Here is a 72,089-nt window from a genome sequence, read left to right as displayed (position 1 = left end):
TTTTACTCCACCAAGCTCCTCTGTGACAATGTACTGCTTCACTTCAGGTCCAGACACTTGGAAGCAGCTACCATGGACTAAAACCTACTAGACTCCAGGCCAGATTGCTGGTCAGGCCACAATACTTGTAATACTTGCAATAGCCACTCTCATCTCCTCAGCCCCACAGATTCTAACAGGCACCCTATTGATATTCAGTTCTGTGAATATCTAGCTTGTCACTGTCTAGCGGCCATGGATGAACTGGGTTTACCGGAAAAGGGGGTTAGAAATTACAAAGAGATGGGGGGGCAGGGAGGGGGGAGAGAAACATGAAGCCAAGACAAAGTTCTGATCAAGGCTCAAACACTGTGTTTATGTAGGGGAAGTCCACCTGAACCCATCCTTTGTTTCAGCTGGATAATGTTGCAGAGCAGGCTCAGCGGGCAGTCTGTTCTAAGTTCTTGCAGGAAGTTGCAAGTATAAACAAAGCGGCTGACTTCACCTAGGTGTTAAGGTCCTGTGAGGCAAGCAAGGTCTGTTCGGTCTGCTCAAGACTGGGAAGGGCACACTAGCTAACAGACTCCCAGGTGTCTTAATTTCTCACCTAGGGAGTTTTTAGGCTCAGGTACATCAAAGGGATATGGGTGGCTACCAGTGACACATACCACCTTCCTCATTCCCTTTCCTTCCATCTTCTGGGGAATCAAAGCCTGACTGAATGCTAATGCCCTAAATCTTTTCCATTTCCTTAGAACTGTAAGAAGGAACTCTGTCTCCTGTCTCCTGCCTCCTGCCTCCTCTCTAAGACCTGGTTTCTCTTCAGAGTTTCCATCATGCACAGAGTCTATCTATGGTGTTGGGGCCGGAAATCTCGAGTCACAGCCATGTGATTGTTTGTCAGTCCATAGAATTAATGACTTCTAATACATTTCTTAACCCCAACAATCTGTCTCAGTGTCCCCCTTAACTTCCATACCCAAGACTTTTAAATCCTTTAACCAGAATAAATATTTCCTTCTTTAAACTGTTCCTCTTTCTTTAAACTGCTCTTCTTTCAACTATTTGTTAGAGTAACAAAAAGTCTAACACAAATTGATAGTGTTAGTGTTGCAGAATGAAAACCTTCCAAAGACTTGTTGAATATGTGTATATTTAGCATTATTGAATTGTTTACTTACAAAGACTTAGGATGAGTAATATTAAAAATGGTTAAAATGGTAAACTTTCTGTGTATTTTACCACAGAGGTTAAAAAATCAAATTCAGTTTTTTTTTTGTTTTTTTTTTTTAAGATTTATTTATTTATTTTATTATGAGTACACTGTAGCTGTCTTTGGACACACCAGAAGAGGGCATCCGATCTCATTATGGATGGTTGTGAGCCACCATGTGGTTGCTGGGATTTGAACTCAGGACCTCTGGAAGAGCAGTCAGTGCTCTTAACCGCTGAGCCATCTCTCCAGCCCCCCAAATTCAGTTTTAAAGAAAGGTCTTGGGGCTATCTCTTATCTAAACCAAAAGAGGAAGCAGATTTTTGCATGTATGTCTTAGAACCTGCAAGACATGTTTATGTTTGGTTTCAGACCCCAGGACAAGGGACCGAGGTGCATATTTTACATAACAAAGCAGACCTGGCCTCCAGGTTCTCCCAGCATCCCTCAGTTCTTATCTGGCACACTCTGCTCCTCTCTCTCTCTCTCTCTCTCTCTCTCTCTCTCTCTCTCTCTCTCTCTCCTGCTCCACCCCATGGTGACTCCCCTAGTCTCAGTCCTTGACACCAGTGAACTCACCAGAGAGCAGCTTCTCAATAAACTTGCCTTCAATATAATCTAATCTGGCTTGAATTGGCGTATTTCACCTTGGAGAAATAACCTATCAGTTTAAAGTGATTAAATGGGGGTGTAATGGTTAGTTCTTTTTTTTTTTGTAATGGTTAGTTCTAATGATCAACTTCACACAACTTCAAGTCACCTGGGAAGAGAGTCTTAATGAAGAATTATGTAGAGCAATTTAACCTGTGTACATGTCTGTGGAGGGTTATCTTGTTACTTAATGTGGGAAAATCTAGCCCACTTGGGTGGCACCATTCCCTAGGCAAGGGAGTTCTGGACTGTATAATTGTGAGAGTAAGATGAGCGTTAACAAGAATGCATACATTCTCTCTGCTCTTGACTGTGGCAATGATGTGACTAGCTATTTCAAGTTGCTGCCACCTTGATTTCTTCACAATGATGGGCTGTAACGTGGAATTGTGAACTAAAATAGATCCTTTCTCCTTTAAGATAATTCTGTCAGGATATTTTATTGAGAAACGGAAATGAAACTAAAACAGAGGAGAAGGTACAGGGAGATGGGTTAGTTGATAAAACTGTGTAAGTCTAACATATGAGTTCTAGTCCCTGGAACTCACATTAAAACACACACACACACACACAAATACCCCAGAGAGAGGCAGAGGCAGGGAGAGATGAGAGAGAGAGAGAGAGAGAGAGAGAGAGAGAGAGAGAGAGAGAGAGAGAGAGAGAGAGAGAGAGATAGAGATTTAAAAGGAGCAGGGGATACTGTTCAGTAGTAGAGTGTTTTGCCTAGCATGTACAAGGAGGCCTTGGGTTCAATTCCCATTACCACACACACACACACACACACACACACACACACACACACACAAAACTCTTGAAAGTTAATTCTGTTTACTTAATTAAATTCATGTATTTCCAACTGTTTTTCCCCCAAAGGGCAAACGCTGTTCATTGTTTAGTGTACTTGAGCTCCTCTCCTGCCTTTCCTAGCCTCTTTCATACCGTGTACACTGTATTGCAGCAACTCTTCCAGATTGGAACATGAACCAGTGTAAAGAATAACTGATTTGTCTTTATATCTTTGTAAGGACTTTCATATGCCCATCCTTCCTCTGAATATCGACACAGACACCGTTATTTTTATTAAAAGTTTCAGGCATCATAGCTAGGCAGATTCTGAGCCATTCTAACCTGACAATGCTGGCCTGGCCTATTTCAGACAAGTAGCCTGTTACCTGCCATCTTAGTCTCTCCTGAATCTTCCTTCTTCATTGCTGTCCTGATAGCAACTCCACTTGGTCTGCACCTGAGACACACTCCCCCTTCTCTCTCTTTCTTTCCATTCCCCCCCCCCCGGAAGTCCCACCTTTTCCCCTCCTGCACAGTTATAGGCTGTTCAGACCTTTACTTTAACCAATCAGAAAGCAATGGAGTACAATGATTACAAAATACTGAGTCAGGAGATGCTTCATAATGATGAGAATACTGCAGTATTCTCTGGACTGCAACCAGATCTCTGGGTACAGAAATCAGCATTTGAATACACAGTGCAAACACATCCTCCAACATATCATAGACATACAGATCCATCTTTCCTTCTTTCATCATTCCCTTCCCGCTTCCCCATTCCTTCTTTCCGTTAAATATAATAAATTAAATAATAATAAAATAGCAGGTGTTAGACAAGAAAAGAAACAGATACAGTTCTACTCAGAAGTTGCAATTTATGGGAGAAAGGGCCTTTAGGTGAGAGGAAGAACATTAGACAAAAAAAAAAAATGCAATATATGGAGATCTAAACATGACAGAGGAAAGAAGAAGTATCCCAGTTAGGGCTATTATGCTGTGACAAAACACTGTGACCAAAAGCAACTTGGGGAGAAATGGGTTTATTTGGCTTATACTTCTACATCACTGTTCATCATTGAAGGAAGTCAGGACAGGAATTCTAACAGGGTAGGAATCTAGATGCAGGAGCTGATGCAGAGGGCATGGAGGGGTGCTGCTTCCTGTCTTAATCCTCATAGGTTGCTCAGCCTGCTTTCTTATAGAATCCAGGACCACTATCCCAGGGATAGTACCACTCATAATGGGCTGGGCCCTCCACGATCAATCCCTAACTAAGAAAATACCCTATAGACTTACCTGCAGCCAGATCTTATGGAGATATTTTCTCAGTTGAAAATACCTCCTCTCCTCTCCCTTCTGACTCTAGCTTGTGTCAAGTTGACACAGAACTAGTCAGCACAAGAGTCTTCACTTTAAAACGTCAAAAGAAGCTACCTTAAGAGTTCAAATAGGGAGCTTGAGAGACAGCTTGGTGGTTAAGAGCACTTAGTGCTCTTGTAGAGGACCCGAGTTTAGTTCCCAGCACTAACACAGTCACAATCACCTGTAATTCCAGTTTCCATGGAATCTAATGCCTCCTCCTTCTGGCTTTCAAGGGCTTCTGCACACATGTGCTACACATAAACTCATGCAGACTCACACAAATTTTAAAATTTTTTAAAAGAGAGAGAGAGAGAGAGAGAGAGAGAGAGAGTAATCCTTTACCATATTCCCTATTCCCTACCAAGCACACAATAACCAGGAAAAAGTAGATTTTATTAGGACCAAGTTCTCTTGTTGCTATCATATGCCTTAAAGTGAATTTGAGAGAGCCTGATAGACATGAAATTCTCTAAAATGTGATGATGATGATGATGATGATAATGATGATGATAATGATGGTGGTGGTGGTGCTGGTGCTGGTGCTGGTGCTGGTGGTGATGATGAGAGCAGGAGATTCCTCCAGGAATGACATACAACACTTATTTTTGTAGTCAGTAGCAGAACTACTTCTCCACCCTTCAATGTCATGGCCTACTGTACACTCGAAATAAGTCAACCAATCAAGCAAGCATCCTTTCTCTCTGTCTTTCTGGTACTTCTACTTGGAGATCTCTCATCTGGCCCTGGAATCTAGTCACTTGGGCTGTGAAGAGTACCATGGCCCCACTGGTCTTATCTGAACTAACTGATCATAAGAACACAGGGTCCATAATTCTCAGTTCACGTGGTTTCTGGAAACAAAAAGCAAAACACCGTGGTGCCCCAATCCATACGAGACAGTCATCAGTTTTTGTCCATTCCATCTTAACATTAGGCTTACTTTTACTTTTCAGATACTTGCTTTATAAGATCGATTTAGTTTTATTTCATGTGTGTGGATACTTTGCCTGCACGTTTGTATGTGCACCCCATGTGTGCTTGGTACCGGTCGAGGCTAGAGGAGGGTACTAGATCTCCTGAAACCAGCATTACAGATGATCATGATACATCATGTGGGTGGTGAAAACTGAACCAAACCATCCTTGGACCCCTATTGCAGATACTTGTACATTTTCATCTAGTACCATGGCATTGAAGGGCAAGGGAGAAGTTTTGCTACCAGCTACAAAATAAGCATTGTATTTCATTCCTGGAGGAAACTTTGGCCACCATCACCACCACCACCATCACCACCACCACCACCATCATCACCACCACCACCATCATTACCACTATTTTAGAGAGTTTCTTGTATACCAGGTTCCCTCAAATTCACTCCATAGCTGAGTATGACCTTGAATTTCTTTTATCCCCCACCTGTGTCAACACACAGCTGTGGAGATCTCTACAGCTATGAAGGAACTCCTCAGGCGTACTCTAGACTCCGGAACCAGGGTCTAGGAAACAGGGCAAAATGCTCTTTAGAGAGGGTAAGTGTAGGAGACAAGGAGATCCCCGTGCTCAAAGACAAGCGTTAGGGGGAACATGGACTGTTACACTGCTTGTTCCTTCAAAAGAAGGGATACATAACCTGTGTCTGTCCCAAAGACTAGGGACAAATGTGGTTAATAGTCTGGTGACCTTTGCTCTGTGACCCTTATCATAAGTTTGTTTTTCTCAGTCAATCTATAGAACCCGTTTTTATGGAGGATGTCACATGTACTTTACAAATACTTTTGTTGTAGTCACTTCTGGTTTTTATTTAGCTTCCTTTGTTCCTCCGAGAGGTTTATGTGTGCTTTATTGTGCACACATGGGACAGAGTTCTTTATCATCAGGGTAGTTTTCACTCATTTGTGCTGTGCTTAAATATGCCTAAATAAACTCAAGGACAGACTCTCAAAGTTTGAAGCAACACTAGCTATTTAGTCATGTTGAAGTGAATTGCCTTCTTGCCTCCTGCAGATCTTTGCTCTACTCCCTGTGGTAGTTGCACAGGCCCTCGAAGGATGGCAGATGACCAAGTCAAGGTCAATGCTTCTCAAGAGATACTCCATCCCCACTGTTCCCCCAACAGTGGCTCAATAAGGTTTCAGTGTCTCTGCCAGAGGAGGACTCTTCCACAATAAGAGTCATTGATCATTGCTTCCCAGGCCATGCCCTCCCTATTAGCATTCTGTCTAAACTCCACCCCCACAGTTACCTGGCTACAGCTAGGCATGCTCCTCCTCACAGTTACCAGGAAACAGCCAGGTAGGCCTGGCTCACTATAAAAAGGAGTTGCTTGCCCCTTCCTCTCTCTCTTGATCTCTTGCTCTTGCTATGATATTCCTCTCTGAGAGGCTTGGAACAGACCACACCAGACAAACCAGTTCCAAGTGGGGTTTATTCAGGAGATAGGACAAAGGTGGGGGTGGGGGGAAGAAGAGGAGAAAGAAGAGAGCGAGATCAGGGGGTTCTGACTATTTTATACGGGCGATGTTGTAGCTTCTCCCAGGTAATGGTGGGAGGTAGCCAGGTGGATTCTGGTAATGTATGGCGGTTGCCTTGGCAACGATGTGGGGGTCGCCTAGATGTGACATCACTGGGTTTGGCGCCTGATGTCAACACTCCCCACCCCTGAACTTTGGGCATTTCACTTTCTGCCACCTTGGATGCCCTCTTTCAGATTCCTTGGGTCTTTCACAATACCACCTATAATTTGCAAAATGTGGACACAAGTGCAGGGAATTTAGACACTCCTCCTGCCCCGTCTCCCTCCCAACATCCAGCCCATCCATGATCACAGCCTCTGTCTTCTCCTCATCTTCTTTTGTGTCTTCTTGGCAGCTATCAGCTCCCTGAGCACCAACTGGCCATCTATACCAACACTTTATGACCTGGGTGATGGACATGGTGCCTGCCAGCTTGTGATTAAGCGCACAGACCTTGTGGCCCGGGCACTGCCACTGTCCTCCCTGGTTGTTAAGACAAGTGGATAACTGTGGACTTGAGGCCTGCATTGAGGTTCAGGAATTGCCACAATAACCATACGAGCACTGATCTCAGTTAAGCAAGAATAGTTTATTCAACGAACATCCTAATACGGAGTGATCAAGACCACAAGAAAAAATAACCCAATTGTGGCATCATCAGTCTGTCCTCAGAGTAGACTTTTTAATAGGAAAATCCAGGTTCAAAAGTTTAAAGGCAAGCAGTGAAATGCAGTGAAGTGGTACAACATTTTTGGTTAAGTAGGTGGTCTTTGGTGAAGTAAGGTAGTGAACTGGGGAGTTCCAGTACATTGAGATAACAGAATATAAGGAATTAAACCATAACTTTTGGCTTATTAGCATTCTTCAGTGTCAGCTATGGATAATTACTTCTGGGAACTGGAGTCTGAGAACATGAACTTAATTTCACCTTATGAGCAAAATGAAGACTGAATACAAAATGGCTACATTTATGTTAAAAGGAGCAGGCCTTAACAGCCTGGTCTACATAGCAAGATCTAAAACAGCCAAGGCTACACAGTGAGACTTTGTCTTGGTCACAGTTCTATTGCTATGAAATAACATTGTGACCAAAGCAACTCTTATAAAAGAAATCATTTAATTAGGGGCTGGCTTACAGTTTCAGAGGTGAGTCCATTATCATTATGGTGGGGAGCATGGTGACATCCAGGAAGGCTTGGTGCTGGAGCAGTAATTGAGAGCTACATCCTTATCCACGGGCAGAGTGAGGTAACACTGGGCCTGGCATAGGCTTCTGAAACATCAAAGCTCATCCCTAGTGAAGACACTTCCTTCAATAAAGCCACACCTCCTAACCCTTTTTAAATATTGTTACTCTCTGATAATTAAGTATTCAAATATATGAGCCTATGGGGGCCATTCTTATTCAAACTATCACAAACCCTGTCCTTTAAAATATGCTTTGTTTGTACCTTCCTAAACATGAATTTGTCCAAGGGCTGGTCTGGATGTGTGTGTGTGTGTGTGTGTGTGTGTGTGTGTGTGTGTGTGTGTATCTCAGACCTCATGTATCCCAGATTGGCCTCCTACTCTCTGTATAGCTAAAGATTACCTCAGATTCCGCATATTCTTGCCTTCATCTCCCAAGTGCTCGGGTTACAAGTGTGTGTCATTGTATTACTTTTCTGTTGTTGTGATAAAATATCTCGACCAAAAGTAATGTAGGGAAGAATGGGTTTATTTTGGCTTATGGTTCCTGAGGGATTGAGCATACAGTGGAGCAAGGGCACAGTGGAAAGCAGGAATGGTGGCCAGAGCAGGAAGCTGGGTAATCACATTTCCATTCACACAAGAAGCAGAAAGAGAAGGTGGATTTATACATAGTCAAAGTCCAGCCCCTGTGATATACTTCCTAATGGTTTGTTCCATAGCCCTTCAGAACAGTGCCTCCAATTTGGGACTATGTGTACATGAATCCATGGGGGACATTTCCCATTCAAACCACAACAATCGCCATGAATGGTTTCATGTGGACTGAACCCAGTGCCTTGCACATTGCCGGCAAGCACAATACACATTGAGCAACCTCCGCAGCCAAAAGAGTTTTGTATGAGAAGTGTTGCTCATCACAGTAAGTAGTAGAGCACTGATCCCCTCCCTCCACACTTTTCTGATTATTTACAATGTTAATGGTTTTGAATGAATTTTCATCCTCATTAGTTGTTTTGATAGGTAACATAATATGTAAAATCAACAAGAGACCTTTTACCAGATCAGCTAGCCACTGGAAAACACATAAGGGATTTACTAGAGAAGCAATGGGGAGAACGAGCCAGTTTCCCACAGCTTACCTCCGTGCACAGCTCAGCCTGTAGTTTTCAGATGTCACTAGGCAGAGCTAGCTGCCAGCCCCATCCGTCCTTCCCAGGACTAACCCGTGTGGAGTATGCTCACTGCGCAGACACTCCCAATTCATCTAAGTGGTAAAACAAAACATGCCTCCGTAGAAGTTTGACAAAGCAGACATTTTTCTCACAGGTAAGTATAAGGTACGAGTGGATCTTTGGATCATTTGGGAGCTGGTTCTCCAAAGCTTCCTGGGGCAGGTAAGAGTCTGGACTGCATCTGCTTCACTTCTAGAACAGTTGAAGCTCACCCCCACCAAAGGTTTCCGTCTCCAAGTTGTATAGCTCAAGGGCTGTGGGACTTACTGAGCAAAACTCAAGGGCATTGTAGTTTTTAAATGGAGTGGAATAAACTTTGGTCTTTCCACAGCAGTTCCTCCCTAATCTGAAACGGGGCATTCAGAGGAAGGGCAGGAACAAGGTCCAGGCTATACTGGGCAGGCCATGCTTGCCAGCAGATTTTACAATTATTCTGAAGAAGTATAGGTAAGTCATGAGGGGGAACTGAGTAGGTTCAAAGTCATCAGAGAGCTAGCTATCCTGCACATGAGTTAGGATAAGGTTGGCTATTCTAAAACTAGGCATTTCTTCCCCCAAAGTTTACAAAGACATCTTTCTTTATTGAATTCAAATGACAGTAATTTCAGTTTGGAAATGGAATTGGCTTTGAGAATTCCTTCTGCAAAGAAATTAACTTGAGCAATTCAAGCTTGTTTTCTGAAAATGAATTCAGTAGTTAACTTGAAAAATAAATGTCTTACTCCAATTGAAGGAGATTTACATTCATTTATCAATCATAATAAAATGAAATCTACATCTGTGTCTTTTTTAAAAATTGGAACATCTTCCCTGAAGACATGCTTTTTGTTCTAAAGTGACAAGTCACATGCAGTGCATGTTCCAGCCACTAAAGCTCTGCTTTCAGAATGCCAGCAATTTGAAGTATGAATCCTAGTCACAGGGATCTGTACGACTGGTGAGTCACACAGCTGCAAACATCAGTGCTATCCAGAGCTGTTTGTAGTTTGGGGCTATTTTGGCCAAATCTCACAAGATATTAAGATTTCTATAAGGGCTAGGCACCTGACACATGCCCCTAATCCAACCCCCTGGGCTATAGAAACAGGTAGATTAAGAGTTAAAGTCACACTTGGTATCAGTTAGATTTGAGACTAAATGAGTCCCTGTTTGCAAGAAAAGAAATTAAAAGAAACAAACAAACAAACAAACAAGGTTTAATGTAAGAAGTACACAAGTGAAGAAAGTCAGTCCAGCATACTGAGGGAGATGTGAAATACACATGATGGGACTGTGATGCTATCAGTGCTGACCCACGTTTGGAAGGAGAGTCAAGATCCTTTCACACTAATGATGATGCTTTGACAGGTGAGGTTTGAGTATATCATTGCTAAGCATTGTGTGCACATAGAGCAGGGGCTATCTTATTCAACGTTCACAATAAAATGCTTCCTAAAATAGGAACTATTTTTACATCTTTGATATTTACAGATGAGAAATCTAAAGATTAGACATTAAGGGATTCATTTCAGACCACTAGGAACCAAAGTTTGAGTTTTGTGGCTCATTCAGCTCCCAAGTCAATTCCCCTAGTTATTGATGCCCTGGGCTGGACAAAGTAAACTCAGAGGCAAAAGAAAGCATTTTTTGTTAGGTGTCTTTTGAATTTTCAAGACAGGCTTTCTCTGTGTAGCCCTGGCTGTCCTGGAACTCACTCTGAAGATCAGGCTGGACTTGAACTCACAAAGATCCTCCCACCTCTGCCTCTTAAGTACTGGGACTAATGGCATATGCTGCCATACCTAGCTTGCTAGGTGTCTTAATAAGAGAGAGAAGGGTGACATTTTCTATAGGGGTTGGCCTTCAGCTGAAAGATTCCAAAGAGGAGTTAAGAGAGGCAGGAAGAGTTTAGCAACTGGGTGTATTGGCAGTTGTAATTTGGAGATGAAAGAAACAAAGCTATAAAAGAAAGAAGGAAAGAAAGGAAGGAAGCAATTTGTGAACAAGCACAATGTCAACGCTTACAACAACGCTTACACCTTGCAGGTGAAGATAGAAAATAAGAAGTTCAAGGCCATTTTTTGGCTACGTATGGAACTTTAGGCCAGTCTGGAATATTTAAGAACTTGTCTTTTAAACAAAGCAGTGAGGGTGAGGGTGAGAGGAAGGGGAACAGCTTAAGAGATGGTTCAGCCATTAAAAACATTGGCTGCTCTACCAGAGGACTTAGGTTGGATTCCCTGCACCCAGAGGGCAGTTTATAACCTGTAATCCCACTTCCTGGAGATCTGACACCCTCTTCTGGCCTCTACAGGAACTGGGCATGCAGGCAAAAGTACCCCCACACATTAAAAATCGAAAATCACCGGCTTGTGAGATGGCTCAGCAGTTAAGAGCACTGGCTGCTCTTCCAGAGGCCCTGAGTTCAATTCCCAGCAACCACATGGTGGCTCACAACCATCTATAGGGGGATCTGATGCCCTCTCCAGGCAGGTGGATGTATATGCAGCAGAGCACTCATACATTAAATAAATAAAAAAAATAAAGTTTAAAAAAATTGAAAATCCTTGAGGGAAGCAAAGCAATGGTCGCAGACCAGAGTGAATAATTAGCTAGCACTACCTTTGCAGCAGGACCCTGGGGGCAGGTCTGCTTTCCCTAGAGGCAGGGAGCTGGAGGAGACTCTCCTCAACAAACCCATGAGGACCAAGACCCTGCAGAAGCCAAGGAAGAGGAAATTAACAAAGTTCTGTTCTCTATGGTCAGGCTGTGGGATTAGAATAGGGACTAAGCCAGGCCTGGTGTAACACACTTTTAACCCCAGCACTCAGGAGCTAGAGGCAGGAAGATCCCTGAGTTCGAGGCTAACCTGGTTTATAAAGCAAGCACCAGGACAGCCAAAGCTACACAAAGACACTCTGTCTAAAAAGACAAAAGAATAGCTGAGCAGTCGTGGCGCATGCCTTTAATCCCATCACTTGGGAGGTAGAGGCAGGCAGATTTCTGAGTTTGAGTCCAGCCTGGTCTACAAAGTGAGTTTCAGGACAGCCAGGGCTACACAGAGAAACCCTGTCTCAAAATACCAAAAAAGAAAAAAAAAGACAAAAGACAATAAAAGAGCAACGATAAATCCAACAAAACCCAGGAACCAAGTGTTCACCAACTGTCACAAAACAAGAATCTTGTGGCCCAGGGTACGGCCTTTGATAAGCATTGCAGTAAAGTTGGTATAGAATGTGAAGATGCGCATTGACACCTCCGAGAGCAGAAACAGCAAGAAGTCCAAGCTGGTCCACAAAGATCCCTACATCTCCAAGATCTTCCTGTGGAGCTTGTCATCGAAGTCCTGTGCAAGTGCTCATGCCTAGCAAGTAGGGACATTTCCCACCTGCCCCATGGTGGGACTAAAACCTTGTTTTTATTTGCTTTGTACAAAGCTCAATTTAGTAGAAACATCAGTGGAGGGTTTTGTTTTTGTTTTTCTTTGTGTTTGTATATGCTTGGCCTAGGGAGTAGCATTATTAGAAGGCGTGGCCTTGTTGGAGTAGGTGTGTCACTGTGCGTGTGGGCTTTAAGACCCTCATGCTAGCCGCCTGGAAGTCAGTCTTCTCCTAGCAGCCTTCAGATAAAGATGTAGAACTCTCAGCTCCTCCTGCACCATGCCTGCCTAGATGCTGCCATGTTCCCACCTTGATGATAATGAACTGAACCTTTGAACCTGTAAGCCAGCCCCGATTAAATGTTGTCCTTATAAGAATTGCCTTGGTCATGGTGTCTGTTCACAGCAGTAAAAAGGCTGTCTTAGGAGACAGCCTTGTTTCTGATTCTTGGATGTGTTAAGCAAAGTCTGATTATTCGCAAGGGTTTTTTTTTTTCATTTTGTTTTTGTTGTTGTTTTTACATTTATTTATTTAGAGTGGAAATGCATGCCCAAGAGGACAATTTGTGGGAACCTCTTCTCTCCTGCTCTGTGGGTCCTTGTGGACCGAGTTCAGATCCTCAGCATCTTTACCTGCTCCATCATCTGCCGCCCCTATTTTTATTTTTTCTCTCTAGTTCCACATCATACCTCACCTAGATTATTGTGATAGAGTATTACCTTTTTCTTCTCTTTCTTTTTTAAGTGAAGTGTCAGGTAGCTCAAGTTGGTCTTGAACTTTCTAAACAGCCAAGGTTGACCTTGAACTCCTGATCCTCTCGCCTTAGTTTCTTTCTTTTCCTTCCTTCCTTTCTTTCTTTTTTTAAGATTTAGTTATTTACCTCATGTATGTGGGTACACTGTCGCTATCTTTAGACAAGATCAGAAGAGGGCATCAGATGTCCACTACAGATGGTTGTGAGCCACCATGTGGTTGCTGGGAATTGAACTCAGGACCTCTGGAAGAGCAGTCAGTGCTTTTAACCGTTGAGCCATCTCTCCAGCCCTGCCTTAGTTTCTAAGAATGCTAAGAGTTTTGGATTAGGTGTGAACTACCTTGTCTGGCTAATTTAATCCTTTACACTGCAAAGTAAGATTTATCCATAATACAAATACTCCTGGAGTTTGCTATAGCTTAACATTTTCTCGTTGCATCTATCTATCTATCTATCTATCTATCTATCTATCTATCTATCTATCCATCTATTTATCTACACATATTCTTTGCGTGCTTGCAGCACAGGATCTGGATCTCCTGGAACTGGAATTACAGATTGTTGTGAACTGTGTGGTGGGTGCTGGGAACCAAACTCGTATCTTCTGCAATAGTAGTAAAGTGCTCTTAACAGCAGAGCCCTCTTCTCCAGCCCACCTCTCCGTTGCACAAAGGCATGGGGTAGCAGCATCCAATCTCTAGATACCCTCGCCTTGTACTTTTGTTCAAGTAACAAAATTCTCTGCTTCCCAGCACATTCCAGTTTCACCCCAGGCGCTTTCAGCTTGTTTTTTTTTTTTTTTTGTCTTTCCTCTTCTTTCCAAGCACAACTTGAGAGCCAGCCGAAATCCCCTTCACCTGCACTTAATGTCGGTCCCTCTCTGCTTCTCAGGAGTAAGAACAAGGGTAACAAACCTGATTCCTTTGGAACAAGAGTCAGCAGGCTTTACAAAACTTTGTCTGGGGCGCTGATGGGTGGAGCCGCGGAGAGAGGCGGGGCTTGGAGGTGTTTCCCTGGAATCTAGATTGAGGGGGCGGAGCTAGGCCTTAACGCCTTGAATTCTGGGCAAGGGGTGGTGGTAAGACGGCCGCCCGGACGCCCTGAGGAGCGGTGGTCCGTGTTTCCGGTGGTGGACGAGCTCTGGAGGCGGCTTCGGTGAGGTGACGTTTTCTCTGGCCACGGTGCCTGGTTTTCTAGCCGAGGGAGGAAACCACCCTCCTCCTTTCTCGGGTCTGCCGTGGTGGCTGCGGCGGCCTCTTTAAGGGTATATTTTCTCAGGCCGTAGAGCCTGGCTGACTAGCTGGGGAAGACAGCCCCCTCCTTCCGTCTCGGGCAGGTACCGGTGGCTGCGCTGAGTGGGCGATGGAGCAACTGGGAGACGGCGACGGCAGTATGGAGGCGGCGGGGCCTACGGCGGTTCCACCAAAACTCAGGTATAGGAAATGACGAGTTGAGGCGATCAGGCCTTCCGGCCGCGCGTGTGGGAACAAATACTAATCCGCTCTTCCTGGCTGTCCGGGACTGCCGGAGTGGTTCTAGGAGGCAGGAGGGGAGCAGGAAGGTTGGGGGACGAAGCGACCGGAGGGCAGATAGTTGCACAGGTAGCCCGCCTCCTTCCTGTGCCTCGGAACACTGTCCTAGGTAGGCCCGGAGCCTGAGGGCGCAGAGCCTTGTGTGCGGCCGCTCACTCTGTGTGTGTTTGTTTGTGCTTTTCAATCTTCCAGCCGTAAGAAGTACATGGCTCTCCGGAAGAAGGAGAGACGCAAGAAACGACGGCAGGAGCTCGCTCGTCTGAGAGATGCAGGTAGTAGAGGCCTTGTCTGTTCTGGATATAAAATGGCTCCCTCTATTCCTGCCACGCCCCCCCACCCCACCCCCAATGTGGCCTCAATCAGGCTGGCTTTAAATTCTCTATGTAGCGGAGGATGACTCTTTGAACTTCTGATCCTCCTGCCTCTGCCTTCTTAGTGTTGGGGTGACAGGTGTGGCGACCATGCCAGGTTGCATTTGATCTTTTCATGCATGCTAAGCAAACACTCTACCAACTGAGCTACACCCCCAGCCCATGCAACTGCTCCCTCTATTTCCTGCCCAAACTCGAGGTATAAAGCTCATCTGTGCAGCCAGCCACCATGCCATTTGGCCCTCATGTGACAGAACCCGATATTTTATGTGTTAGATTTATGAATGTAGTAGATTTATAAAATTAGATGTGTATAAAATGATCAAGCACTTCTAAATGCAGGTAAGAGGGTTGAATCACACAACAGGACCAGGTTGCGATGGCTGCCAGCCAGACCACGGAGACTGTGCATAACAGTGCTTGAGAACTAGTTCAGGAGAGGCAGGCCCTATATCCTATCTCAAAAAAATCTTAAAATGAATAGTAGTTGTAACCTACAATAGGTGCTGGGCCGTGAACTCTGATACCCCTGACCCTTCTTCCTGAGTACTACAATAAAAGGCATACACCACCATAGCACTGCCTAAGCCGGGGTTCTTAAGCCTCATGTTAGCTTTTTTTTTTTAAACAATGTTTCCATAATGATACTCATGACATTGCTGTACAATCCTCTCTCAAGGATGAGAAAGAAAAATAGCAGTAAGCTGTTGTTACTGATTACAGAACCCTCCTGCTTTAAGCCTGAAGCTGATCTGTTGCAATTTCTTAAGCTCACTTCATTTGTCTCCTCCCACATGTCTCAACTGGCACTCCTTTCTTCCCCCCTTCAAATTGAAACTTTGAATAGAAGGTATACACTTTTCTTCTATTAAAACTATCTTGCCAGGTTTTTATTTATTTTAAAAAGTATTTCAGTGTACACAAAGTTGAAAAACAATAGAATACTTAAATATTCATGAGTACTTTCTATAACTTTGGAAAATCATTAAATATTTGCAGGCTCTCTTTCCCTCCCTCCTGCTTTCCCTCTCTGTCTTCCCCTTCTCCCCTTTCTGTTTTGTACAGCCATGTCATGAGTATCATTATGGAAACATTGTTTAAAAAAAAAAAAAGCTAACATGAGGCTTAAGAACCCCGGCTTAGGCAGTGCTATGGTGGTGTATGCCTTTTATTGTAGTACTCAGGAAGAAGGGTCAGGGGTATCAGAGTTCACGGCCCAGCACCTATTGTAGGTTACAACTACTATTCATTTTAAGATTTTTTTGAGATAGGATATATAGCCCTGGCTGTCTTGGAATTTACTGTGTAGACCAAGCTGGCCTCAAACTCAGAGATCCATTTGCTTCTGCCCCCTGAGTGCTGGGATTAAAGGCTTTACCACTATGCCTTAATTTTAGGTTTTTATTATAATCGTAAAGGTTAAATATTTATTTATTTTTCATGAATAATTGACCAAGGATTGTGAGACTTAATAAAATATTTGAATTTCTATAGAATTGTCACAGAAAGAGGAGGAAGAAGATCCTCTTGCTGAAGAAAAACAATTAGAAGAAGAAAGGTTGTTGGAGGAAGAAAGGTCAGTACTAACTGAAACACTTAAACTGTTTATTGTAATACTATCTGTCTTTACCAATTAGTAGATGGTTTTCATATAAATTCTTGTAAAAAAATGGGTTTTGGAAAATAACCTCTTATAAAATAAATCCCTAGCTGACAGGCTAAAGTTAGATGCCTTTTTTTTCTCTTTCTTTTTTTTTTTTTTTTTTTTTTTGGTGACAAATCTAGACTAGTCTCCAACTCAGGATCTTATTGCGTTAGCCTACCAAATGCTGGAATTACTGGCATGTGCCATTGTACCTGTTTTGTTGTTGTTGTTTTAGTAGAAGTATTTTTTATTGCTTTTGCTAATTGGTAAATAAACATATGTATATTTTAGTGTTGACATAAAGACCTAATTCTAATGACACTATAGCATATGTTGTATTGATGTAGCATAATTGATTATTCATAATTTTTAGTCTTCTGTAGTTCATCAGAGTGGGGGTGGGATGGTGATGAGAGCTGCTCTTGTTGTGCAGCAGGAACAATCTAGAAGTAGCTGTTCCAGTTGTGTCTGTAGTCAGGGAACAGGTGTTCAGCTTCATTTTCCCCTTCCCCTTACTACTCCAGCCAGGAACCCCAGTCCACCAGATAGGTTCATTTAGGGTTAATACTCCTGGAAACTCCCTCAATAGACATGACCAGAGCAGTGTTTCCTAGGTGATTACAAATCTAGTCCAATGAAGATTTTAAATGAGAATCTTGTGCTGTTGGATGTCTGGGACTTAATTGATTTAAGGTAACATTCATTACCTTTTGGGGAGGGAGAGGAGTTGTTGTTTGTATGTTTGTTTTAGGCAAGGGTCTTGTTTTATAAGCTCAAATTAGCCTAGAGCTTATAATTCTGTCTCAGCTTTTTAATTGCTAGGCCCATTGGCATGTACCACCTGGCTAGTTTGTGCATTTTAAAAGTCAGTTTTATGATTATGGCTCTTAAAAAAAAAAGCCTGGCGTCTTTCTCTATAACCTTTGAGTTTCTATTCTATAGAGTCAAGGAATACCTGTGATTTGACCTTTAAACATTTAAACCTCTGGGAAAAAATTATGTTGTGAGTTGTGAGCATGTCGTTAAAACAATAAGGTTTTAGGGAGCTGGAAAGAAGACTCACTAATTCAGAACATTTATTTTGCTATTTCAGATTATCCAAGTTTGGTTCCCAGTAACCACATGGTAACTCACAATCATCTACAACTACTATTCCCTCCGTCTTTTCACCTCCTCTGCTCATCAGGCATATAAACATAAATTAGTAAATGTACATTTAGCCAGCTGTGATACACAACTTTCATCTCAGCACTGGGGAGGCAGAGGCAGGCATATCTCTATGAGTCCAGCCTGGTCTACAGAGTGAGTTTTAGGACATCCAGGGCTACACAGAGAAACTTTGTCTCAAAATAAAAAAAGAAGAGGATGAGGAGAAAGTAATGTTAGTGGGAAAAGAATGCGTATGTTAGGAAGAATAATGCTATGTGAATGTGAAAACTCACAGATACTGCTTTGACATATTTGCCTGAGATGAAAATCACTGAAACTTTCTTACAGAAAAAGAAGGCATCACAGGTGCAAATGCTTATGAAAGCTTGAAGTAGTAATTGTAACTTATTCTGTCCAGGAAGATAGTTACTTTTCCAAGAGCCACACTCCCATCTTCACTGTTTTATAGAAAATTTGAATTTCCATGTCATTTATTGGTTCCCTGTCTTTTATACATTTTAGATTAATTCCTATTTGTTTTTACTGACTACATCATATTAACAGGCAAAGATTACATGAAGAATGGTTACTGAGGGAAGAGAAGGCACAAGAAGAATTCAGGGCAAAGAAGAAAAAAGAAGAGGCAGCTCGAAAACGGAAGGAAGAACTAGAGGTAGGGCATTAAGTATCTAGTTCACTGAGTAAGTGCTTAGCTGAAATAAGTCTCTTTAAGACCTGATTGTAGGAGCGATGATTAATGGCTTGGAGGTTAAGAGCACTGGTTGCTCTTCTAAACAACTTAGATTTGATTCCCAACACCCTCATGATGGCTCACTACTATCCATAACTCCAGTTCCAGGGGATCCAATGTCCTCTTCTGGCCTTGGAGACACCGGGCACACATATGGTACACACATATAGATGTAGGCAAAACACCAGTACACATCCAGTAAAATAAGATTATTTAATAATAAAAATAAAATCAGATGTTTGTTATAGGGTTGGAGAGATGGCTTAGTAGTTAACAACACTTGCTGCTTTTCCAGAGGGCCTGGGTTCTGTTCCCAGAACCCACACATGAGCTTTAGCATGTATGCCCGCTCACACATATGCGCATACATTCACAGTGATACTCACACAAATAAAATCTTTTAAAAGGTTGTCTTTTTGGGGGTGTAGAGGTCTGTTACAGAGCTCTTGCTAGGCATGTGCCAGGCCTTGGATTCCTTTCCCAGCATGTGTAAACAAAGAGAGCTATACATATGTTAACATAAAAAAATAGAAACTTAAATTGTCTCTTTTTTCCAATGAACAATATTTCTAAAGCTTTTCAAATATTTACTTGGTAGGCCAGTGTTTTTAAGAATGAGTAACACCTCTTTTTCCTTTAAAGAGAAAGTTAAAGGCAGAATGGGAAGAACAGCAGAGAAAAGAGCGAGAGGAAGAGGAGCAGAAACAACAAGAGAAGAGAGAAAGAGAGGTGACTTCTGTCATAGGAGGATAGAACCCTGCATATCTTCTTTGTGTGCATGTAAAAGGTTTGCAGATTCAGCAGTGGGCACTTCAGGGCTTGCATTTGGTTTTACTTTTTGCTCATGTTCTGTTCATTTGGAAGGAGTCAGTTTTTGTTAGAAACACTACACTAGTTTCCAAATGGTTCTCTTCTTTGGGTTGTACAATGCCAGATACCTTTACATAAGTTACCTTACTGTTTATATTAGAGATGGATGAACATTTTCCTTAAGGAGTAGATCATATTTTAGGTTGTGATGTCTGTATGGAGTGTTATGAAGTGGACATCCAGCTCTGCCAGTGTACCCTAAAGCAGACATAGATAATATGTATATGAATGGATGTGGCTGTGTTCTAGTAAAACATTTCTGTAAGCCAGGCAGCTGGCCTGTTTTACACTCTGTACCACTCTGTAGCAAGTGCTACTTTCCTATGGTTCTGTTGTATATGTGTTGAGTTCTTCACAGAATAGTAGTGTGAATAGTTCACACCTATTAAATTCATAAGAGACGTAATAGCTAATGATGTCTCAACAAGAATTAGTTTAACAGACATTAAGGAATTAAGAAATTATTTTGTTATTAAATCTTGGTATCCTGTCTAACTTTATTGTCAGAATAAATGACAGTCATTTAAGAAATTCTTTGAGAAACCTGTTCCTACTCTAGGGTACATGCTATTGTCCTTTTCTTACATGTTTCTCTCCCTGTCTCTTAATGCTTATGCTTAAATCTTTGTTAAAACCTTTCCTTAGGAATCCCCACCATTGCTTTAAAAAAGAAATTCTGTAATGTATATTTATATATCATGTACGTTTTCTGGTACGTGATTGGTTTGTTTTGCTGTTGGTCCTCAACTGTGTATTTGTTTAAAATATAACACACACAGCTCATCTTGCTTTGACTGATTTATGGAGATATTTTTCCTTTTGCCATCAGTAAATTTGAATGGCATGACATTCTATAGTTACTCATCTTATAATGAGAGATGTATGTATTGACCTTCTAGTCATGGAAAGGTGGCAGCAGTCTCCACAATCAGGTTTGTGTCACAGACGGCAGTTTCAATGCACATTTTTGGCACCATTGTTTGAGCACTGCCTTTTAGATGAGGCATTATCCAGATGGGGATATTAAGGGCACAAAAATTGTCTGGATTGTCATACTTTACAGAGATGAATCAATTCCTATTTTAACAGTAGAATATTCTTCAACTTTCAGGGATCAGGTAAAAGATCAGGTAAAAACACTTCTCAAAGTGTTTGTTTTAAAGGGAGTTTGGTTAAGGCAAAGTAGGTAAAATGAAATCAATTCTAAGCATACATAAAGGAATACAAGATGGTGTGTTTCATTTACATGCTTGGACAGAGACAAAAAGCACACAGTCTCAGCTCTTCTGGAGTGACCATTCTGAATGGGAGGGGCTGAGGGTAAGTCAGCAAAGCAGATCATAACAGTAGGATGTTAGGCTTATAAAGAGATAAAAGGAGAGTGGTGTGATAGAATAATAGAGGTCCGGGTACTTATTTGAATTGCTGGCCAAGGAAGTCACTGAGGAAGTGATGTTTGAAATAACACCTGAGAGTGGAGATATTGGGAGTAAGGGACCTTGGTGGTACTTGAAACTTAGAGACCACAGGAGACTGGAGCAAGAGCATGGGAGATACTAGGGAGGATCAGAAGGGGCAGATTATAATTGAAAATAGATTATTCTCTTATACAGTACATCCTGACCACAGTTTCCCCTCTGTCTACTCCTCCCAGGTACCCCTCACCTTCCTCCTCCCCCAGATCCACTCCCCCTTCGTTTCCTCTTCAGAAAAGAGCAGGCCTCCAAGAGACGACAACCAAACAGAAAAGCCAAACAGAAAAAAAAACAAGATACGATAAGACAAGTTGAAAGCCCTCATATTGAGGCTGGACAAGGCAACGGAATAGGAGGAAAAGAGTCTCAAGAACAGGCAAAAGAGTCAGAAATACACCTGTTCCCACTCTTAGGAGTCGGAGAAGAACACCAAGCTAACCGCTATAACATATATGTAGAGGACCTGATGCAGGGCAGTGCAGGCCCTGTGTTTGTCACTTCAGTCTCTGTGAGCTCAGGTTGTGGTGGTGCACTCTAGTAGAATTTGCTGAAGGAGGCAGATGCAGGAGGATTACAAGCCTCTTAGATTTAAAGGAGTTTGGTTTTATTTACCATATTCTAATGAGAGTTTTTAAACAAGGTGTGACTTCAACCTGTTAGTAATGTTACTTCCAACAGATTATCCTAGTTTGTCTACAAAGAACAGGGGCCAGAGAGGAAATTGGATAACTGATTACAATGTGGGTGATAATGGTATTTAGAAGAGATCAGATCTTCAAACAGATAAGCAACACAGTTACCAGGACTCCAGCTGGCAAATTCTATGGAAGGAAGAAGGAAAGGGAACTGAAGCCATGTTTTAAGGTGTTTTTGGTTTTTTGTTTGTTTGTTTGTTTGTTTGTTTTAAACAAATGGGAAAATGGCAGTACTGAGGGTATTTAGATTGGGTAATGGGGGTGAATAGATGGAAGAGATCAAGAGTTCTTATTTTGTGAGTTGGTGGTAAATAGTGAGTGGGTCTAGCATAGTGGTAAAAGTAGAACCTTTAGTTTGATCTCCAACTCCCAACCAAAACTAAACCCAAAAGAAATTACTTTTTTGGTGTTTTGTTTTTGAGACGGGGTTTCTCTGTGTTTGGCTTGCCTGGAATTTATTTGTAGATCAGGCTGGTCTCAAACTTACAGAAATCCAACTGTCTTTGCCTCCTGAGTGCTGGACCCCACCACACCCAGCTGCTACAATGACACTTAAGTTGCCAGAACGAGACAGACTTGCTAAGTAAGCAGCTAAACACAGTCATATATATGATTTTGAGGCGCTAAGGAACCTAACTTTGTATGTATTTTAAACCAACTAGTTAGAGATTTATTGCTGCCTTGTTGGACTTCCTGTATAATTTTTCCTAAATCCTAGTTACTACTACTCATGTCATGTTTTTGCATTTGTTAAATATTTGTGATGTTTAACTTAATTTTTCAAAAATAGTCATTTTGTATAAATATATTGTTGAAGCTATTATGACTTAAATATTTGCAATGTGCTCTATTCAAATTTTGTATTTGAATAAAAACTCTAAGCTATATATCTTTTGAAAACTTTTTAGGAGATATATGCTTAGAAAGGAAATCAAAATCAGAAGCCTTTTGTATGTGTGTTCATGTGTGTGTTGTCATATATGAGATTAATAACTAGAGAAACCAGACGTGACTTACCTGACATCTTGGTTTTCATTAGTTCTATGTTTACACCACTTATAGGAAGCTGTGCAGAAGATGCTGGATCAGGCTGAAAATGAGGTATTTTCAAAACCTTTTATTAAGACTTTGAGGTAGCTAGCAGTGGTACATTCCAGTCATTCTAGCCCTGGGGTGGGGGTGGGGGGCTCGAAGCAGGAGAATGACCACAAGTTTGCAGCCAGCCTGGACTACAATAGAGAGACTATTGCCTTAAAAAAGATTTTGAGATCAATTTATACTTCATTAGAAACAATAGTTTAAATAATATGACTTTTGTGGTAGGTTTTGGTTAATTCTGGATACCCAGAATCACTTTTATAACCCTTCAGTTACATAACATCAGAAGACAATTGATGTGTTATTGAATCATCTCATGGGCTATACTTGTATTAAGTACTTAAAATGTTTGTAAGTGACATCACATACTACTGGTCCAAAATGATTGGTTCACTCACCTTGATTCAGAGTAGTTTGTACTTCTTTCTGATGGCTCCCTACATCCATAGACCCTTTTCAGAATAGATGGATAGAAGAAGACCTTTGTGACTATATCTGGTAACATTAAGTGACCCCCCCCCCAAATCAAGAAAAATGACTGGGAGCCAAGAGAGAAATACAGCTCATGTTTCTGAACAGTTGCCTGTAATGTCTTGATTCCTTATTCTAATTTAACTACACATGTCTATATATGAAACCATTTGTGTTCGGATTAAAATATTTGACTAATTGGAGAAACTGTTTTTCATGGGCTTTTACATCACCAGTAAAGTCATGGTTGTTTTTAACAGTTGGAAAATGGTGGCACCTGGCAGAACCCAGAACCGCCCATGGATATAAGAGTACTGGAGAAAGATCGAGCCAACTGTCCATTCTACAGTAAAACGGGAGCTTGCAGATTTGGAGATAGGTAATGGATTTTGCTTTGTGTGAGAATTAAATTATGGAAAGTGTTGGGGTTTTGGAAAAGGCATAGACTTTAGTCTGATATGTTTGTCATCAGGTATGTGATGCTTCCTTGCCTGCTTACTAAATCAGCTTAACTGAGTGAATCCTTTGCATTCCATAGCCTTAGGAAGACTTTTTAAAATTGAAAATAGATTTTTTTTTCATATAATATATTCTGATCATGGTTTCCCCTTTTCAAAATCCTCATAGATCTTCCCCCACCTCTTCACCAACCAGAATCTACGCCTTTTCTTTCTCATTAGAAAACAAACAGGCTTTTATACCATTTTAATTACAAGTATTAAGGTCAGTTCTAGGTTGAGGAACTAGCAATACAATAGATGCAAATAGTCAATGAACAAGCAAGACAATAAACACAGATAGTCAAAGAACAAGCAAGGTAATAAACAAAGCCCTGTGATTTCTCCGATGATCACTGTTTCTAAGTGCTTATCAAGATGACCAAAATATCTGAGCCTACTTCCCTGTTCTAGCCCAAAGTCATTTTTATGCCTGAAGCTTACTTATTTGTTCCAACGTAAGATTTAGATTTCTGCCTGAAATTACTTATTTGTTATAGCCTAATGTCAGCTTCCTGCCTGAAGCCCATTTCCTTGTCTTTGGTCAATGTCAGATTCCTGCCAAGCAGCCTCAAAAGCTCTTCACATCTCCCCCTTTTTTATTTCATAGATCAGACTTGTCAGACTGAACCTGTCTTACTGATTGTGGGAAATGCATTATCAAAAGCAATGTATTTATGTCTTAGGTTGGTAAGGCTCTATGCAAATCTTACCCGTCCTTGGCTTGCCAGCTTGTTAAATTAATAACTGTTAGGGGGTCCATTTTCTGTTGAGGGTAATATTTAAAATGGCATGGCCCAATCTGGCTTGTTTTTATGGGGCTGCCATGTTCCTAACTAGACAAGGCCTGAGGCCAAGAGCGGTGGCTCAGACCAGCCAGGGCCGGCCCTGGCACCCATAAGATGCCATCGTGGTGACTAGATCAGCCAATTCACCACACTGTCTCCACAAAGCTGGGCTGAACCCCAGACAATACCTGCCATCCACGTTGTACCTGTGGATGAAATGAGACTCTAAAGCTTAATTATTATCCAAAGGCTTTATATAATTAGAAATGTGCAGCTAACAAGATACCCACATAATTTGAATTGTTACCTAATACCTAACCTTAGATAAAATTTGTTACCCAGGACTGTTCCTGATGCATGCATGCCTGGTTCTCCATGGCTCCTACATCTCTCCCTCTCCTCTCCTAGCTCCTCCTCTTTCTTCTCTTCCTCTCCTTACTCCTCCCTTAATAGCTCCTCTCAAATTACCAAGTTTATTGTAAAACGTGTGTCTGTGTGTGTAGGGGGGATATCCCACTACATATCACCCTTCTTGTCAGAATGAAAAAAAACCCTTTCTCTCAAAATATAATTAGAGCACAACTATATCAATTGTAACAGTAAGGTACAAGATAGATCTAATACCCAGTCCAATATATTGTCAATAAAAAGACTGTTGTCATCTATCTTAACTTAAAAGACTATAGTTCTGTACCTGGCTTATGTCTTGCTTTTAGAATTAATGTCACCTTCAAGCCATTCATTTTTTGGCTGCCAACATGTTCATGTTGTTAAAGACAAGCTTTTACACAATGGGAAGGAATAAAAGTATTCCCAGGACAAAAAGGGCTAGCATGATCAAACTATATATGCCATTCTTGAAGCTTGATCAAAATGGAAATACTGACCTCAGGCCATGGATAATTTTATCAGCATCGTCTGCAGCATCAAAGCTCAGCAGAGCAACATTCTTTAAATTCATAATCTTACTATGCAAAGTTAAAACATCCAGAAAGGTATTAGGATTATGTCAAATACCCTGCAATTATCTTTAAACTTTTTCCTAATTATAATGAGTATCAGTGTAAATTTTAGAAGTAACATGAATCCATTGGTATTTGGCATGGCACTTGAGATGGGTACTTACTCTTAAACTCTGAACCTCCTTCCAATAATTTGAATAGAATAAAGAACATCAATCCCTTGTTCCAAATGCCTATCTAAATCCCCTTGTATAGTCAACACATTAGTAACATTTTTATGCTAAATGGTTAACAAATGTACCTGTTTTAACTTTTTGTGTCAAAGCAATTGCAGACTATTTGCATCTGGTTCAACCTAGAACTGACCTTAATACTTGCATGTAATTAAAATGTTTTAAAAGCAAAATAATGCAAAGGTGATATATGACTATTTCTGCTTAGAAGTTACTAAACTATTTCATGTGTAATAATCCTACCAAGAACAGCTGCATGTAGTCATTGGTTTCATAGATAGAAAACTAGTCAATTATGTATACAAAGAGGTAGAAAGAAGTATATTACAAATGACTACTGTTTCTTAATATTTTGAAACATTTTATATGTTTTAGCTTGGTTTGTGGTTTCTTTCTGATGAATACAAACATAAGTTTTCATTGTTTATTTACTTATTGTAACACCACCTGGAAACAAGAAAGAAATGAATATGTTCTTGCTGTTTAAAAATCAATCATAGTAATAAAGGTAAATTATATCTAAAAAAAGAAAACAAACAGGCATCTAAAAAAACTACAATTAAAAAACACAATAGAACAAAATAAACAGAAAAAACTACACACGCACAAATATAGAGACACATTCTCACACATAGAAATCCCATGAAAACACAAAATCAGAAGAGAGTGTGTGTATAAACGCAAAAGACCTGTAGGGTTAAAAAAAATATGACTCAAACCAACCAATCAATAAACCAAAAACAACAAAAAACCTCCCAAAATACCGTTGAGTTTGTTTTGTGTTGGCTGTCTACTGCTGGCATGGGGCCTGTCCTTAAGTGTGGTTTGTATGCCCAGTGATACTTTAGGAGGACCATTTGCTTGTTGCTTTCTTCCATGTTCACATGAGTCAGGAGAGCAACTTGGTTGGGGGGGATTTTATGTTGCAAGTGATTAGAATAGCAAGAAATATCCTTTCAATAGTAAACCTGTATCCTAAATAGTCTTCTCTAATTTGGCATGGGTATAGGGACATTTATGAAAGATAGTATTGTAGCAAGTAGAGGACTAGGCTCTTAATTCTCTGCTGTCAATCAGTATGTTCAGATTTAGGAATCGACTCCTTAGGTTTTGTGGCAGTGAGAAAGTTTACTTAAACTCTGTACATCTTAATTCCTTCATCAATGAAATGAAGACGATGCATAATTCCGTCTTTTTGAGGTAACTTGGAGAGTGAGCTGAGCGTAGCGAACACAGGGGTTGGGTGCATGGCTCCTCAGTTTTCACTGATTTCCTTGTTCAGTATTTTTGTTGTTACTGTTGTCATTTTTTGATGTGTTCGTTCTTCCTGCCCTCCAACTTCTTTTGTAAAGGTAAGATACGTAGAAACATAGTATTGATATCTTCAGTCATTTAGCTAATAGTTGAAACCTACTATATGCCAGGTAATGATGATGTTTTATACTATGACATTATGTATAAATCAAAGTAAGCAAATGTTACTAACAGTAAGCAAATCTGTTGGAGGCATAGTCTAATTACTATCTACCCAATGTGTGGAAGAGAAGATATAATCCGAATCTTTGGTTTTCGTTTTCTTTTTTTTGTTTTTGAGGTCTTACTGTGTAATGGCCTTGGAACTTGTAGAGATCCATCTCCCTCTTCCTCTCAAATGCTGAGATTAAAGGCGTATGCTACCATACCTAGTAATCATTTGGTTTCTTGAGACAGTCTCATGGAGCCCAGGCTGGTTTTGAACTCTATGTAGCCAAGACTGGTTTTGGACTCCTGATCCTTCTGCTACCACACCCCAAGTGCCGAGATTACACTTGTCTGCCACCATGCCCAGCTTATTTTTTATTTTTCAAGAGTAATACCCTTAGGCTAGAGAGATGCTCGCAGTTAAGAGCATGTGCTGCTTTTCCTGAGGACCTAAGTTCAGTTCCCAGCCTCCATATCAGGCAGCTCCAGGGGATCTGACACTTGTTTGACCTCTATAGGCACCTGTATTCAGGCATATCCCACGATACACACAAACACACATAACATCGTTTTTAAGAATTAAAAGGCAATAATAGTTCCTAACCCTGGATACATAGTGGAATCATGTAAAAAGGGAAAAAGCTAAACAAAATCATGTCTCACCTCAGATTGAGTAAATCAGAATTGAGGAGACTATTCAATTGTGAATTTTGAGATGCTTTCAGGTATTTCTGAGTGCTCCAGGATTGATGTATAATATGTACTACTTTGTGGATTTGATGGCTAAGGATTGCTAGCACATCTGTGACTCAGAATCTGATAAAGAAGTAGAAAAGGCCTTTGAGGGTCTGGGGAACTGAGGGAAGGAAGCTACCTTCCTTTTCATACCTTTAGAAACATTTTTCTTAAAAAAATTCAATCTCAAGAAGAAATAATAAAACATAGCTTAAGAGCCAGTGAGATGGCTCTGTGGGTAAAGGTGCCTGTTGCCCAGGCTGATGACCTGAGTTGGATCTCCATGGCGAAAGGAGAGAACTGACTTCTCCTAGTGATCCTCTGACTTTCACATTTATGCTGTGGCATAGTGCATCCACACACAAAATAAGTAATGATCTGTATGAAACACCTCCCACCAAAGATAGATGTTGGACAGATGGCCAAATGAGCCCCAATTTTGGTTCATATTTGCATGAGTAGTTGAAACAAATTGCCTTTAAGATTTTCCAGCTCTCTTATTTATGATGTATCTTTAACACTTCCTTGAAATTTAATATCTGTTTAAGCCAGATTCAGGGCTTTCCCGTTGGGTATGAGAAAAGGATAGGTATATTAAGTAGTTATATGGAAAATGGACTGGCAGTTCCTTGTGAAAAGTGGAGTGGCCTTTCAGGTTCTTAGACACCATCTCTGCAGACAGTCATTCAAAAAAAAAAAAACCATAGTCAAATTACTTATCCTTGTCATAGGTATATGGAACTTTACCATCACAAACTTCAAAGTGTGAGAACAACTTGGCTCTTTGTGTAGTTCAAGTAATGAGTTGGAGCATAACATTGTGTGAACTTGTAGTTCTGAAAACCAAAGCTGTCTTTTCTAACAAATAGTTGTGCTTCCCTTTGTGGAGAGGCCAGATCACTTACTTCAAGTGACACAACTGGGTCATCTGCATTACAGTTGGTCAGATGCCACAGAAACATTTCCCTTGCTTGTTCTCTCTTTTTCTTTCTTTTTTTTAAATGAGGTCTTAATCTATAATCCAGGCTGAACTGGAACTTGTTCTGAGTAGCTAGGATTATAGATATGTAAATACCATGCCAAGCAGAGAAATATTTCCTTAACCTAAGCATTTCTTTGGATGCTTGCTTTTGTTAAACTTTTTGGTTGTAGTTTTTTTTAATTCTTTGATAATTTCATAAATGTCTATAATGTATTTTGATCATATTCACCTTCATTACTGTCTCATCCCTCTGGATCCCTTCTTTCTAGTACATCTTTTTAATGTGTTTTCTTTTTTAAATAACCTACTGAGTTTAATGAACGTTGCTTGTATATGTACGAGTATGAGGTTATTTACTAGATTATTGGCAACTTACCAGTGGCAACATTCCTAAAGTCCTCTATCCCCAGCAGCTGCTGGCTGCCAGAGACAATCAGTTGAAGATTGTGTAGAAGCAAAAATATATTGCTAATTCTCACCTTCTTAAGTCTCACATACAGCATCTTAATCTTGTCACTGCAATCTGTCACATGACTAGGCTTTCCTTTTCCCAATAGTTCAACATAGAGAAATCTCTTTGAATGTATTCAAAGGCTCCTGAATGGCATATGCCTTGGAAACCATTCCTAATCTTGTATTTCAATGAGAAACCAGCTAGTTTTAGAACAGTTTTTTCTTGGGTGCTGTAACTGAGCCTCTAAGCAGTGTTCATTGCCTAAGCAATGTCATTGTAATATAGTTAAGTCTAAAACAGCCATGTTACTTGAGTCTTATTCTCAAAGTTAATGGTAAGCTTTTAATGTGTGATTTTGTTATTGGACAAATGAATTCACTTTTCTTCTGCAGGTGTTCTCGTAAACACAACTTCCCCACGTCAAGTCCCACCTTGCTGATTAAGAGCATGTTTACAACGTTTGGAATGGAGCAGTGCAGGAGGGATGACTATGATCCTGACTCAAGCTTAGAATACAGTGAAGAAGAGACCTATCAACAGTTCCTAGACTTCTATTATGATGTCCTGCCCGAGTTCAAGAATGTGGGAAAAGTGATTCAGTTTAAGGTGCGCACAAGCTGGGATGGGCCTGACACAGCTGAAATAAGCATACAGGGGTAGATCTAGGGCTCAGGATGTTCACTTGTCATGTTCCATATATGCCTGGTCTGAGGCTGAGCATGGTAAACTTTGCTTGGTAAACATCACTGAATTTTCTTCCTTTCCACTCCCCCACCCTGGGCAATGCCATGCAGATACACTAGGAAATCATAAGCATGTGTTGGCATGTTTTCTGAATGCTAGGGCCTGGGTTGGAAAGGACTCTTCTTCAGGGCCTCTTGTGTTGCAGCTCTTTCCAGAAGAAATTGTCAGGTCTGTTGTATCTAGCCATCCAAGCCTTCACTTAGCTGCTGTCTGTGATGGACATGGGTCCTTTCCTTCCCTCGTTCAGCGCCTCTCCCAGAACCCTGTTATATATACCAGTGTTCAGTTTCACTCACCAAGGAGGATGAGATGCTGTTCCAGGGACTCCCAACATGTAGGCCTCTTACCTTGTCTGTAATTTGATCATATCTGAACCTGAATGACTTTGACGACAAGGAGAAAAGTAGGAATAAAGCCATATGAGTTTTTTTTTCTTGCTGTCAGAAATAAAAGTATACAGTTGGCCTAATCAAGTGTCATAGATATTCAAGAAATCTGAGATTACAATCTGCTTTCCAGATTTAAAATATATTCTTTAAAATTTATTTTCCAAAAAAGGGAAAATAGAACATAGTATTATAAAAAGATAAAGAAAAAACTAGAAAAGGGGGATTAAATGAGGAGGGGAATAAGCCCTTGCCTTGTTTTAATAATACCTAAATTTTAAAGGTGGTGGTGGCGCACACTTTTGATCCCAGCACTTAGGAGGCAGAGGCAGGCAGATCTCTGAGTTTGAGGCCAGCCTGGTCCTCAGAGTGAGTTCCAGGACAGTAAGGCTATAAATCCCATCTCAAACAAACAAATAAATAAATAAACAAACAAATAGGCTACACAGAGAAATCCTGCCTCAAAAACCCAAATAAATAAATAAATAGCTAGTAGATAAACAAAGTTTAAATTTACAAAAAGTAAAAATTTGTTTTCCTCTTGGGCTGGCATGATGACTCAGTGAATAAAGGCACTTGCCACCAAGCTTGACAATCTTGAACTCAAATCTTCAGTACCCACATGGCAAAAGGAAGAGAACTGACTGTTGGAAACTGTCCTCAGACCTGCACATGCACACTGACGTGAGCAGGGCATGCATGTATAACGAGATGTAAAACAAATGTTTTTTTTAAACTTTTTATTTCTGTGGCATGCGCTTTCCTCCCTTCTCAATACTCAGAACAAAGCATAAAGATAAGCACTAAAGTGGAAGCATTCAGTTAGGCCAGCACTGTTCCACATGGAAGCAAGCACCAGCCAAAGAGGCAGTGTGGTTTGCTCCTCTCTGATGGGTGTCACTTTACTTCTCTGTGCCTCTTCCTTATCTCAAGCGACACTGGCTTACATTAGTAGTTTTCCACATAGAAGAACCCCTGGATCCTGCTGCTTCTGTGAAGTGGCAATGGTGAAATTGTTTTCAGAATTTCAGATTGGTAGCCCAGTCGCAGAGTACTTAGCTAGCTTGTAAAAGGTTCTAGGTTCTATCCCCAGCACAGTGGGGGTAGGGATGGATGGGGCTCTCAGGGAAGTTAGTGGAAGTTGTATTATTACCTGTAGCAGGCTGCATCCACTCATGACCACCTTTTTCCCCCCAGAAAGCAAATAGGATGATACGGCTCATGCTAATCACGTTGGCAGTTATAAAGTGAAAAGCTGTTTAGTAAATTTATGGTACAAAAATTATCAGAACATTGAATTCATTATGGAGAATCAGTAGGTCTTGGGAACCATGGAACTAAATTATTATTGTCATTATGTAGTTCTGAGGATTGAATGTAGGGCCTTGTACACAGTGGGCAAAAGTGCTGTAGCACTTTATATTTTGAGACGGGGCTCACTATGCAGCTCAGGCTGGCCTGGAACTTTTAGTCTTCCTTCCTCAGCCTCCTTGTTACTGGGATTTTAGACATGTGCCACTAATCCTGACTGGATGAACTGATTTTTAAAGTCCCTAGGCATGAGTGACATGGACTCCTGAGGCCCTTTAGTCTTCCTTCTAAAGATGGCGTTACAAATTGAGTAGGATCCTGTCCCCTTTTGGATGTTCTAATAACAGCACCCTGTAGTGAGAGAGAATAGCTTCATTTTGAAGATAAAAGCTAAACACTAGTAGGGATATTTAAGAACCATTTATATATCATTTTAGACAAATCAAATTTATAATTTTTGAAGGCGATGATCAATTATCCCTACTTATAGTAGGAACACATGAAAATGAGGTATTATTCACAGCTACATGATGTAAATTCTATTAATATCAAATAGAAAATATATACTAGTAAAGCTACTCCTAAGAGCAGCTCATGTACGACATCGTGAAGTGGAAACCCATAAATGGAAACCCAACATGCTAACTAGAGAAGGCCTTACATCTACAGAGATGGCTTTGTGAATGGGAGATTGCAAGCACTGTGGATAATTATGAGCAGATATATAAATATGATGATTTGATATGTATAATATATAGTAGTTGAATCATTAAACTTGTATTACTTGAAAAAAATAAAGAATACCATCTATATGAAACTTGCAGAGCCAGGCATGGTGGCACTCTCCTTTAATCTCAGCACTTAGAAGAGGTGGATCTGTGAGTTCGAGACCAACCCAGTCTACATAGTGAGTTTTAGGACAGCTACAATTGAGTTAACAAAAATAAACAAAAACAAATTGGGAAAACATCTGGACACACTTGCTGGTATTGCTTTGTACCTTTAAAATTCTGAAACATTTTTTCTGAGACAGGCTCTTTCTACAGAATTTTAAATGTACAAAGTAATACTAGCAAGTGTGTCCAGACTTTTGACATTGTGACATAATGTCTACAGAGTTCATGCCTGAGAACTACAATTGAGTTAACAGAAACAAACAAAAACAATTGGAAAAAAAAAACCTCATAATGTTTTAATTAAGTTTGTGATTTTTGTGCTTGGCCACATTTTTTGTCAACTCATAGTCCACAGGAGGCTACATGTTGGCTATATATTCAGACACACCTGAATCAGTCAATATACACACACAACTGTTTTATATATTTTGGTTAGTATATATGTGTATGATATATTTTTCTGGCATATAGTATATGTATGCCTATATGTGTACATGTGTCTGTGAACATCTATACATTATATATATATATATATATATATATATATATATATATATATATATATATATATATAATATATTCCAAACAGAAACATATACATACACACACACCAAAAACAAACAAGTGCTCTTAACTGCTGAGTCATCGCTCCAACCCCTGTATTCTGTTTTTATGTACATTTTATGTACATGTTATGAAACATTTTATACTTAACAGGGTTTAAAAAACAGCAAACAAGGATCAACAGACCAGGCAGTAGGGGTCTGTAATGTTGTTAGGTGCTTAGATCTGTCTTGAATTGATAGGAAAGTGTGCTGCCTCTCTTGGACTCTCAAGGACTATTTGCCTGGACAAAATGCATGTGATGATTTTCTGCTTTTGAATTTGTGTGTGAGTGTGACAGAATTCTTCTTTGTTCCTTAGGTTAGCTGCAACTTGGAACCTCATCTGAGGGGCAATGTATATGTTCAGTACCAGTCGTAAGTATTGTGAACATACACATATCTTCATGTCTCATCATAGCTACGGTACTGTTTCTTTGATGTCTGTCACTGAATATGTAGCTTTCCTATGCATGATATTTTCAAAATGTCAATATGAAGAGCTCATAAACAGGCAAGATTTGAAAATAATACACTTTTATTTCATTCTTTGTATAGTTCTGTAGTTTTGATTCGTTTATATAGTATAATCTTCATAACTTAAAACACAAACTGAATAAGGGCTAATTGGAATAGAGTAGAAAATACCAGTCTAAGGTACAAGGGGTTAAAGCTCCAAATAGTGTCCATTTGACCAGATAGCAATGTAGTTAGAGAGTCATTCCTGCATGTATTACCATTTCTCTAAGCAGTGCCATGGTTAATGGCTTCAATTAGCCATTGTATGTAAGAACAGCAGTCCTAGCTGAGAAAGCATGGGTTCTAAGAAAGGGAAACAGTTTTGCAGATTTAATTGTCAAATCTTGCAGATTAGGAAGCCTTAACTCTAGCCAATTTCCTTGTGACAAAACTTTTCAGAAGTCAATGACAGAGGTCTCTGAATTAACTAGGCTGTGGGAATCTGAATGCTCTGAGGACTACCTAGGCAATTCAAGAACTGAAGTCCTACAGTAAGTGGACAAGGGAGCTAATTCAGAATAGGTTTGCTATGCTTGTGAGAGTTACTATAAAGCACACCCTTTGATTTTTGCTTCCAAGGGAAGAAGAATGTCAAGCAGCTTTTTCTGTTTTTAATGGACGATGGTATGCAGGACGACAGCTTCAATGTGAATTCTGCCCAGTGACCCGGTGGAAAATGGCAATTTGTGGTAAAAGCCAATGTAGTGGCATTCCCTCCCCCATAGCTACACTATACAAAAGGGATCTTTGTAGGAAGAAAACAATATTTTAAAGGGATGAAGCACAGTTTTTGTTTCATACTACAGATGAATAGAGTGGTTATATAAAGTACACCACAATTTAGATCTATAACAGATCTGTGAGTCACTATATGGATGAAATAAATGTCTGAGGTTATAATATATTGGTGACAGAATTGCAATTTGAATTTCAGTCTTCAGATCCTCAGTCCTGAGTTCTGTGTGACAATGCAACATCTAAACTAACCCACATTATCCATGTTGCAGTTTCCAAGGTGTTTTCTATTCATTGGCTTTTCTCACTTGAGCTGTTTGTTTCAGGCTCAATCCCTAAGGAATCTTCCGTCATCATCACACATTACCCATGGCTAACATTTCCCATTACTTGAAGTAGGTGTGGATCAGTTTAGTTGTACACTGGGTGTTCTCAGATAACACTGACTCATCTGAGAGCGACTGCCAAACCAGGAAATGACTCAGCACTGCAGAGAGTGACCAGCTGCTTTGAAGCTCTCATCATTTTCTGATTTCTAAGAGAGTGCCTAGCCAGATCAGTCTGGAAGTTCCCCAGGTGAAAAGACACGAAGCTCTAATACCTCAGGGGTATGCTTCTGCCTTCTCCCTGGGTTTTTCTGCTCTTCCTTCCCAGGTGCTTAAAACTTGAGTAAAAAAATGTATAATTAATCAAGCAAGTCTAAATCTTTAGCAGCCTTCTCTTAATGGATGCTGTCATTTAACATTTATGATGGACATGGATGGTGCCACCTTCCATTCTAAAACTTGTCTAGGGAGGCCAAGACAGAAGGATTGTGAGTTCAAGGTCAGCTTGGACTATATAGTGAGACTTATTCTTGAAATAAACTAAATTATTGATCAATTTAAAAATTATTTTTAAAAAGGAGGGACTAGAGAGATGGGGATCTGATACCCTCATATATATATCATATATATGATATATATATGATATATATATATATGGAATTTTCAAATTCCTTGCTTAGGAAAATGAAAACCACCATGACACCCTAAGATTAAGGGTTGGGGCATATAAACAGGATGGTAAGGATGGTAGCTTATTTCCTTTATAGACAGTTAGTTTTGCAAGTTTCTAGAGATGTAGTGTGATTCCAATGATACGCTTGAGTATAACTGAAACCTCCAAACCAAGAGTTTTATTTCATTAAAAACAACAAAATATAAACAGCTTTAGTATCTTTTTCAGTAACTAATAACTTTTTTGTCTCATTATTGACTTCTGGTATATCTTCTTTAGAGAGATCTCTATTTAGATAGCTACCAATTTTTAATCAGTTACATCTTTTTATTACCAGCTATAGAAGTTCTTGATAGATTCTCTATACTAGTACCTGATCACAGAGGTCATCTGCAAGTACTTTCAGCCACAAAGTTCCTTTATTTTGTTCTCTTTGTGCGTGTGCGTGTGTGTTTTTGAGATAGGACCTCATGTATCCCAGGCTGGACTTAAAATTCACTATGTAGCCCTGGCTGAACACGAGTGTGCCACTATGTCTGGGTATTATGTTATTCTTATATAAAGAAAACTGAAGGATTCCCCCACCTATGTTAGACCTTCTTCAGAGCAGTGTATGCTTTCAGAAAAAAAATCATCTTCAGACTTCAGAAAAAGAATGAATTACAGTAATGTACAGTGATAATTGCTGCCTCTTCACTTGCCCTTACAGGCTTATTTGAAGTACAGCAGTGTCCAAGAGGAAAGCACTGCAACTTTCTTCACGTGTTCAGAAATCCCAACAATGAATATAGGGAAGCTAATAGAGACAAATACCTGTCTCCAGATTGGACTAGCTCCTCCTTTGGTAAGAATTCAGAGAGGAGGGAAAGGGCCAGTCACTATGATGAATATTATGGCAGGTCAAGAAGAAGAAGGAGCTGGAGTCCGAACGTCTCCTACAGGAGAAATGGTGAGTCTGACAGGAAGAGCAGTAGTAATCGTAGGGTGAAGAAATCTCACAAACATGGAATGAAGAGTCGTGAGAGGCGCAGTTCACCTAGTATTAGAAGAAGAAAAAAGGATCACAGTCCGAGCTCCTGGAGCCAGAACAGGAGGAGTGGCCTCAGCAGGAGTCGCAGTCGCAGTCGCAGTCGCAGTCGCAGTCGCAGTCGCAGTCGCAGTCGCAGTCGCAGCAGCCACAGCCGCAGCCAGAGCAGGGGCCGCAGCAGGAGCCGGAGCCGGGGCCGGGACCGGGGCCGGGGCCGGAACCGGAACCGGAACCGGGGCCGGAACCGGAGCAGGAGTTGGAGCCCCAGCCATAGCCGGAGCTCATCAAGGTCCAGAAGTCGTGGCAGGAAGAGGTCAGGTAGTAGACAAAACCACCTAGAGTCCCAAATCTAAATAAACTTGGTTGTTTTTTAATATCTCTGTCTTTATGGCAGCTACTCACCTGTATAGATGATGATGCTAGCCAAATGCTATCATGTAAATCATACTTTTTGATAAATTATACACACACACATAAAATTACTTGTAACCCTAACCTTGAGAGCATCGTTAATGCTGGAGTGATGCTTTAGTATTTTTTTTTCCGCTTTCTGCCTGCATGCCTGCTCCCGTCTCTACTTTTCTCCCCCTCCCTCCCTCCCTCCCTCCCTCCCTCCCTCCCTCCCTCTCTCTCTCTCTCTCTCTCTCTCTCTCTCTCTCTGTATAAGTGTACCACAAGTGTCGTCAGAGGACAACTTTTAGGGGTCAGTTACACAATGAGATTCAGTGATTGAACTGAGGTCATGAAACTTTTACACCAAGGACCTTTACTCAGTGAGCCATCTTCTCAGCCCACCTTTTTTCTTGTTAGGGGTCCACACCCTTTGTTTTTGCTTTATGCATATGGGTGTTTTGCCTGCATGTAAGTGTACCACTTGTGAGCCTAGTGCCCATGGAGGCCAGATGAGTATGTCAGATCCTCTGGACCAGAGTTACAGATGGTTGTGAGCTGTCATGTGGGTCCTGAGAATTGAACCCAGATCCTCTAGAAGTGTCCTTAACCACTGAGCCATCTTTCCAGCCTGACACACTTTATTTTTTAATTCAAAGGTCGTATATGGCTTTGATGTTTTTCACTCAATTGTTTCATCAATCTGATTCTTAAGTCCCATAATTCTTATTTTTACTCACTACATAGAGTGCATCTACCAATGGATTTGACAACACTCCCATTGTTGGATTTTAAAGGTGACCCTCTTAGATTTCCTTAATGATTTCTTAGAATAAACTATATCAAGAAAGGTAATCCAAATTTCCTTCCAGGAAGACTACAAAAAATAATCACTCTAACCTTGCAGCTCCCACAGCACAGAATTATTTTTGATCTTTGCTAGTGTGTCAGGTTTTAGATATAGAAGTGCTTGCTTTTATTATCACTATTTTTTCTACTTACTAGCCATTATTCTCTTTTAAAATACTCTGTTTTTTTATATACATAAAAGTTGATTCTTTTCTCTAAAACATATGTTTTGTTTCAAAGTGTTGAAGTACTCATTTCCATACTTCTCTTTCCCTGGCTCTAGAGTTCCTCACTCACCTGGGAGCTTGTTAGGGTATATCTTGAATAGTGTGTTTTGTAAACAAGTTTTTTATAAAGAAGGTAAAGGATTTTGTCATTACCCAGAAAATTAGAGTTGTCACCGTTGAATACATCCACTGTTAAACGCAGTTCTTGTGTAATACTCACAAGAGTGGTCAGTGAAGACAAGTAAATGTAGACTTGTGTGCATTATCCCAGATTTTCAAGATGCTGTCTTCTTAGACCTTCACTGTCAGTTTGGGCCTCGAAATGGCATTTAGCAATCTGACATTTGAGAATTCACTAAAGATGCATACAAGTCATGTGCAGTAGCTTATACCAGTACTCCCTGCACTTGGGAGGCTGATGGCAGCTAGGGCTAGGGTGAGACCCTACCTTGTTTTTTAAAAAGAAAAAAAATAGGTACAAAGTTTTCAAAGTTTAACAAAAATTGAACTTGTTTCAACTCTAAATGCCTGCTTCATCCCCCAAATGATAGATTTCTAGATTTACTGGGTTTATTAATACTGTATGGCTTTAAGTACCTTTGGTATTTTTAAAATACTGTTCAAACTGCAGCTAAAAATATGTAAAGATAATTTTGTATGTGTGATGCTGGAGCCTCAAACATGGTAGGCAAGGGCACTACCACTGAGGTACGTAATGAGTCCTAAAGCTGAGAATTCTTAGATCATGATGGGAAAGGAAATCCATCTTCTTGAGCTCAAGACAATTAAGCAAATGAGGACTTTGCCCTCAAATGATAATGGGCCTGTATAGAGGGAAGTTTAGAAAATCTGATTGGGTCATTACCCTGATAGTAACATACAGCTTACATTTACCATAATGAATGGGTACCTTCATGTGTCTGTGATAAACCTGATTAATACTTATGACTCAAATCTGCTTGATAGTGAACAGCTGTATTCACAAAGGCCCTTTAAACCTACAAATGTCTCTTTCAAAATTTGATGAGAATCCTTTCTTTGTTCTTAAATATCTTAGGTATAGAATACAATAATTCCTATTTGCATCAGCAGAAGGCCCCATAACCATACTGTAACTAGAAGTTTTGATTTGTTGCTTACATTAGGCAACACAGTCAGCAAATATTAATCTGTTTCTGTTGCATGTACTAGTAACTTTCTCATACGTAGGAGGTGAGGATTTGTCATTTGGATATCCTTTGACTATCTGGAGTAATTGAGTTGCTAAATCAGAAATCGTATAAAAGTCAACTGCATCATGGTTTTAAAAGCGGAATTTATTAATTGAAAATGTGTTGTAAGTCCTTGATAGCATAGAATCCATGTGATTTTTTTACTGAGTTGAAGGACATGAACATTTCTTGACCCTTCTGCCGTTTTTGTGTGTGCTTGCAACCACCATCACATTTCAATGCAGGGGTTGGATGTCAGATGGAGAGGAATTGTCAACATTGTATTGGAAAAAAAAGAACCCTTCCTTTAGCAGCTCTCCCTAGTTCAACAAAACTTTTGGAAAGAGATAAAAGCACACCACAGTGTTTGCAGAACATTTATTACCATTAATTTGTGATATGATAAGACAGTGTTCATGTAGCTTGAAAGTTGTTCACAATCACAGCAAAGCTTACTCCAGCCTAGCATATTACAAGGGAACATAGAAATCAGGGAGAAGTGCTCAGGTATGTGTCAGGATGTATAAAAGTGGTGCCACATATTTATACAGCTTCAAAAAATAAAGGGCCAACCAATGCCACTTCACTTCAGTCAACTCTCACTTTGCTATATGAAAGGTAACTTTTAAGCTGTCATAAGACTTCTGATGACTAGGCAGTGACATGAAAGGATAGGGAGCTGCTGTCAAGTCTATAGTGCTTCTAACTGGAAGGAAGCAATCGTGAAGCAAAATAAATTTGGCTTTAACAAGCACCCCAGAAGGAACATTCATGCTTTAGCTAATGACTTTATGTAATACTTTGTGAAGAGAGCAACATACTGTTATGAAGAATACCTGGTAGTTAACCGCTATATTTTATTTGGGGGCATCGAAAACTAACTACATGATTATGACCACTAAAACTTCACCTCAGGGAGTCAAATGTTATTTGGCCTTAAGAATTATGTGCTCAAGATTAGGAAAGTCTTTGTTCCTTGTTCCATTCATTCAGAATAATTACTGAGTTTTAGTATAAAACAGCATCATTCTAAGTTAGTCCTCTAAAAGCATCTATATTCCCTTTGTTTTAATGTATATGTTGTATCCAGTATGGGTCTTTGGCATAAATTTTGTTGCTTAAATTTTCAATAAACTTCATTTGATCTGTGATGTGTCAATTACCTTTATTCTTATATGTACTAAAATGCTACTCTCGTCTTTGGTTTCATTAAACCAGGTTTCACATAATTTAAGTTTCCTTTTTTAAGTACAATAGTAAATGTATTTTGCCAAATTGTTGGATATTCATGTATATAGACATTTTTATATATGCACATAATTATGAGACTGACCTTTAAACTTTAAAATGTCCAGAAATGGTATGTTACTTTTTCTATATCTTCCTAATTCATATTTATGTCCCTTAATTTATCATTTGATTAACCAGAGTTCCCTTTAAAAAAAATTAGGTAGGCCTGAATGAAGCAGCTTAGCAAAACAGTAATACTGACAAGACATCATCTTACACCGTTAGCTAACATGGACATGAGAGGCAGTGACCATCTACAGTGTGAAATGCCACAAGAAGTCATCAGCAAGGGAGGACAGTTATGTCAGTCCAATTTCTTCAAGAACACTACGTGGGGTTTCGGCTTCCTGTGGAAGGAAAATGTGAGACTCTGGTAAGCAGATACAGAGAGTCTTGAGACTGTAAAAAGCTCACATGAAGGGCATGCTCATTTTAGAGATTAAAGAAGGAAATTCAGGGTCACAGGAACAATCTACTAGTGACAGCCAATAGTTTTCAGATTGGTGCCTAAATGTTTTACTAAATACCTATTGTTGACTAATGTGTTGGGCATAATTGCTATAACACAAAAAGCAATCAGGCCCATTGTAAACTAACTAGCAGCAATGTATGAAATTAAATATAGAAAAATAATATCTAAAATATTAAAATTCAAAATGTCTTCCAAATAAAAAGCTCCTTCCCCTCAAGTTCTTAATGCGTTTTCTAATACTTTCAATGCTCAGTTTTGTCACATGTTACTGAGAGAAATGTCTGCCTTGTATAATTTTTCCTCAAGTGTCCACTGCAATGCTTTGGAAATAGCTACCTTTCCAGACCCCCCCTGGGCAACCACTGGCACTGGTGGAGGTGACATACAGAAAAAACACTATGGAACAAAAAGCTTTTTTGTCTTGATGTAAGAATGAATACTTGTTTTTAAATGTCAAAGACAAATCAGCCAAATCTAAAAGAGGTATTTCAAAATTTTCCAAACTGACCAATTTTGTATACAACAAAAATAAAAAAGGACCATATAGGTCAGATGTTAGCTATTACTAGCAATTTTGTAATTAAAAAGCAATGCTGTTACTTTAATAGATGAAAACAATGTAAGATTTTTTTATCCAATAACAAACTTACTTTTGCATCCTAATCATGAGACAGCACAAAACAAGGAAAAGAAAAATTACATTACATCAGGAATCTTTAGAATGTTAGGTTGAATGGTAGGAATCTATACAGTGTAATCTTAAATGACTTAAAATCTGTTGTTTCCGTATTTGGAAAACAAAAATAGTAGTACTTACCTCATGTTGAGAGTGAGTTTAAGGCTCAATGCCTGATTTAAAGAAAGTGCTTCAAAAAATATTAGCTGATAGTTATACAAATGAAATCTAAATGAAGGGTTTAGCATTTCGTATTAACTACCCTAGCCAATAAAAGTTCATAGAATGCCAGTTAGTCTGCTTGTCTAGTCATGAAAAATGGGCAAAAAACAGCTTTAGTGAAATAGGACATTTTTCCATTTTCTATGAAATACACTCCTCACCCCTACCAGTTTAACTTCAATCTAATCAGGTTACAGATCTAAGAAAGATGGAGGATAAAAGAGAAATGTAAACACTGCTATAAGAATATAACCACCTAAATAGGAATGTAGCAATCTGATATTAAAAGGTTTATTTTTGCTTTTCAATGGCAAAGTGGGGGATGGGGGAGGGAAACAGTCTTGCTAAAAATCGAGGGACTGAAGGCCTATGAACTATGTGATGTAAAATGTCTTTGGAACCTAATTTAACTATAAGAAGTCATTCATCACCCTCTGACAATTAGAAAAACAGAGCCAATCACAAGACAAAATTAGTTCCTGTCCATTTTGTTTGGTATGGTTCTTAGCTGTTAGGGATAAATACTGGAGCATTAAAGATGAAATATCAGTTTGTCTAGGATTTGTGCTTGAGGAAGTGAATGTGAAGTTGCTAACTGTTGAGGATGAATGATGGATGTATGACTCCTTTGTATGGGATTCTCTGTTTTTGTCTAGATGTTTTCATGATATTTTTTAAAAGTCAGTCTAAGAATAGTGATAGATTCCCATTTCTCCTGCTTAAAATGTGAAGAGATGGAGAAGAAAATAGTCATTTACATGAGTCAAAGTACATGTGAATTTAAGTTATTTCCATTTAATACTAAGTCATTTTAAAACTTCATGTAACCTTTAATTTGTTAAAGGATCCCTACACTGAATTTTATCCAGTTTTTATGCTCAGTGTATCTTGATTTAATGGTTCATAATTATTCCCTGGAGCTGATCAGGTTTCTCTAAGGTTCTCACTGTCTGTGGTCTGAAGAGAATCGTGTTACTTTCTGAATATGCTTTATTTAATAATATATGTCCTTTCTCAAGGTCTAGTTTAATTTATACATTATATTTCCTTAATACTGGGCAAGTTCAATGTTTTTACAAAGTATTTATAATACAAAATGTAATTTTTGCAAGTTTACACTGAAATTGTAGCTCAAAATTATTTAGGGAAACGATTAAAATAGAATGGTTGTTACCAGGGCCTTCCTTCAGTAACAGAAAAATGGGAAGTAGTTGGCTGATGAATTATGTAATTTCAGTTCTGCAAGATGAAAAAAGTTCTGGGGATCTGTTGTAAAACAATGTGAATATACTTAGTACTATTGTAGGCTCAGGAATTGTTATTTTTAAAAATCGCAACTTAAAAATTACCTGGAGAAATGAAAATATAAAATGTTATTTTATCAAAAAGGATGGAGAAGAAAGAAGTCATTCACATGAGACAAAGTACATGCAATACTTTATTTTAGACATGCAAGAAAAGCTATTTCAGAATCTGCTAATTTAAAGCAAGCAGCCTTATACAGATAACCCCCTCCAAAAAAAAAGCACAACATTTTGTTACAGCTCAGCACACAGCATCCAAAACAAACAGGCATGAGACAATGCATATTTATGCAACATTAAAATCAGATGAACAACATGTAGTGTGGGAGGATGGGAAAAATGGAAATGAAAGACTAATGTTTTATGATGTTTCAGATGGTAATGGAGAGAGCTGAGCTGTACAGCTGCCTAACACTACATTTCCTAAGACATTTCATAGATCTTCTTTCAGTGGGAAACCGGTTTGGATACCTTCTGAGAGTTTTTTGGCATATTTAGTTTTTGTCTTTTGAGACAGGGATGCCCTAGATATGATAGTAACTCATCCTCCTGCCTCAGCATCCCAAGTGCTAGGATGACAGGCATGCGTGACCATGCCTCTTAAGTTATTGTTTAGTAGCAATTTACTTAGGCTTTATACTCTCTATATAGAGACAAATGAGTTATCTGGTATTTTTATAGTAAAATTTGCTAAACATTATTAAAATCATATTTTTATAAAATTAATATTAAAAGTTTTTAGTATTCCAAAATATACAACCATCTTTAACACAGCACTGAGTGTTTAGAAGAAGGCTTAATATATTAATTAGGAAGCCATTAACTAATAAAATATAAATGTTTGGATATTGAAAACGAATATCAGAATTTTTGTATCACAGAAGTAGGCTCAGTATTACTGACTCAAGGGCTGTTATTGAGCACCAATACAGGAGACTTTGTGACATAGCTTTCTGATAGTTCTTAAAGGGACTTTTGACACTGCACAAATGTGGCTTAATAAATATTGCCAATACAAAATTTCTTAAAAATTGAAATGTTTTAACCTTAGATCTTAGAGAATTATACAATTGATTTTTTCTTATATTGCTTCAGCATATACTTTTATATGATACAGTCCAACATATTAGCACATACAGACTGTAATCTTAACGCTAAATAAAGCTTGGTTTTCTTCAACAGTGGAAGATCAAAGTACATTAAATATTGTGGTTCTCCTAATTTTGCCTGAGCTTCTATCTGTATTTTCTTTGGTAAACATTTGTGATTGTCCCCGGTCTTTCTCTTATACTCTCATAAGATTAATCACAGATGATTTACTAATGATAACTTGTATGTGTTCAGAATATTAATCAAAACATTCACAAGTCATATTTTGTCAAGAAATCAGTAGTAGACAGAAAAAAAACTATATGTCAATATCATATACAGAATAAATAGAATTAGGAATAGGCACAAAAAAAATACAATCATAAAGGTACTAGCTCTAAGAGGCCACATTATTTTACAGGAAAATTAGTCACCAAGCTGAGGACATTTTCTTTCATAAGTATATCAGTTCTCTATTTCCTCTGAAATTCTGCATAGTCGATGAGCAGTCATTAGTACACAGGGACATTAAAATATTCATGGCGTGGCTACAAAAGAAATGCATATATTCTTACACACAGTATACAAGCTGATAGAGACACAATCAGAATGTTTAGTTCACAGTAAAATTATCTATAGCATCAGATTTGCTTTTGTTCTTTGGTTTGTGGGTGAACATTTATGTTCTTAATGCCTAATTCAGATTTATCTTTTTCAAGTTCATGGAATGTAACAGTAAACAAGATGACCTACATTCTACAGAATCCTAAAGCACTGTACTTACTACTAATCTGAAAAGATTGTCAGTTTAAGTATATGCTAATTAGCGGCAAGTTCAGTTAGACTACTCCCTTTTCACCAGGGTCCTATTATTCATTAGGGTCCTATTACACTAAGGAGAGATCCCAGAGAAAAAGCTTCCCAATAAGTTAAAACTAGTTACCATATGGTATTGTTAAGTACCTATGAAAGCTTTTAATTGTTGACTTAGCTAAAACAATGTGACTTTGAGGCTAAAGATTAATTTTTTGAAAGTACTCAAAATGATTCTAAGATATTCCCTAAAATTTTTAAACATCTGCCAACAAATATATCTAACAAGATGTTAGATGTTCTTACATCAAAAAGTGACAAAAATAACCCAAGGTGGGGTCTTGGACCTTACAGCATCCCAGATGAATTTTAAAATTAGAACTCTAAAATATTAGGCTACAAAAGCTGTCCCTTTCCCATTTAGAATAGTGTAATAATAAAACAGGCAAGTAAAGTAATATTAGTAACAAATGCCCAATGCTTCATTTTATAGAAGCTTTTATTTTTACAGGGAAAGTATTCATCTGTACTAATATTACTGATTTACTGTATTTAAGAATACTTTGTCAGTGACTCTCAATTTCAATATTCTGTACAATAGGTGAATTATAATCCCAATTATGAATTATAGGGGGAAATTTCCTAAAAACCATCCATTTAATGAAATAATAGGGCTATCCATTTGTATTGCAATTAATTTTCCAAATAATGCCAAAATACAAATAAACGTGACAAAATTATAATTAAAACTGAATTCATATATCCTACTACATTTTGATGCATGTCTGTACTCCAGCGCGTATTCTAGTACGCTTTCTTATACCCAATGAAACTCTTGCTGTGATACATATTCTCTGTTTTCTGGAGAGAGAACAAGAAAAGTTTAAGTCTCAAATAACCTTATACTTCAATACCAGTTCTTTGCCTTATGTTACAGTTTTTAAACTTTTTGATTTCTCAACTTTATATCATATCATATGAAAATTAACCATGATAATTTTTATGCCCATTGAAGGAGAAAGGTGCTTTCCCCCAACAGGGCTGAATAAAGCAAATTATAATAAAAAATAAAATAGAATAAAATGCAGTCATTTCTTTCTGTAGAAGACTTACAAGGACAAAAGTTCTATATGAACAATTCTGAAATGTGGCCACCCTAGGCACTGCCATTGTTTTTTAACTAACATATTTTGGTTTGATTGTTTTTGTTTTTAATGATCCTTTGGAAAAGCAAAATGGTTGATAAGCCAAACTACTTTTTTAAACCCAAAGGTCCATACTACTGTATTAAAACAAGAAATTAGCACCTATCAATTGTCAAGAATATTCTTTATAAGAAGAAACCCCTCTTCACTGGAAGAGCATCCGTCAAGAAAGACGCCTCTAAAATGCACAAAAATAAATGGTGGCATATATAGTAAATGGTATCCTTTAGTCATTTTTAGGGGACTAGGAAATGCCCAGTTCAGACTGTTGACATCTGAAGAAGTTCTGCTATAAATAAGTGCTTTAACTTAACACTGGACTTTTGGGTAAAAGATTTAACTATGTCTATAATTGACCAAGATTTCCCCCTCTCTTACGCAAAGTATATACAATAAATTCAACATAAACATCAGTATTCTGGACCCTTATATTACCAGTACATTTTCTGAGTAAAAAAACAAGTATATAAGAATTAGAGGTGATGGTACAGCCCATCACAGCATACAAAAGACCCTGCGCAACTAGGTCTACTATCTTGCACTTCCCATGGGCATCTTTGGAAGCAGTCACATATATAACCCAGCAAACTGAAATTATGAATATTACAAATGCATTATTTCCAACCTGAAATGAGCCTTCATTTTTGGACAGTCTCTTTTCTCAGCACTAATTCATTCTATGGTGAATCTGTTGCCAACCCTGACACTTTGCTTGTTATTTCCTGTTTTCTCCAGTGGTTCTGCTCTAGATGTCATTTTTCAAGTCCAAGAATAAGAACTTTCTCGAGTTTGCTCATCTAACTCATGAAGACAAACGATCTCCATCTTTACTCCATTAGTGCCTTATAACAAAGGAGACATTTCTTGCCTACAACCAGTGCTTTTGATTCCGTCCTATTCCCCCTTCAAATACACTATACTTTCCCCTTTATTCCTAATGCTCATTATTTTTTTGCATGAGCTCCTTCTTGTAAGTATGCATGCTTTTTCATCTTTCCTCTATACTAAGAATAATTCCACTCTCAAGCTACAAAAGGACTAGATGTAGTATGGCAAGTTTAAGATGTCAAACATACCAGACAAGAATCAACATGGCTTTCTTTCTTTCTTTCTTTTTTTTTTTTTGTAGCTTTCTTTTTAAAACCATCTGTCTTCCTAAGAAAAGACAAGCCCTAGTACCATAAAATTTCCTAGATATTCATTCACTATTATAAGATTATGATGTGGCTCATAAGTAAAACTAACCAGAAAGCTTAAACACTCCTAAAATAGCAATTTCATTGGCTTAAATACTGTTAAACTGAGAGATACTTAAGTAAGATGGTGTTAGATATCCAAGAACTGAATGGCTACTTTCCTGATTCTAGTTCAATGTGATAAAAGAAAAAAATTATATTTAATGAAGAGCAAATATAAGGAAGTGTGATTTCAAGTTTATTATCTTGCTTCAGTTGTTTTAATAGGAGTTTCTTTCCATTACTCCTTGTATTATAAAATAGTGTATTTTGTCCCTTGTTTTACAACACAGTGGTCCTTTTTATCGACCCTAACTGAATTCTGTGGCAAAGCATGCAAACTTCTTATACTCAACTCTGAAATAGTAGTTTTTTAGTTAAAGCCCCAAAGGGCCACACAATATACAAAACCACTAAGATCTATTTTGAGCAATGAATTTTTAAAATAGAAGGATTGAAAACAGTTTATAAAGCACCTTTTAGATGACAGGGCTCATGGTGTAGTCCATCTGTAACAATGCAATGTGAACTCTCATTGAGACTGCAGCATTCTTCCACCAAAAAATTTATAATATAAAATAAATATTTTAAAACTTGCTTGTTTTTCTCATCAGAAAAATGGAGGGAGGAGCTATATGATAGTCAATATTCTGCTTCTTGATCATTTGTAATTTTATATATCTTGAGTATCCTTCCATATCATTACATGGAAATTTAGTCTTATTTATTTTACAGTTATATTAGCAATGGGAGGTATGAGTATTGTAATTCTCTTCACTTGTTTCCCACTGTTGGACATCTGGGTAAATTCCAATGGCTTAATATTATGCTGAACCTATGTCTTGGTGTATATACATACATACATATTTCTTAGTTGGATAAAATACTTAGATGTGCAGTAATGGGACATGTTTCATCATGAAACAGACACCACAAAAACCAATCCTTAATGAAATACAATGTTAAGTGTTTACAAGCAGTAAAAAAGAATGTCTCTTATTGTTGCAAGAAGAAATATTTAAAAGGGTTGGTTGGTATTTTAATTTGTATTCCCTTAGCAAAGACTTTCTTTTTCATCCCTGACTTAGTCATGTCCCCTGCTCGTTCATACTGGGCTACTCATCTATTTCTATTATTATTTTCTTAAAAATAACAAGTTGAGTAATTTTTTAATTATGTCTTACAAATGCTACTTTAAACCTGTTAATGATAAGATACTAAGGACAAATTATTTTCTCTGGTATCTAATTATACTTTTAAAATAAAACAGCAGAAAAATTAGCTTAGACTAAAGAAATATTTTAATCTTATTTTAGTGTAGGCGAATTTGCCCTGAAATACTCTAAATTTATTCAGTTTTCTAAACAAATGATTTCTTAGGATCAGAATTTCAAACAAACTCTTCAAGTCTACTAGGATGAGGAAGAACAAAAAGTCTGTAACAAAAGAAAGTCTGACTATGGACAGTCTGGTCACTTTAGTCTTCCTTTACGAAATGATCACATCCTAAAGTGTATGAGGAAATCACCAACAAATTCAATAGTGTTCTGCCTGCCTGCAGGGTAGATTCAATCTTGTTTTCACATAAAAACTTAATTACCTTAATAGAAGTGAACAGATCTAGTTGTTGTTGAGGAAATTAGATCATTCCGTGACATCCCATAAGCTTTGCTGTGGGTTAGGTTCTAAAGGCAACCCAAACATTATCTCCCCAGTTGCTAGTTATCAGGCAAAGGTAATTTGTATGAATCACAGGGGTGATTTTTATAGCCATTTATGTGTTAGCATGTTCTTTTCACAATTTTAAAGGTTTTTGCACTCCTTAGTATTTATAATTTCTAGTCATTATTTATACTGAATATTACATATACCACTATATTATAATACTACATATTAAAAAGATGTAACAGTTCATAAATGAAAAATGAAAACTTTAGTTCAAAGTGTTAAATTCAGTCAGGGTTTCTCAACTTGGATACAACTGACTTTGGGGGCTGGATTATTCTTTGGTAGGTGTGTCCTGTGCAGAATAGGATAGTTAGCAGTGTCCTTGGGCTCTACCTCCTAGATGCCATGCACTGCTTCGAGAACTAGGAATTTGTCCAGGCATGCATAGCCCAGTGTTCCCTTGAAGTACATGACTGCCCCAGGACATTCCCACAAGAATCAAGGAGTTTATCTATTTGGCTCTGTTTGGTAGGTAAGATTATATTCAAGTGTGTTGGCTTGTATTTACTAACTTTTCTACCATGGAAATTAAATTTTGTTTTAAAGTAACAGAGGAAACAAAACAAATTATAATATCAGTAGGGGAATAACACAAATCTAAAATTTTTGATCAAGTACTGTTTAATGAAAAAAAAATCACCATTGACCACTCAGAATATGTTCTTAGTAGGTCCTAACTTGACGATCATGAAATCAATTATGAAGGTTAAGATTGACATTTAAAAAAAGAAAAATAGAAGACAAAATTTGAGAGAGCAAAGCAAGTAATGAGAATATTATTTAATAATTTTTGTGCTTTGTATACACTGTGATATAAAACCACATTACTATGGGTTCTAGTAAAAAATTGTTTCAAGATCAAATTTATAATAATTGACTATCTAAATTATTCCAATTTTTAATCACTACAAAAAGCCAGGTGAAGCTAAGGATATAGGACTGTGATAGAGAGCTTACCTAGGGTGGACACTACCCTTTGTTCTATCCCTAGGTGCTACAAAAATAAACAAGAAACAAAGAGCACACAGTAGCTACCATGAGTTCACCATAAGTTAGAAAAGAAACAGGGAGTGGTTTCAAGATTCTGAAGAATAAAAAGGAAGGAGGAGGGGGAGAGGATAAGGAGGAGGAGGAAAAGGAGGAGGAGGATGACGATGACAACAACTAAAATTACACAGATCAACATGATTACAACTTGAAAACCAGACACCAACAACACTAGTCATAGTATATGGTACTAAAAATAAAGCTAAAGGATGGAGATCTATTCTGCTTTGTATATCTGCCGGCTTCTGGACTGTCTATTTCAAGTATCAATAAAACTTCATTTCTCTATATCTGTTCTAGCAGATCCCGAACTACATACATTTAAAGTACACTTGCATTAATAACTATAGCCTTAACTTTTAACCTAGTTAAAGAAAGGGGCTTGGGCTTAAAAGGTATAACATGAAAGAGTGGTACTTACAAAAGAATTTTAGGGGTCCCTGGACAGTGAGGCTCACTGAGGTTCCCTATGAGCAATGTCCTCAGCTTGTGCCACACTGGTGACTGGGAGTCCCACCCTCTTTTTTTTTGTTTGTTTTTTTTCAAGACAAGGTTTCTCTGTGTAGCCCTGGCTGTCCTGGAACTCACTCTGTAGACCAGGCTAGCCTCGAACTCTCGAACTCAGCAATCCGCCTGCCTCTGCCTCCCAAGTGCTGGGATTAAAGGCGTGCGCCACCACCGCCCGGCTTGTTTTTTTTTTTTTTTTGGGGGGGGGTTATCTTATTAAAGGAAATAAAGCAAAAGATTTATAATAAAGTGTTTTGCTGTTAAATGATAATTTTATATATTTGAAAAGATATGTGCTTTTTAAACAATTTAAGATATTCTTGAATCTCACTAGCATGCCTAAATATTCTTAAGTAGCAAGGCTTAATTTTTTTGAAAAACTTGAATCTTCATGTTATAAGACATTTTAAGAAATATTTCTTTTTTTGTTTTTTTTCAAGACAGGGTTTCTGTGTGGAAGTATTTATTTCTTAATGTTGTTATCAAAGCCTCATTTTTTATAGAAATCATCCTTTCTCTGAAAATTCTTACCTTTCCATTTTTGTGCAGTCCCACAGATTAATGATTACTTTCACAAAGACATAGCAAACTATTTAAGATATTTCATGCAGGCCTCAGCACTAAAACAAATCAATTTTAGCAGCAGTAATTCTCCATAGACTATCACGTTCTAGACGAGACAGATAACATCTGCAGGTCCAGTGATTCTAGTCATAAAGTGGATCAGCTTCAAGTAGAAGCAAATTCATGAGTATAGTGCTTGCTTTTGGCACCTCACCTTTTTCCATTCCATGGATTACTTTAGTGAGAAGCAATACCAACAGCAAACAAAGCTCAAAAGAAAAAAAATCCCCATGGATTTCAAAGTGATGCTGTTAGTATAAGAAAGAAAGGTCGACACATCCCAAAGCGTTGATCAATATCATGCATGTACCGCTAGGGTTATATCAAGCCTGATGCCTAATATTTAACTATTTGATCTTCACAGATCAAGCAAGAACTTGAAATCATCTCACGTGCAACAGTCTCTGTATAGTGCCATTTTATTCATGCCACAAAAATGGTAAATTTAGTAGTTACCAATAAATAAGTTGGGGGTCAAAGGAACTAAAGTCTGACTGTTCTTTATCATAAGATATCCTCAGACAAACCTCCCCATTCTTCATTCTGGCTCTATAAAATTGAGCAGAGAAAAGCTGGTAAGTGTCTGACTTCACAGGAAAAAAAAGGCATACTATTATCTCCTTATAAGCTCAAGTACATCATTAGCCCTCACATTACCACCCCCAAACTAGGTATGTGGGGAGGGATGACAATATGCTAAGCACTGTAAAGAATATAACTTTATAAATCTCAGCATGTCATATCTTTATATGAAAATCAACTTTAGTACCAGTGGCATGTTGAAATGACATGTTTTAAATTCCAACAGTCAAGTAGTAACAAACTGAATAATAGGCCAATTTCTGGGATTTCCCTCCCAAAGGCAATTATGAATTCATGCAACCAAAATATATAAACACAGAATTGGTTGCAAATGTCAAATATGAAAAATATACCATTAAATCACAATGTTTGCTAATAGTTTGGCAATTATTATTCAGATATACATTTGCTTTGTTCTGTAGCATGATAGCAAAAGAAAATCTACTTTAGCCACTGACTATCTGGCCTATCTGCCCACAAAATGAAAGACTACCTAAATTACATATTTATATAAATTGTGCAATAGCAAATTTTAATAAACTTTCTGAATAGAAATTTTAAAAATATCTAAAATCAAAATTATTTTAATTTATATATATTCTTAAGCCAACAGATAAAGTTCATTGTTAATTCAAAATCATCTTTAGTGCTTAAAATAGCCTTAATAAAGATTTTGGCACTAAATAGAAAAGTCAAAATATATAAAAAATTACATTAAAATCAGGTTTTTAGTACTTTTACTACAAAGTTTAGGATGAATTTAGCTACAATAGCTAAGCTTAAACAATTTTAGAAACAATATCACTTCAGGACATTGACAAAGTGACTAATATACCTCAACCTATAAGACCTACACAGCTATTATATACTAGGCATTTTGGTAAATATAGCAAGAAGAGACTTTTTTGAAAATACTATCTATAAACCTACATAGTCAATGAAGACTTCTAACTACTGGTAATGACAACAGTGAACATCCTCAGGTCTAAGAAGTAACAGATAGCACATACTGCTATAATAATGCTTTGTATCCCCTCACAGGGTAAATACACACTATCAAGTAAACACGATGTCGGTGTTGTCCTATTATAAAGCATAGAGCAATTTTCCAGTAGCATTTACAAAGTAATCCAGGATCAATGAGATATCAGTGCCCTAAGCATTACTCTCTGAGAACATATTAAAAGCAAAAACTGAACGCTAACAGCTTTAAAAATGTCTTTAAAACAACAACAACAAAAAAAAAAACCCAGAAAATGATGAAAAACTTAGAAGAAAATAAGTTCTGTGAGAGATTATAGTTTTATAATACTTAAACATTAAGACAAGATACAAATATGAAGAATTTTCAGTTCTCAATCATGGGGCCTAACTTTTGGTTAGTTTTATTTTCAACTGGGCCTCAGGTTACCCTGAGGTTTCCCTCAAAACTTCCTTTGTAGCCCAGACTTTAACTTCTGACTCTTCTGTCTCCACTTCCTAAGTGCTACTATTCATGTATATACCATCTATGTGGTTTATGCTGAGCTGGGGACTGAACTCAGGGCTTCATGGAAGGTAGGCAAACGTTCTTCCAACTGAGCTACATAACCAACTTGACATGATCATTTTTGTTTGTTTGTTTTCTCTCAAGTTTGATTAGTAAACAACAGAAGGAGATGCTAACTTTAAAACCAATTTTATAACAGTTAGAATACAGTCTTAGAGTCAGCATACCTGATGTTAAAATTACAAACCTCCAAAATGACATGTTTGCAATCAATTAATAATCCACCACAGCAAAGTGTTCATACAAAGAAAAAGGTCTATGTTCATTTCACTATCAAACAGCAGATGGTACAAAGGCCGCCACTGCAATACTACAGTTTTGCACTCACCAACCTATTTTCTTATAATCACAACATTAAACCATAGTCTGCAGCCTCACATTTAGCAATTGTAGAGTCTAGATGATATTAAGAAAACTTTAATTAGGCCCTACATCTGATATAGAGGATTTACTAGGAGTTCCCTCTACTACAAAGACCAAAAGTAAAGAAATTATAACAGAAAATTAAAATTAGTCTTCTCATCTTAGTCATTCCTTTAAAGCTAGCAATTTCTGAAATACTAAAGAAATTGAATTTAAAGTCTGTTTTACTAATTAAAAATTAATATTTAGTAGATAAGAAAGGGTTAAGTTAAATGAGGAATACAAATTACTTTTAACACTTCTAATAAATAAACCCATAGGACACAAATATTTATGTCATATTCATATATATATATATATATATATATATATATATATACCCTATTTTTTCTTTACTAACACATTTTCATGCTATATTCTCTATACTGTAATGACCACCATAAGCTCTAAGTCATCATTTAACTTGGTACCTCAGTATCAAACACATGATTAGCTCAGGATGGTGAAGGCAATTAGAAGAGAAAGGGGTTGCTATGGTTCTGGGATATGGAAGTTAAGACAAGAATATAATAGTTTTGACAGAACATGGTTAGTTATTTCAAAAGAACAAAGAAGTACAAATTTGTTTTAAGTTAATTTTGTTAACACAAAGCCAGAGGGTTCTCTAAAAAGTTTAATTAGAAAACACTAACAATTGCTTGGCTACATTTGCTCTTAATGGACATGAGGTGAAAACATGAACCAATTTGGAAAGGAAATGCCGTAGTCTCACAGTCAACTCCTAATTATCCACGCTAATGAAAAAGGTAGAGGGGCTTTAAGTAATCAAAAACAAAGGATGACAAGTTCTTAAATGATCGTTATTTTTGGCCAATTGTTTTCCCCTCTTAATATATGCATTTATTTCTCTATTGATTCATTTATTTATTTGAATTAAAGCCGTCTGTCCTCTAAGCCTGACTGGCAGGCCATCTCCCCAGAGAACCACCCATTCATAGATAACCGAGTTGCTGTGACTGACACATGAACACTCCATACCAAGCATGCTTTGATGTCATTTCTAAAACTTGTAGGAATGATGACTGAGATTTTCCTAGCGAAAGCGAAACATGCTAGTTCCTTTTCAGGAGCCTAAGTAGCTTACCTCCTGCAGGAGATCGGCCTGCTCAATTGCTTTAAGGACATTTTTCTTAGATGTTTCCTGAACTTCTCCTCCCAAAAGAAATTCATCCAAAATAAAATAGGCCTTCTCAAAATTAAAGATGATATCAAGTTCACACACCTGAAAAGCAACAACAAAAGAAATAAAGAAAAACAAGGCCTGGTAAAACTTACCAAAGCTGCTTATTCACTACTGGGCAGTCAATAAAATTTTATCAGTCTGAATTGATCTTAATTCTTTTCAAAATGGAAATCTTGATGATTAAGCATCATTGATTTAAGTAAGCTTAACTGTCAAATCTCAAGCACTTGACAGCACAATGCCTACAAGTAAGATCTGGCTCTGCATACTCCCTATGTAGTCAACTTAATAATTTTCCACTCATAAAAGCTGATCTTTAAATACATATTTTTTTGAGTAATGTGATTAAGTTGTTAACAATTCTGGATGATATACTTTACTTTTTTGGAATGCTAATGTCAGTAATAGGATTCTTCTATTTTTTGTGTGTGTGTGTCTGTGTGTGTGTGTACATGCATGTGCATATGTGTACACTGGTGTGCAAATGGGTATTGTTCCTCAGGAGCCATCTACCTGGCTTTTAGAGACAAGGTCTCTCTTTGGGATCTAGACCTCACAGATTAGGATAGGCTGGCCGGCCAGTGAGCTCCAAAGTTCCACTCGTCTCCACCACCCTGGGAATTAGAAGCAAAAGCCAGGGGCTGGACAGATGGTTCAGCATTTAAAAGGACTGTCTGCATTTGCAAATGACCAAGGTTCATTTCCCAGCACCTACATTATAGCTCACCACCATCTGTACCTCTACTTCCAGGGGATTTGACATCTTGTTTTAGCTTTTGTGGATACTAAGTGTACGAGTGATACACAGATGTCCATGTAGGCAAACACAGCAGCAGCAGCAACAGCCAGCACTGGCTTTTTATGTGCATACTGGGGATTGACTTCAGGTTCTCATACTTGGGTGGTAAGCATTTCACCAACTGAGCTACCTTTCCAGCCTCTCTATTTCACTATTTTAGAATTTATTATCACCATTATAATTAAATGAGTATATCTGTGGGGCCAGATTCTGAAACTTGACTAGAAACATTGACAAGAAATAAGAGTCAGTCCTGTCTTCTCCTTACAGTTAGAATGCTCAAATAATAAGCTTGTTAGAGACAGGATAAAAAATAAAACTAGTACTCACACTGCCAAAATACTTGTCAAGTAATTCCACATAACGATGGATTATCTCCAGGGTAATCAGTTCATTGTCCTGATCCTCAATAGCACAGCAAAAATATAGACTGGCATATCTGTAATGAAACAGAATTACAGAAAAATTGTACCCCTATAATTATCTTATCTAAATATATTTTCATGTCCTGTCATACAAGTGCTCATGCTTATTATAATCATGTTTATTCTTTTAAAACAAATTCATTTTCTCCTAGATTACAAAAGTAATAAATGTGCTAGAGAAATTTTGGAAAACACAGGCAAAAAAAAAAAGAGAAAAATAATTCAATCATGTCTCTTAGAAGAAGTAATTGATCTTGCTCTTCTTCCTTTCAGATTGCTTTCTGAGCATTTGAAAAATATAATTGAGCCAGTTTTTCTTAAGTTTACTTAATTAGAACAAAATATACAGTGTGATTGATTCATGATACAAGCAAATGGGAGAAAACAAGCTGTCAATTTATCCCAACTGAAGGGCTTATTGAAGATATTGTCAATGTTTTAGAACATGTTATTGAAGGACAATGTATACACAGAAATCTCTAATCTGCAAGCCTGCAGTCTCTCAGAGTAAACGTTTCAATGTGTTCCCTTGTCCCCAGTAAGAGAAATCAGGAAAGACAAAACAGGGCATCATCTCTAACTTGAGCAAAGAATTTCCTCTTGTTCCCATCATAACCTTGTTTTGTTTATCTATTTAAAAAACAAGGGTTATTCCAACTCTCCATCCTCCCTACTCAATGCCAGCATCTGGAGAGCGTGGCACAAATTACATAGGGCAGTGGTTCTCACCCTCCGTAATGCCGCGATCTTTTAATACTGTTCCTCATGTTATGGGGACACCCAATCATAAAATTATTTTTATTGCTACTTTAAAACTGTACTTTTGCTACTGTTATGAGTCATAATATAAATAATTTTAAAGATACAGGTTTGCCAAAGGGGTTGTGACCCACAGATTGATTGGGAATCCCTGATATAGGAGAGTCTCTGAATTATGAAAAGTAAAGATTAAATGATATAAAAATGATAGACAAAATGGCAGATACAATTGTTTCTATGAACAGAATAACAAATAATTCTATTGCAGAGATTATTAATAGTAATTTTGGAATAAGATTATTTCCAAACTTGTCCTATGCTACTGTTAGGCATCTGGTATGGGCACCACAGTCTCCTTGTTTCTTGATCTACAATATTGCCTCTCTCTTTACAAATTAACAAAATATTTAAACAACAAGACATTTGAAGGTCCTAAATTATACCAGTCATGAATTTAAAAATGAGGAAGACTGATGTGTCTAGGCACCAACCAAAAACACTTTAAAAAAAAACCAACAGTATTTAATTTTAGATTTTTTTCCCCAGTCATATTAGAGATCAAACCAGGGTTTCCCATGCCATTCGGTGGCAACTTCAGTCCTCCAAATGCCTACTTCACTAAGAATGGGGGAGAAAACACCAACTTGAAGAACTGTTCCTTCCGGGTGAAAAGACAGCTATTAACATGATAGGAACACCTCTTCAGAAGAAACAAGTACAGTAGGAGGCACCAGGAAGAGAGCCTCACTATCAGTGAGACAATAAACGTTAGCCACGGCTTTTGCATACTTTACATCTTAATCTTCACAACATCCTTACTATGATATCATTATTATTTGCATTTATAGGAGACCCAGGCTTGAGTAACCAGCTCAGAACAGAAATTTGACCCTGGAGCCCAAATTTTCTATTAAAAACCACAGCTGCAAACTATATTAAAATAATCCTGCACCTGCCTAAAATTAAAATATGCTCAATGCAATATATTAAGAGCTTTGAAGAAGGGAAAGAGAGTTTAAAAAAAGATTTCATAAAAGATTATCAAGAGAACCTGAAGAATACTCCCTATTTTTAGGACCAAATGGTGCTTTGAGACTCAATAATGGGCTCATTTTGTTCTCTAAGTACATATTTGTAAGTCTAAATCTGAAGTAAAATTAATAATAGACTAGTAAGAAGAGAGGTATGTTTAGTTATTTTTAGCACCATGGATTAGGGCTTACTCTAATTACTGGCACTCAGAACATCTGAAAGTGCCTATTCTTATATTCAAAACACATGACTTCTCCACAGTCAGCTAAATATCAGCTGACTGTGCGTGAATGTAGCTAAACAATTCTCAACACCCACTGGTATGTCGGTAACATTTCTTTTGTTAGTAAAGAAAATCAATAAGTATCCTTCAACAAATTCTCAAGCTAGTAACCTGGGGATGCATTTTAACATTAATTTTAAAAGACCACAATTCAATTGCCTCTACTATGAAATGCTACACAAACTAGGCATATAATGTTCTGTCTCTAAGGGATCCTCAGGAGCATTTATTTTAAAAATGAGGAAACAAAGGCAAAACAACACATTCAAAGTCACAAAACTAGGTATTGGAACACGGGAATGCAACCTAAGTCCTCAGAGTTTCAGCCTCTCTTTTCAACTATATTACCCAAATAATTCTCTTGCAGAGATTATTAATAGTGATTATTAATAGCCAGTGCTTCCTCCCACAAGGGAAAACATGTATGCCAAATGCTCAAGGATGAAGAATGTGGACAGGTCCAGTGAACAAAGATGATGTACAAAGCACACTAAGAGGAGCAGTGCATGTGCTAGGGCAGAATTTCTTAGACGCTCAGTAGAAAGACTCTGGCTTAAAAGGTCTTCCCGCCGGAACAGGGAAAACACATCACCTGATGATAACAAAGTACATGGTTAAGTGGGCAGCAGATGAGGTTTTCAGGATGATACAGAAGGCAGTATAAAGAAAAGCACTGTACATTTTGTCTTCTGTATACAAAACATGTCAATAAAGCTATTTTTCTTTTTGTGAAGTCCAATTTTTATTTGTAAAAAAAAAAAAAACCTTTGATCTAATTATCAGATCAGGTTGGAGCTCTTTTTGAAATTCTGAAAACGGTAGGGAGATGAATGGGGCCGGGCTGAGTGGCAGCTGTATGCACTCCAACCTGCTCTTTCCTTTCCCCTCCCAATGGCCGAGTGGCCCAGCAGCTCATTCTCTTGCTTGGATTTTCCTCCTCCACATGGGGGACTCCTTTCACTGTCTAGAAATGACCTTAAACTTCTCACACCTTTTATAAACCCTGTCCAGGAATCCAGAATTCATGTCTATGGGTAGTTACAACCTCTCCTGTCCTTGGCAAAGCTCTCCCAAATACTCGATATATGCTGTTTTGATTTCTCTACCTCTCCACATTATATCAAAAGTTCTGTCTCTACTCCACTGAAAATGTTCTGGCAACAGCCAATGAACGAAATGCTCACCGGAAGACTCTGAGAGCTCTCCACTTTTAGTGAGCTACATGTAAACCTGGTGTTAGTGTTCTTACTCTCAAATCTCTCTGCCTCTGTGACTTTCCTGACCTGACATCACTCCTTTGCTTCTTTATCCCTTCCACCTGCAGCTGAACGCTGGTTACCTGCTACGTTATGTCTAACTTTCACCCTCAAGTTCCATGTCTATGCCCACCACATCCCACCAGAGAGCCAAGGGAACAACAAAGGCCCCATCAACCTGTTTCCTAGCTTACCTTTCATCCCATAGGCCAAACTCGAGAAATGGAGGTGACTCCATTCCCTTTCCTAGGTCTCCTTTCTTGGCCTCTGAGCTCAGGAACCAATTATCATGCAGTCCCCTACTGATCCTGTAGGTGCCAGTCTCAGCCCACTCCTCAGCCACTGTTTTACTGCAATCTTTGCAGAAAATGCAAATCTGATTTCTATGACTTTCCACACCAATTTAAAACCATTTCTTCCACATTTACGACTTAGATTGTATCCCGAAGCCCATCACTAGTATATGACTTTGGACCAAGTCACCATTCACAAATTCTCATCTTTTATAAATTGAAATTTGAACAATAAACTGTGTTTTTCAAATCCAGGACCTGTCTCTTGTGCAGAGAGCAGAGACCAACTGAGCCAGGGTACACGGTTCTTATTTCTGATTCCACAAAAGCAATTCTATTTCTACTTGTTTTATTCAGGATTTTAACCCTGGGCAAAAAAGATTGTTCTTAAGGCATCTTCCAGTTCTCAAATGCTATGATCTTTCTCAACAAATATTAAGCCAAACATTGTATACAAAAAATCACTCGAATTGATGAGATTCACTATGAAAGAAAGAGAAGTCGAACGTACTTAAGAGGGTCTCTATGTCCTAGTAATCTCTGTCTTCCCCTGCCACCTCCTCCACAAAACACATCCATACTCGGAATGTAGTGTTAGAAAACTAGACTTCTCTCCACCTTCACTGAATTTCATACTGTTCTCTGAGCAATCCCCATACAAGAGAATGTTTTATATGAAGAAATGCTTTTATCTTAAATTCAGTAAATTATTCAAAGGGAACCAGAAGTGGAGAAGAAATAAGGAAATGCTCCCTCAAAAAAAACATTCTATAAAAAAAGAAATTATATTTCTTTTAAACTGCTTAGAAAACTTTTGGTTACCAACAAAATAGAGATATGTAGCATTAAAGAAAAAACTATGTAAAAAGCTATATTTTTTTTACAAGTTATTGCCACATCAGTTTTAAAAATCCATCTTTGGTAAAATTATCATATCTAAACATAACTCCTTCACAGCAACAAGTCTATTTCAAATTAATAAATGCTACTAGGAAAGAGATCCTGTGTATATACATAATGTATTTAAACATCTATATACTGAGATGGTCTATGTGCCCAGGATCTTTACGAATAAGATTAATTCTAAAAGTCAGAAAAAATACCAAATATTAGTTATTATTTTATAGATTTGTTGTAAGAAGGAATTATTACACTGTTAATTTATGCATGCCTGAATTTAGTGAAGTACTTAAAAATTTAAAATACTAATTCTATCTACCCATTAAGAATTTATTAAATTTTTCTAAAATGGTGATTAGCAGGAATAACTTTCTGTCATATTTATATAATTGATTTAAAAATGATTCCCTGCTGCTATTACTTCAGCCTAAGGCAAGCAATCAAAATAGTAGTTACTTATTTTTAAATGGAAAGTTTTCCTTTAAATTTATTTCATTTAATATTTATTAATCTTCATTTATTGAAATAAAAGTCTTCAATTTTCTCATTAGAAATAACCCTAATGTTTGACAGTATTTCACCTTTCTGATAAATAAAAAAAATACCTTTTATAAACAATCTTCAGATCTCTCCACTCAAGGAAGCTGCACATCTTGGGCTTCCGTGCTAAAACGGTTTGAACAAGTTCTCTTGTGATCTTCTTCTTCTCTTTGTCTGACAGTGGGACATACCATTTCTGCAGTCGCAGCTTTCCCTGGCGACTAAAAAGCAACATAAACTGCATCTGTTAAAATAAATAAAATCAAGATTACATACAATTACCTAGGATCAACAGTTAAGATCATATGATGTTTCAGAGCTGCTTTTGGGGTACAGTAAACGCCCTGACAAATGATCAATAAGCCATCAACATTTCTACGCAGCTTATAATTGCAGGAAATTCTTTTGGATATATCTTCTTACTATATGAGCTACGTGTGGCAGAGTGGAAAGCAGACCAGGTGGTTAGCTGGAGTGAAAATTTTGAAGAACAAAATATCTGATAATTTCAAGAAACAATTTTCTACCTGTTCCACACCCCACCACTCTACATGCATTAAAGACAAATGCAGACATCAGGTAGTTGCTTTAGGTACATTTCTAGGAAAGAGGAGACCTACAATTTTTCACCCTGAGGCTATTCTAGTTCCAGGCTGAATTTCTTGCAGGAAAACTGCTTATCACTTAAAGCATTCCCTTCAATTTATGCTGACATATTTTAAGCAAAACAGAATATTAATTAAAAAGATCTCACAAACAACACATTTTAAAGACAAAAGCCCGATTTTTATGTTTGCATTTTACTTTTATAAAATCCAACATATATAAGCACCCAAGAACTGAGCTAATGTATGCAAAAGAGAATACAAGCTTAAGTAGCTTTCTTCAAAGTTACTCATACTGAGACACAGGATATTTAATTTAAAACAACAAAATTTTGCACAGAATACTTCTTTTAAAACACAAAACCACATTTGAATGTGTGCTGGATTCAAGTATGTTTTATACTGAAGCTAATTTACATGGATTTACTTAGTATTTGCATGTCTGTTGGTCAGTCTGTTTTCTAAGGCACGTATTTTATAATTCAACTGGTTAAAACAAGCTGCATTGTAAAGCTAATTTGAAGGTAAAATTCGGATAGGTGTTCTGTTCTAACCTTTTAAAGTTCCTTTAACAGTGACAGTGCAAGTAAGATCCACCCAAGGGCGATTCTTAATATTCACCACACTACCTTAAATTTGAACACCCGGAGGAGGAATTTACGTAACTAATACAAAATCAAATTGGCTCTAAATTTCGACAGGAAATCTACCTCGCAATATCCCCAAAAGGCAAAAAGAAAACATCCGGATATTTGTGGCGTAGCCGTTTAACTTTAATAAACTTAAAATTGGCTATTACCCCACACAGCACTCTATATAATACATTGAGAGCAAAGTGCCACCCGTGTAAGTCCTGAGGACAGCGGCATCTAAGAGAACGACAAGTAAAGCGTCAACTGGACATTGAACGCAAACCGTTACCAGAACTTGGGGAAGGAACCGATCGGTTTTCTTAAATCTTGACCAGGAGAGACGGTTTGTTAATGACAGAAGTGTGCTCTAGGCTATCTGTAGCGGGGTTCAGTATCCGCCCTACGACTTTGTAGGACGAAGAAACCAAGCATTTTCCTCAAAACAGAGGATGTGCTAACATGGGACGAAGCCCGTGGCAGAAGTATTCCTTTTCCCTCGCTTTGATTTTGCCGCAAATCCTGGGACAAAAATTTCTCCAGATTGGTATTAAAACAAAAACAAAACAAAAAACAACAATGAGCTCAGCCTTGGAGTGGGCTCCGGCCCAGCATCCCTAGGGTCCCGGAGTCTCGGATGCCCCCACCTCCTCCCGGGACGACACTCCATCAGTGCCCAAAGCTGGGCGAGGTGACCAGCTAGGAGCGGAGCAGAGACAATGGCATCCTCTGGCCCGCCAGGGGCGCCAAGTCCTCGGTCGCCGCCACCCCGGCCCCTCCCCAAAACGCCCCGTCAAACTTGAGGCGATCAGCGAACCACAGGTGCTGCGGGGTCCCCGCGGAACCCAGGACCGGCCCCCCGCATCACCGGCGCTCCGCAGAGTGGAGGACGGGGGCGCTACCGCCGCCAGAAGTGAGTTTCGGGCGGGGCGCCCCGGGATGACTCGGGGTGGGGTCGTCGGGGCGCTCATGGGGCAGCGGGGGGCGCGTCCCAGCCATCTCTCCCTCTTTCCATCCCTGCCACCTCAGCCGACTCTTTCAACACTTACGGCGGCTGCGGGCCGGGGACGCAGCGGAGCTAGGCTAGCTGCGGAGACTGAGGCGCCGGCAGCTGCGGAGGGGAAGCCCCCGTCGCCGTGCTGTTGAAGGGAAGCCGTGGTGCCGCGGGGAGGGGACCCGTCTGGTGGAGGGCAGGCTTAGGCGGCGAGGGTAGGGCGAGCCAACAGATCCCGCCCTGGAGGCTGGACGAAGGAGGAGCCCAGGCTGCGGTGAGCGGAGAGGCGGACCAGAGGACGCGCGCCAAGCTGCCAAGGGGGCGCCAACCGCCACTAGAGTCAGCACACTTGCCGGCAAGAACGAGAAGCCGATTGGTCAAATGGCCACTGGGAAGGCGTGGCGAGGGCCGGAAGTCTGGCCACGTGACCCGGAAGCGGCTTCGGCTGTGGCCCGCGCGCCTGCGTGCTTATCACTGTGCCGCCGGGACGCGGCGCTCGCGGCTGTCCTGGCTTCTTCAGTAGCAGGGTGATGGGGTTCCGCGGCGCCCTTAACTGACCCCTTGGTGCAGGCTAAGGATGGTCCGTACTGCAAAGAGCTGACTTCGAGCTCCAATGACTCCCTGGGTCCCCAGAGGGTTGGACGGGGAGATGTGACAGTCGGTTATGATGGTGGGAGCAAGGACAGGAGTGCTGTAACTCTGGGGAAAACAAGTCAGCGCTTTCGTGGTGCTCGTGCCCGCGTTTGCAGGGAGGCTCCTCCTTTCCAGCGCAGTGCTACAGCCCTAGCTAACCTAGACACTTCTCACCCCAAGCTTTGAAAGAGCCTCCCTGCAGGGCTTGCTTCACCCAGCAGTGCGGCGGACTGGATGAGTTGTGGTCCGCTCTCTGCTGCAAAAATCCAGACAGCGCTTAGTCCTCCAGATCCCGCTTCCTTCTCAGGGTCTCGCCACCACCTTTCCCAGCCTGGGTTCCAGTTTAGCCTTTCTGACGACTCGCTCTGCTTGGCATGTCCTTCCTCTAATGTCACATCTGTGAAGCCTCACCATAAAGCCCCGGAACAACGAATTCCTCTTTTTACCCACATGCTTCTGTTTAGCGCGCCTTGGATTTTATTCGTTTAACAACCTAGTTCCCTGCCCGGTTTTAACACCACTGATATATGTGAGTTGCCTAATAAAATTATAAAATGATGATTGACTTGTTAAAAGCTGAAACGTTGACTTAGTTCTGGGCATATGATGGATGTCTATGTTTTATTTGAGTGGTGGAATGGATGGATCATCTAGTTCAACTCATCTTTTATAGATAAGGGGAGTGGAGATCCACAGGATTAGGTGACCTTGCTTGGTCAGCCATGGATTTCCCATGTCAAATGCTACTCCTTACTACAGTCACCTCCGTCCCTACAAAGAAAGCCAGAACAGAGTATTTGTTGGGCATGCCTTTCTTTGCAGAGATTACAAAACAGGAATTGTAAATTAGCCAATGTAAGAAAAAAGATGCTACATTTTTATCGAAGCTGTGTTTACTCAATTTAAAGAAACCCCTTATTAGAGATCAATGTTGAATTTTATGTCTTACAGTGCCAATGTAATAGGATCATATATGATAGGAATTTGAAGTCACTTTGTAAATGCTTTTGTTTAGCAAAAATAAAACTAGAATATTTTCCTTTTTTCCCCAGCAATACTATGCTGCTTGGAAAGTTTCCTGGTAACGTGTATGAGTGAAATATACTGGAATATTAAAGTGGTCAACAAAAAGCAGAATTGGCTTTTGGTAGGTCTCTAGACTCCTGGCCCAAATTTCTCTGTTTCCTGTTCAAACATGCCCCTGAAATGCCAATGTCCTTTCTCTCCCTTAATACAAGAAACAGATGTCATTAGCCAGTTCAAATATAGCACAAATACTACACAATGAAAAACTGCCTTCTAATTCTAAACACTGCCTTTTCTTTTTGTGTACAAAACACCTATGTCCTCAGGGTTCCTAAGTAGCCACCTCCCAAGTTTAAACTCATTGGATATATTAATAATGTTGGTTAGTAGCTCTGGAAATTATGGGAGACTTGCTAATTGGCAGTCTTATTTCTGTGTTCCTAGCCAAAAAGAGAGGGGGAGAGAGAAAGTGGGGAAGGCTGGGGGTAGAGAAGGAATTATGGGAAAATAATTAGCAGCTGAAAGCAGCTATTACATAATCTTGGCTGCTTATTAATTTAGCAGAAGGAATGGCTTATTAAATTCTAATAGCAACAGCAAAACTGCAAACAACCTACAATTAACAGAGCAGGGCCCATTATTTTGTTAATACGTTCTCTTCCTTTGGCAAGTATATGAGAACAAAATTTATAGAAGCAGATGGTCTTTTTCAGTAGATTATAGATGGTTTATTCCCCAGTCTTAGTACGAAGTGCTAATGGTGCATTCACTGTGAAAGACAAAGGGAAGCACGGCTGCCATCTTTGTTAGTAATTAACTAGTTTGACTTTGATTTCCACATTTCTCAAATTGTAGGCTTTGTTATATGTATATTTCTTCTGACCTACTACCTTTTTCATCTGTCATGTCAATATATAATCTTATTATTCCTTTGTGTTTGCTTTCAGGGTGATATTGTCCTCTTTATGCTAATGTGGAAAACTATACAAAAATTATGTGTGAAAAATTAATAACCAGAATTTGTAATTTTTTTGTTAAATTTCAAAAAGTGTTTTGCTGTCATGTATGCTAAATATAAGATGTAAGGGTAAAATAGAGATGCTATTTTTAGCAATAAAATTTGGATACTATAATATCTAAGATTTTAATAAATAATTTTAGTTTCCTGTTAAATTTGTGATACTCAGACATTTTTATGTCTGTTTCATTTCAAAATATGAGTAAATGAAAAGGGAAAAACAGTGCAGTGTTTAAAACATGGCCACGTGGGGCTGGAGAGGTGGCTCATTGATTGAGAACACCAGCTGCTATTGCAGAAGACTCAAGTTCGCTTCTTCTAACTCCTAACTGTAATGTCAGTTCCCAGGGGTCTTACACCTTCTTCTGGACTCTCTGGAAGCCAGGCGCACAAGAGATGTGCAGATATGCATGTAGGCAAACCACCAATGCACATAAAATCATTTTTAAAAATAACTAAAACATGACCACATGGTCGGTGCAATGGGAACATTAATATGATATGGTTAATAAAGATATCAGCAACTTCCTGGAATACTTATAACTTAAATAAAAAGTTAACAAATTGAAAATATGGGGTATTTAAGTAGAAGTAAGGAGAGGTTATAGTAATGCTGCAGTAAATGACATCTGAAATAAACCTAGGAGTTGAATTATTAGCTTGTTTCTTCAATTCTAGGAAGCAAGCTCCAGAAACAATGGTGAATTTCCATGGATAGAATCTTGAGGTAGGATGTAACAAGAGAGATTAGTATATTTTATTTTAACTTTTAAATGACAAGAAGTGATGTATTTATAAAAAGATAGAGATAAAGTGTATGTTCTGTGGGCGTGTGGAGAGGTATGGGGAAGGGGATCTCTCAGCGGGCCCATGCAGAAGCATCTCTTCCCCCTGAGGGACCAGTCACACACTGGTATAGCATAGAATAGAGTTTATTCAGGGAGTAGGGAGGGGAGTTAAGAGGGTAGCAGAGGCAGAGAGAGAGGGAGAAGGAAAGGGAGAGGGAGAGGAAGAGAGAGACAGAGAGAGAGAGAGGGAAAGGGAGAGGGAGAGGGAGAGGGAGAGGGAGAGGGAGAGGGAGAGGGAGAGGGAGAAGTAGAGGACGGCCATGATCACATGGAGAGAGGGGAAAGGGAAGGGGGAAGGGGCAAGGGTACAGAGGGATCAAGAGATCAAGGGATCAAGAGAGAGAGGAGGAGGAGGCAAGCAGCTCCTTTTATAGTGGGCCAGGCCTACCTGGTTATTGCCAGGTAAATGTGGGGAGGGGCATAACTGACTGCTCCCATATAACTGTGAGGGTGAAGTTTAGACAGAATGCTAACAAGAAGTATTATCATAAAGTAGCTAAAAAACATTTAGTTAGAGGTGCACTCTATAGTACTGACTTATATGGTGTTCCTTTAGCCAGCCTTTAGATTACTTAGAAATTACCCAATAATAGAATTCAGTATTAAATCAATATATAAGTTACATGAAAAAACATGATGCTTTAGAGTTTATAAATCTGCATATCCCATGATAAAGTTGTCCCAAGGGGAGTAGGAACAGACATAAAATGATGAGGCTTTGTGAACAGGATCCTTTCAAAATAGTTCTGTCACTGCCAGAGTTCTCAACAGTAAGCTAGAGAAAATGTAGAACATATGCTCTTTCTATAAAAATTCTTATTAGGTTATTCTCCTCCTAGATAAGGGTATCCTTGGCAGTACTTGAATATCTGGCTTGTCACAACTGGGAGTCCATGATGCTCTAGGCATCCAGTGGATGGACAGAGGTCAGAGGTGCTGCTTAACTTCGTATAGAATACATGGTAGCCCCACAACAAAGAATGACCCAGCTCCAAATGTCAATGCTACCAAGGGGACAAAGCCTGGCTTAGTCACTGCAAATGTTAACATGAAGTAGCAGATCTTTTATAGACATTTCCAGAAATGGAACAGCACAGCCTTCATGGAAAGCTTTTTCCGTATCTGTCAGAGGAATTGGAGGTATTAGTCTTAATTCTTGATAGATAAAATCTTAAGCTGCAGAAAAAGCTAACCATATATCTAAGGCAGTCAGTATTCTTTAATAATACTTAAATAGAATAAAGAATCCAAATGTGATTAAAATAACTGACCCCACTCAGGAACAGTAGTCAAAGGTACTTGAATCCATGAGATGACTACCCATTCCTTCAACATAATTGTGTATTATGTATCTCTGCTAGAAGGTAATAGGGATACAAAAATAAATGCAGTATTCACTGTGTTCTTAAGCAAACAGAATTCTGACCATTTCTTTTCCTCCCTTCCTTTACTTCTGTCTCTCTTCTTACTTATTTTATTCACAATCTCACATTTGGCTCCGAACTCACTGAGCTAGCCTGGCCTGGAACCTACAACAGTCCTGCTTCATTATCCTTACTGCTGGGATCATAATTGTGAGCCTCCGCGCTCATCACTTGGACACAAACCCTGGATGGCCAAAGAAACAGTTACAGCTCACATACAACTACGTTTTTTAAAACAAGCCACTAAACATGCTTCATTAGGACTTTAGATATGTATGACTGACATTTTTGAAAGGTGCTTTTGTGATATCTCAGGACTCTTAAGAGCAGCAACATTTTCATCTTGTGAATTTACGTTATCACTCTTAATTCACAGCAACATTCGAAAAGAGGAGAGGTTTTGTGTTCGTTGTTTGTTTTCTGGGATGATGGTTCAGCGGGTACAGAATTTGCTATACAAAGATGAGGATGTGAGGTCAGGCAGGTTCCCAGAACCTTTGTAAAACCTGAAGTGGTAGTGATCTATAATCTCAGCTCTCCTGAGGGGGAGAAGGAAGGCAGAGACAGAATGCTTGGAAGCTCTCAGGCCGGGTAGCCTGGTGCCCAGAGGCAAGCAAGAGACCCTGTCTCAAGCGAGGGAAAAGGCGAGGACTGAGAGCAAAGTTAATCTCTGACCTCTATATGCATGCTACCACACACACACACACACACACACACACACACACACACACACACACATGGAGGGGGAGGGGAGAGAAAGACAGACAGAAGGATAGACAGATCATATACACAAGTTGAAAAAAAATTGAATTGAAATGATGTTTAGACTTGGTTCTTGAAATACACCCCCCCCACCCCAATCCAACTCTATTAAATAACTAAATTAGTGGCTCTAGAATACTCTTTTCCAGGACTTGTGCAGATTACTGGGCCTTATTCTTAAACTGTGGCAAAGGCTAGTCACATATATAAGACAGAATCTGAACTGAGACTTGAAGAATTGTATTGCCAACAAGTTACCATACAGTACTGATAATACTCTAGGGGCCACATTTTGAGAAATACTACTCCACATCAAATAAAAGCTATGGATCTTACAGGAAGGTTCTTAAAGTCAGCAGCTATGATTTAATTTCCTAGATAAATGGCCTAAAGGAAAGTGGAAGCCTGATTTCTTTTTAATAATTGACCTCTTAAACCTGATAACATTAGGCAAGTAATATTCCTAGTTTTATGAACCTGAAGCTAAATCTATGTGTCATCCAGAGTGACATATGGTCACTATCTACGCTGTATGAAGTGACATACTGAGACTCTAACACACGAATGAGAGTGCCTAGAGAAACCTGAAGCTTGCACCATGAAAACGACGCTTACTTGATGAATAGCAACACTCTGAATCTGCTTTACAATTGTCTGTGGCATGTTGGTATCAACTCTGAAATAATTTACCAGCAATTGTAGACAGGGTAGAAAAGAGGCAACTGAGAGGTAACATCTAGAAAAAAGTAGGCAGCATCCATGGGTAAGGTGGAGCTCAAAGACTAGCATGGGGTAATCAAAATGTGCCATTTTTCTTCATTAGCACACAGCTAGATCTTCCTCAATCTCTGCTGCAATTATGTGTGCCTATTTTGCTGAGGTCAGTCCAACTGAATATGGACAGAAACAGAACCAAGACTAGTCACAAAAAGCATTCAGCAAACATCAGAGCATGGTGGCATGTGGCTTTAGTCTCCAGAACTTGGGAAGCAGAGGCTGACAGATCTCTTGAGTTTGGGGCCAGCCTGGTCTATATAGTGAGTTCCAGACTAGCCAGAGTTACCTTGTTAAGACCCTATGGGAAAGAAAAAAAAAAAAAGAAAAGAAAACAAAAACCGGCCACTACTCCACAAAACATTCAAAAAGTAAGATTTCCTCCCTCCCATACTCTTAAACTTTGCTTTTGACATCTGAATGTTAACACTGTGGGTGTCCTTGGAGGTTCTAGATTGTGCCTGGGAATAACTGAGTCCCTGTCCTGAATGATGGACTGCATGGAACAGGCAAACATCAGCACCACCATCACTCTTGCCTTCAATTGTACTGTAAAAGAAAGAGAAATGGCTTTATTTTAGTCAGTGCTCTTTCTGGGATCATCTGTTACAGCCGCTAGCATTTCTGACCACTCTCATAAGCTGTTGCATGCCTAGTTACAAAGAGAAGATCAGGTGATGAACTAGCTCTTTTCAATGATTCTAATCCTATTTTTTGTGTGCCTTCATATGTCTCCCTTCCACTGATATTTGAAGACAATTGTCACACAGTCTGAGTCCAGAATTTAAAGCGACTCATTTATCAAAGCAGGTTTAAAAAAAAAGCTCACTTATTTGAAGTACACCTTTGCATTCCTCTAACAAAGACTAGCATTCCTATCAGGCAATACATAAAAGCAAAATAAAAAAGAAATCAATCATGAGGCTGGAAGGGCTGAGAAAGTGGAGTGGAAAGCACATTTGAGCCAATTGTCCCAAACTGGCAAAGGTGACTATTATTATCCATCTCCTAGAACCAAGAAATCAAAGCTTGCCGTCTGTGGTCATGGTAGCACACTTAAAGTGATATTAGCAGTTTTTCATATGTACTGTCATTCTAATGAGATGATTGCAAAAGTTTTAGAGCTACTTCATATTTTAAATATGACAAATATATAAAATAATGGAATTTTAAAGCTCTTTTCATTTTAAAAGTTCATCTTACAAATGAGAAAATTAAAAGAAAGTTGAGCAACCTGCTCCAGACAGTGGGAGGTGAAGAAATAAGGAACCCTGTGTTCTCTTTCCAGACAGGCAATGCTCTTCCCACCAAGGTACACTATGTTAAATGTCATTGCTTACTTGCCCATGAACTTTAGACAAAAGAAATGAGAACTTTAAAAGCCCACAAAGTCTCAAAACAAACTCTTCAGTTCTACCATCTCGGACTGCTCGGCTTGATGTTAAAGTATTTAGATTTCCAGCCTGCTAACCAAAACCCTTGCAAGCACTAGATTTAGGGTGTCTTAGCAATCATAATGCCTCATAAGTTAGCCCAACACTTTGCACAGAGTAGGTATCCAAACAATGTAAATTAAATGGATTTGAAATGTCAAGACATAATAATGTCGTCTTATGACTTTTAAAATTTTTATTTATGTTTAGTGTGTGTGTGTGTGTGTGTGTGTGTATGTGTGTGTGTGCGCGCGCACATCCGCTCACATGTATACACCATGGCTTGCATGTGGGGGTGAAAGGACAACTTATGGTGTCTGTCTGTTCTCTCCTACCTTTACCCATTCACTGAGCCACCTTGCTGGCTCTAGTTCCTTGTATATTACATTTTTCTAAAATAGTTTCCCTTTCATTGCCATGAATACTGCACTACATCAGACCAGGAAACTGGCCTTTCTATCTCAGCCTCTTCCCCCTAACTGACCCATCACAGCTCCTTTTCTGCATGTCTATGTTCCTAAGACACAAATACAAAAGATTAGACCTTCTGTTTAAAACGCCACAATTTGGGGCACAATGCAGGTCAGTGGCAGAGGAGTTAC

General features: G+C 38.8%; 2 protein-coding genes across 10 annotated transcripts; one reads left to right on the top strand and one right to left on the bottom strand.

The window, feature by feature from the left end:
• The first annotated feature begins 14,107 nt into the window (after positions 1 to 14,107).
• On the top strand, positions 14,108 to 37,326 carry Zrsr2 (zinc finger CCCH-type, RNA binding motif and serine/arginine rich 2). Of its 6 annotated transcripts, none has more exons than XM_028762142.1 (12): positions 14,108 to 14,195; positions 14,319 to 14,473; positions 14,765 to 14,844; positions 16,438 to 16,519; positions 18,302 to 18,410; positions 19,131 to 19,217; positions 22,591 to 22,629; positions 23,358 to 23,476; positions 29,602 to 29,815; positions 33,471 to 33,526; positions 34,247 to 34,356; positions 36,111 to 37,326. In XM_028762142.1, exons 2-12 carry the CDS (start codon positions 14,403 to 14,405, stop codon positions 36,779 to 36,781), a joined length of 1,638 nt encoding a protein of 545 aa, XP_028617975.1. In that variant the 5' UTR covers positions 14,108 to 14,195; positions 14,319 to 14,402; the 3' UTR covers positions 36,782 to 37,326. The 6 variants fall into 6 exon arrangements, with proteins under 6 accessions (XP_028617975.1, XP_028617973.1, XP_028617972.1 ...); XM_028762140.1 differs by having other exon boundaries at positions 14,110 to 14,195; positions 14,377 to 14,473; XM_028762143.1 differs by having other exon boundaries at positions 14,124 to 14,200; positions 14,377 to 14,473.
• Positions 37,327 to 39,468: 2,142 nt separating this feature from the next.
• Ap1s2 (adaptor related protein complex 1 subunit sigma 2) lies at positions 39,469 to 63,881 on the bottom strand. Of its 4 annotated transcripts, none has more exons than XM_028761799.1 (5): positions 63,625 to 63,881; positions 61,407 to 61,585; positions 56,184 to 56,292; positions 54,956 to 55,093; positions 39,469 to 40,742 (listed from the first exon to the last, which is right to left on the bottom strand). In XM_028761799.1, the coding sequence occupies exons 2-5, from the start codon at positions 61,583 to 61,585 to the stop codon at positions 40,695 to 40,697; spliced, it is 474 nt and encodes a 157-aa protein (XP_028617632.1). In that variant the 5' UTR covers positions 63,625 to 63,881; the 3' UTR covers positions 39,469 to 40,694. The 4 variants fall into 4 exon arrangements, with proteins under 4 accessions (XP_028617632.1, XP_028617623.1, XP_028617648.1 ...); XM_028761790.1 differs by lacking the exon at positions 39,469 to 40,742 and adding an exon at positions 43,181 to 45,832; XM_028761815.1 differs by lacking the exon at positions 39,469 to 40,742 and adding an exon at positions 43,181 to 44,706.
• Between the last annotated feature and the right edge of the window lie 8,208 nt (positions 63,882 to 72,089).

Source organism: Grammomys surdaster, unplaced genomic scaffold, assembly GCF_004785775.1.
Source record: "Grammomys surdaster isolate TR1022 unplaced genomic scaffold, NIH_TR_1.0 131, whole genome shotgun sequence".
Taxonomy (NCBI): domain Eukaryota; kingdom Metazoa; phylum Chordata; class Mammalia; order Rodentia; family Muridae; genus Grammomys; species Grammomys surdaster.
The sequence above is the reverse complement of the archived record's forward strand: the minus strand, read 5'-3'. Positions and strand labels throughout refer to the sequence as shown.

Excerpts from the sequence above, each read along its gene's own strand:
- Ap1s2 (XM_028761790.1), bottom strand. The coding sequence starts at position 61,585 with ATGCAGTTTATGTTGCTTTTTAGTCGCCAGGGAAAGCTGCGACTGCAG. Across the intron at positions 56,293-61,406 it reads CTGAAGATTGTTTATAAAAG|ATATGCCAGTCTATATTTTT; the intron begins GTATTTTTTTTA and ends GTTTCATTACAG. Across the intron at positions 55,094-56,183 it reads TTGACAAGTATTTTGGCAGT|GTGTGTGAACTTGATATCAT; the intron begins GTGAGTACTAGT and ends GTTGCTTTTCAG.
- Zrsr2 (XM_028762142.1), top strand. The coding sequence starts at position 14,403 with ATGGAGCAACTGGGAGACGGCGACGGCAGTATGGAGGCGGCGGGGCCT. Across the intron at positions 18,411-19,130 it reads AACGGAAGGAAGAACTAGAG|AGAAAGTTAAAGGCAGAATG; the intron begins GTAGGGCATTAA and ends TTTCCTTTAAAG. Across the intron at positions 29,816-33,470 it reads GAAAAGTGATTCAGTTTAAG|GTTAGCTGCAACTTGGAACC; the intron begins GTGCGCACAAGC and ends TTTGTTCCTTAG.